The sequence below is a fragment of the Pavona decussata genome, unplaced genomic scaffold (assembly GCF_977016875.1).
Source record: "Pavona decussata unplaced genomic scaffold, jaPavDecu1.1 SCAFFOLD_40, whole genome shotgun sequence".
Taxonomy (NCBI): Eukaryota; Metazoa; Cnidaria; class Anthozoa; order Scleractinia; family Agariciidae; genus Pavona; species Pavona decussata.
In genome coordinates, this window is record NW_028145462.1 from 2,218,340 (window position 1) to 2,290,428 (window position 72,089).

The 72,089-nt window shown below is 38.0% G+C and overlaps 3 protein-coding genes and 1 long non-coding RNA gene across 5 annotated transcripts; all 4 read left to right on the forward strand.

The window, feature by feature from the left end:
* Positions 1 to 20,061: 20,061 nt before the first annotated feature.
* Positions 20,062 to 21,634, forward strand: LOC146483164 (RYamide receptor-like). Its single transcript, XM_085106240.1, has one exon. The coding sequence runs from the start codon at positions 20,062 to 20,064 to the stop codon at positions 21,058 to 21,060; it is 999 nt and encodes a 332-aa protein (XP_084962366.1). The 3' UTR covers positions 21,061 to 21,634.
* A 12,730-nt stretch (positions 21,635 to 34,364) lies between these two features.
* Positions 34,365 to 35,363, forward strand: LOC146483165 (RYamide receptor-like). The gene has a single exon (XM_085106191.1). It carries the CDS (start codon positions 34,365 to 34,367, stop codon positions 35,361 to 35,363), a length of 999 nt encoding a protein of 332 aa, XP_084962317.1.
* Positions 35,364 to 40,547: 5,184 nt separating this feature from the next.
* On the forward strand, positions 40,548 to 42,139 carry LOC146483166 (RYamide receptor-like). The gene has a single exon (XM_085106241.1). It carries the CDS (start codon positions 40,548 to 40,550, stop codon positions 41,544 to 41,546), a length of 999 nt encoding a protein of 332 aa, XP_084962367.1. The 3' UTR covers positions 41,547 to 42,139.
* Positions 42,140 to 62,327: 20,188 nt separating this feature from the next.
* On the forward strand, positions 62,328 to 67,174 carry LOC146483167 (uncharacterized). Of its 2 annotated transcripts, none has more exons than XR_014863955.1 (3): positions 62,328 to 62,608; positions 63,450 to 63,531; positions 66,528 to 67,174. It is a non-coding gene; the product is annotated as an uncharacterized LOC146483167 (long non-coding RNA). The 2 variants fall into 2 exon arrangements; XR_014863953.1 differs by lacking the exon at positions 66,528 to 67,174 and adding an exon at positions 64,008 to 64,128.
* Positions 67,175 to 72,089: the final 4,915 nt, after the last annotated feature.

Consider the following 72,089-nt stretch of genomic DNA (forward strand, 5'->3'; position numbering starts at 1 on the left):
CATTGGAGCAACCTTCGTTTGCTGCCTGATCTTCGTCATCTCGTTGCTTGGAAATTTCTTTATAGCGATAATTGTTTACAAAACGCAAAGTTTGAGAAAACCAATCAATTTCTTTATAGTCAACATGGCCATGTCCGACCTGCTGCTTCCAATATTCCTGTTCCCTAGGGAGCTTGCCTATCTGTACACGGACTCCGGGCTTAATATCAGCGGTCCCCTTGGCCAGGCATTGTGCAAACTGCCTCCCTTCGTAGCATATGTCTCCAATTGTGTTTCTCTCCAGAGCCTGGTTCTAATAGCTGTGGATCGACTTGGAGCTGTGGTATTTCCCCTCCGTTCCCCAGTTATCAGTTCAAAGCTGTGTCCATCCTTCATTCTCGGCACCTGGATCGTTGCCATATCAGTAACCTCGCCATATTTCTCCGCCTGGAAACTTACTGAATATCAAGGACAACTGGTTTGTATCTTTCGGTGGAATGAAAAATATTATGTTCTTGTAGTATTTGTGATATTTCTTTATATCCCTATCGCCTTGTTGACCACACTTTACTCTATCATCACTATCAAGCTCAAGTCACAAAAGATTCCAGGCGAGCCATCGGCCATCGCTGAGCAACATCGAGCGAAAAGGAACAAAAACGTGTTAAAGATGGCCATTGCTATCGTGTTAGGGTTTGTACTGTGCTGGATACCCTTCAGTATTGGCATCTTAGTGTCGCTCTTTGCGCGGGTCACTTTGCCTTGTGGCTGCTATATCTTTCGGAACATTGCCTGGTTTATGGCTGCCTCAAATTGTGCCATCAACCCTTGCATCTGTTTCATTTTCAGTACAAACTATCGTTCTGCTCTAAAGAGGCTCCTCAACTGTTTGCGCGGTGCAACTGTTTCAGTTAGGGGTGCAGCGCAGAGAGAGTAATTTTCCAACGCTCCCATCGTAACCCAGTAGCCGACAGTTCGCAGTACGCTCTCTCGTAAAAATCATCAAAAAAACGTAGATCGATTCGTTCGTTTCTCTCAATTCATTTATTCTGTATTTCACATAAATTAAACAAAATTTAGAGAAAACTGGTAATTAATTCATGCAAAGTAAAGGAACATTGTGAATTCTGTGATTTCTGGCTTTTTAAAGGTATAACCGCCTTTGTTCAATCTCCTAAGTTGTAGAGAACTGAAAAGATGCCGACTAGTCGAAAAGAATTTTAAATTTGCCAGCTATGCTGTGTTTTAGCTTTTGTACATTTAGAAAAACTTTTCTGAACAGCTAACAGTCGTTCTTTGAAAACTCTGCTTGTAAATAAACATACAAAAAAGATGTCGAAAGGATTTTAAACCTTTCTTTTCCGGGAGACCCCCATTTAATCGTTTTATCATTAAGAAAACGGTACTTAGCTTAGAAGAGATGTTCTGATCTCTGTGAAAAAAAGTCAATAAAATGTCGCAACGCATCAGTGTATTTAGCTGCACTCTTGTGTCTCGCCTCAAACTTTCAGCCCCGCAAAAGGTTAAATTTAATAAATACCACCTTAACTTCTTATTCAATCCCAGTTTCCTCACTTCCGTTCATCAATACTACTTTCTTCTTGTTTTTACGATCGTTTGTTATAAGAAAAATATAGGTGAAAACATCACTTGAAAGGCAACAGTCGACAAAAACGCACCTTCAATTTCAGCTGCCTTCCTGTGAATCAACAAACCATTCTTTTGTCAAAATTTGCCTGTAAAATGGCCTTGTTGTTAGTTTCGAAATTAGTTTCAGTTACCTTAGAAACAAAATTCGGGTTTACAGTGAAAAAGCGCTTAAATATTTGTAACTAATTGTCTTTAGTACTCTTGTCTCTCGCCTCCGAGTTTCAGATAAAGAAATCAATTCAATATCATCTTCTCCGTCAACCACACTCATTTCCTCCTTACATAATTACCAGCCCTACTTTCCTCTTTGTTTTACATTTACCTTTAATAAGAACTGAAAAACAGGTGTAAATATTATTTCAATGCGAACTGAACTGTTCCTCCGCCCAAGTTAGTCGCGTATTTGACTGTTATACTCATCAAATCCGCCTTAGAACGTTTGGTTTTTTACTTCTATTTATTTTTCTTGAAAATCTCATTTAAATTTTCAACTAGTTTTCATTGCACCTTATTGCCATTGATCGTGTCTAGGCCGTCCGTTCGTTAGTCTCCGTGCGAGCTTCCTGTCCACTTTTGCTGTTTTGCTATCCATGGCCAAAACGGAATTCACTTCCTGATATAAATTATATTTCTTCTTCCTTTCTCTCAAAAATAACTTTTCCTCACACCTGTTTTACCGATCAGCTTTTAATCAACATGAACGGGAAAAAAGACTAAAAGCAAATAAAACGCATCTACGTATGAATTAGAGCCGTGTAGAAATCTATGAAAGGAAAAACTCGGTTGATATCTGTCGCTTATTATCGTCCAAAACGCTCTGTTAGTGGAACGGCTGCGACAAAAGGATCTTAATGGCTAATAGCTATGACAGTTGGTAGCAAAAGCAATTTTATTTTTCTGATGGTGTTAGCTAAATACCTTATTATTAGTAGATAAAGTTCACAATTGATGGGAAATAAACATTCCTTGTGCATGGCAAATGAGGAAACAGCTCCTTAGTACGCACCAGGAAAAGTAGTTTAATGTTTCTTTTGAATATGCCGATGCATCATTTTCCGACAAACATATCGCGAAATATTCAAAGCTTTGTCAGTACGAATCCAAGGTTACAAACTGTTTTTGTTTCAAGAAACTGTTGTTGTTTTATGATGAAACTCAAGGCAAGTGTTCAAACCTTGAGATGTTAAGGTTTAAATGCAGACTGAAACAAATTTTAACAGTTGATCTGTGGACATTTAGGCGTGCCGTCTTTCCGTTTTTCTTTTGTTAATTCTATTTCTCTTCAACATTCCGTTTGTCTAGACTATTGATTTGTAGGACACAAGTTTCTCCACGAAAAAACGTTCGAAAAATAGAAGCAGCCGACCACAGTCCATCTTGTATAGAGTTAAAAACTTTTCGAATTTCGTTATTATGCAACCGAACGCTGGACAGCTGGGTGTAAAAAGAGAGAGACATTATGGAACATTATAGGATGTCCGGCCCTTTCCAGTCAATGATCTTCCGACTGAAGGCGTAAGCGAGGAAGATTAGAACGACTTTGCCAGAATAACACCTCCACCAGAAACATGAGAACCTTTCCTCGGAAATCGAACAAAATTTTACCCTACTCATCGACTACAAGCTTGTTGAAAATGTCAACTCGATTGTCAGGTAATAACAAGTCCAGCAGAGGAAAAGAGACAGAAACCGCTTATAAAATAATAAACTTGAAGAGAGAAAATGGAATATGGAGATAGAAAACACCTGAGAGATAAAAATGACTAGGCTTATGTGCCAAATAATTCTAAACGATTTATTTTCAAGACGAAGCGGCGAATAATTTGTCATTGTTGCATACTACAAGGCTTTTGACAGTTTTGCTGTAATTGGTTGCAGTTACGCCGGTCAGAATGTCATTTGTGGTTTCGAGTTGCCGCTTTTAAGTGGAAAGTGGGTTAAAAGCTACGTTGTGTGTACATTCACTTTTAATAAAAGTGGCCTTCATGAAATATTTAACAAATCATTATTTTAATTGTTGTACATTCACGAATTTGAGTTTGGACTATAGGCCTATTTCACCCGTTTGCTCACCTGTCAATTAAACAAAAAGGTTCTTTCTTTATTCCTATTTCCTCTAACGGTTATCCTATTTGCCCGTTTTCATTTACTCTATCAGCACAAAAATAGTCACTGACTTTCGATAACCAGGCAACTATCTACCAAGATATGTTTACATTATGTAACATTTGTGCTATCAAAGGCAAGAAAGTTGCGGTTCCTCAATTCAATGAGCGGAATAAGCGAAAAGTGCGAAAAGCTTAACCTTTAAATTTACATAGTGCTTATGGGTGATCGCGTTTTTCAAGTTTTAAGTAAAGTTGAACACCAGCGGTGCGCTTGAATGAATAATTACGTAAAGAGCAACTAAAGGCCGAGTTATAGATTATATTTTCCGCAGGATCACGACTGTAGGGATAAGCTGGAGCTGCTGTGTTTTAGCTTTTGTACATTTAGAAAACTTTACTGAACAACTAACAGTCGTTCTTTGAAAACTCCGCTTGTAAATAAACATACAAGAAAGATGTCGAAAGGATTTTAAACCTTTCTTTTCTGGAATTCCCCCCGTTTAATCGTTTTATCATTGAAAAAAGGCTACTAAGCTTACAAGATATGTTCTGATCTCTGTGAAAAAAAAGTCAATAAAATATCCTAACGCAGAATTTTTTAGATAAAACTAGTGAGCAGCACGTCTGCGAACTCTTACAGTTGTAAAACGATTTATTTTCTCCTACGCGTTTCGTGTGACTAACGCACACTTCGTCAGGGAGTTTTACAATACAATACAAGTGACCTATATATATATCTACATAAAAGACTAAAACAAATTTTACATTACGTAAAACCACACCTACGCTAGCGGATTTACATGTAGAAAACAGGCGAAGAGGTGTGCAAGGCGTTACATATTTTGTGCTTGACATAATTTTGGGGCCCACAGTTATAGCTAAGCGCTGGACTCAAGCGTCGGCGATCGGACGAAGAAGAGCCAGCACCAATACCCTCCGGTAGCCACTCCAAACTTGATTCTACAATCAAGTCTATTCTGAGAAAGAGAGTCGGTGAATGCCAAGACAGCAAAAAGTCTCGCTCGGTTCTCTTGGCAAGAATCAAAGTACTGGGACACCATGCAGCAGAAGGCACGATCCCCAAGGGCCTTCGCATTCGAAACGTTAAAGCCAAAGGCAATAACGAAACTCTGCAAGCGAAATTTGACGACATTATTCGTGAGGCAGAACTCAAGCTGCTGGACGCTGCTATTGATAATCTCCGCACAGATGTAGAAGCTAACCGGGAAGAGCTCAGAGAGAGAGAAGCAAACGTTGATGGTGCCATTTGCAAGTGGAAGACCTACCTCATTCAAAGTAAGGAAATCACTTCAGAGCAGGTGGACAGTCTCGTCGAAAGGGCAACATCATTTGCGGAAAACCTCTCCTCAGACAGCGCAATCAATCGCTTCGAAAGCGCTACAAGCGCTACAAGCGGAAATTGCTCTCAAAGAAAGCATGGAATTGAAGGAGGCCTTTATTCCATCAGAACAGTCGATTCGCGAAATAATCAGGCAGGAAATTCATCGCGCAAACGATGTTCAACCTGTCGCCAGCGACCGGCAAAGAAAGGTCTCCTTCTCCAGCAACCCTGGAAGACAAAGTCGTTCAAAACGACAACAACACAAGCCGCGTCGACAGGGTTCATCAAAGTCGCCGCAAAGTCGTTCCAAATCGCCGAGTTCAAATCCGTCTAAACGGGTCAATCGTCCTCGCTCGTCGGCAAAAAACGCCCAGGGCAAAGGTTCCGGCCCCGCAAAATAGACAGTCGTTCTCCCGAGGAAAAACGGCTTTTCAAATTGGCAACACGACCCCTGTAGGACCTTCTTCCACGGAACTTGGAAATCCACAACTTTTCTCATGTAAATCTCACTGAGCGCCAGTCCAAATTTTATGTAGATATATATACAGGTCACTTATCTTGTATTGTAAAACTCCCTGACGTAGTGTGCGTTAGTCACACGAAACGTGTAGGAGAAAATAAATCGTTTTACAACTGTAAGAGTTCGCAGACGTGCTTCTCACTAGTTTTATCTAAAAAATTCACTCTTGTGTCTCGCCTCCAACTTTCTACCCCGCAAACAGTTAAATTTGTTAAATACCACCTTAACTTCTTGTTCAATCCCAGTTCCCTCACTTCTGTTTATCAATACTACTTTCCCCTTGTTTTTAACATCGTTTGTTATGAGAACAAAAAGAGGTGCAAACATCATTTCAAAGGAAACAGTCGACTAAAACTGTCCTTCAATTTCAGCTGCCTTCCTGTGAATAAACACATATGAAAATATGTGAGGCGATTTTAAACCATTCTTTGGTCCAAATTTGCCTCAATGATGGCTTTGTTGTTGAAAATTAGCTCGAGTTACTTTAAAAGCGATATTCGGATTTGCAATAAAAAAATCGATAAAATATTTGAAAGTAGATCTCTTCAGTAATTTTCTCTCTCGCCTCCGAGCTTTAGCGAAAATTAAATAACTGAATATCATCCTCATCTTCTCCTTTAACCACGCTATTGTTCTCCTCAGTTTATAACCAGCTGTTATTGCTGTTTTGTCTTCGCCTTTAATAAGAAGTAACAGGTTCTCCCACCCAGGTCAGAAGTTTATATCTGTTAAGCTCATCAAATCCGGCTTAGAACTCATGAGTTTTGGTTTGGTTTTTTACTTCTAGTTTAATATTTTCTTGGAAAACCTGAATTGAATTTTCAAAAAGCTTTCATTGTGCTTTCGAGTTGCCGCTTTTAAGCGGAAAGTAAGCTAAAAGCTAAGTTATGTACACATTCATTTTTAATTATGGTGCCTGCCATCATGAAATATTACAAATCTGTACTTTAATTATTTATTGTTCAACCAGACTAGGAGTTAACTGCTTCTTTCTGTCAATTAAACAAAAAGGTTTCTTGGTTATTTCCATTTTCCTCTTACTTTTTCCATTAACCTCTTGACCCGTTTTAGTTTACTCTATCAATACAAAAAAAAATCACTCTTTTTCGATAACAGCACCTATCTTTTGTTAAAAACTGCTTCTTTGTAGGGTGATTGTCATTTTGTTTTTGTCGGATACTTATGTATGAGAATAAGGACGAAAAATAATTATTAGCAGCCAAGTTTTGCATGTTGGCGTTTGTACCGTATAAGACAACTCTTTCAAGGTTAATTGTCATCAACGCCCGTTCTCGTCTCGTGCGTACGACGAACTTAACTACATTTACGTATGAAGTAAACTAAGTAAAGGCTTTTCAGTTTGCTTTCTTACGTTTCCAAAGCCGGATATATTTGTAGTCACATTGAGACCGACTGTCTGTAAAAGTCTGTAAAAGCTGTCAACTTAACGTTAAAATGGCTTTTTCTATTTACTTCGTCACAACCAAATCAAAATGAATTCAAATCTGTAGTGGAATCCTCCAACTCCGGAGACCAAAACAGATTTGAACCTTTCAAACGTTTATATACCAACAGTTATCGACGCTCTTTTAATTCTCGAGGGGAGAAAACCTTTTTGTGGGTACTCCACTGTATAGTGCTCTAGTAAGTAAGTAAGTAAGTAAGTGAACTTTATTTAGACAGGGTGGCCCAATCAGCTACGGGGCTGTTATCCTGAGGGGCCCTACTATGTCGTCAGGCATGTAAGAGTGAGTGCGTGAGTGAGTGAGTGAGTGAGTGAGTGAGTGAGTGAGTGAGTGAGTGAGTGAGTGAGTGAGTGAGTGAGTGAGTGAGTGAGTGAGTGAGTGAGTGAGTGAGTGAGTGAGTGAGTGAGTGAGTGAGTGAGTGAGTAAGTGAGTGAGTGAAAAAAAAGTGTTAAGCACAACGGGTGAAAACAGCTAAGCAGAGCCCCAGGCAACACTTTCTCCAGACACTTTTTTCGTGCTCTCCGCCTCGCTTCCTTGCGTTCTTTTCCCCTTCACGCTTTTGTGTTATTTATTATAGAACGCTAAGTAGAACAGCATTTGATATTAAGCATTCATAAAAAAAGGTAACGAGTAAACAAATTTGAAAAGTGAGGGGTGTTTTGCCTTGCTGTCTGTTTTAGTTGAGTAATTGTAGGCACAATTGCGCATGCGGTCTCACGAATCATAGCCAGAGTTATATATTTTTTTCTTTGATGGCTTTATTTTCAAAACTGACTTTTAGGAGCAAAATAAAACCTGACAAAATTAAAAAATCTGTGATGGAACATGCCAGAGAAGGTAATAATTATTGTGTTTTAATTAGTCATGACTTGTCGTACATTTTCTTTTGTCAGAATGATATTGCAACTTACAAAAACATAAAAAGAACGACGCTTTCGAATTTTCTTAAGTAGGCTGAGGCATTACTGAGAGAAACAACAGAACCATTAGAAAGTCAGCAAACATGAACACAACGCATAATGGTTCGACCTGCTTCAGTTCAATGAATCCTTCAGCTTTGTTTGTTCTTTACTTTAGTCGGTGCTAGTTGCTTCCATGGAAAGCTGACTTGAGTTTTCAACCAATCGATCAATAGCTCTGCCGAATGTATATCAATATACCCTTAATGATTTCCGTCCTCTGCGGGCTATTAGGCTTTTCCCATTAACTAGGTTTGCAGCCTATGTTTTTGTCCTTGATATTGACCGGGCAAATCTCACTGCAAACAAAGTGTCGGTTTTCACAGATTCAGCTGTATTTTTACCTAAGCTTTCGTCACGTAATGCTGTAAATGTAGTTTTTGTCTTTTAGCTCCACCCAAACAAGTTGATGAGCTAAACGGTATTCCCTGCGGAGCAGCGCGCGCGTAATTTTGGACCAATGAGAGTCATTCAATTTACCCTGCACCGCTAATATTACAGATCTGTAACTTTTGCCGTGCAGTAAGTAAATATCCCAAGAACAAAAGACATTCTGCCTGATGATAAGTGCCCACCCTCCAAGAAGCATCCACCTCGAATAACCGCCCACCCTCATGGGCCCAAAACAAAATAAGCGCCAGTAGCGAATAATCGAATAAATACGGTAATTAGAGACTGACAAACAGTTTGACACAAACCGAGGAGGCGTATTGGCTGATCAGTGTTTTATGTTACTTAAAATTAGCTTAATTAAAATCTTTTAATCCTTGCGTTTGAGGGATCGTAAACCAGAAGGCTATTTTCCGTGAAGCATAAATACTTCAACACTTGATCCTTAGAAACCAGACGAGTTTGAAAGAAGCAATGCATCAGCAACATCAGAAAGTCATTAGATATGAACACAACGGTGAATGGATCGAGCTGTTTCAGTCCGTTCAATTCTACAGCAGCTAGGATTGGACGAACCTTTGCTTACTGCGGGATATTCGCCGTTTCGCTGCTTGGGAATTCCTTTATGGCAATAATTGTTTACAAAACGCAAAGTTTGAGAAAACCAATCAACTTCTTTATCGTCAACATGGCCTTGTCCGACCTGTTGTCTCCAATATTCCTGATCCCTGCGAACCTGTTCTATCCGTACACGGACTCCTGGCTTAATATGAGCCGTCCACTTGGCCGGGCGTTGTGTAAACTGGTTGCCGTGTCAATCTCTGTCTCCTCTTCTGTGTCTATTCAAAGCCTGCTTCTGATAGCAGTGGATCGATTTGGAGCTGTGGTATTTCCCCTCCGTTCTCCACTCATCAGTTTAAAGCTGTGCCGCTTCTTCATTCTCGGCACCTGGATCGTTGCGATATCAGTTGCCACGCCATAGTTCTCCGCACAGAAACTAACTGAATATCAGGGAAAACTGGTTTGCAGCTTGCCGCGGAATGAAAAATATCATATTCTTGCGGCATTTGTTGTATTTCTTTATATCCCTATCGCCATGTTGACCATACTTTACTCTATCATCGTTATAAAGCTCAAGTCACAGCAGGTTCCAGGCGAGCAATCGTCCATTGCTGAGCAACAACGAGGGAAAAGGAACAGAAACGTGTTAAAGATGGCCATTGCTATCGTGTTAGGGTTTGCACTGTGCTGGATACCATTCAGTATTGGCGTCTTACTATTGAACTTTGCACGGGACGCTTTGCTTTGTGGCTACTTCATCTTTTGGAATATTACCCGGTTTATGACTTTCTCATATTGTGCTGTCAACCCTTGCATCTGTTTCATTTTCAGTACAAACTATCGTTCTGCTCTAAAGAGGCTCTTCAACTGTTTGCGCGGTGCAACTGTTTCAGTTAGGGGTGCAGCGCAGAGAGAGTAATTTCCTAACGCTCCCATTGTAACACAGTAGCCAACAGTTCGCAGAACGCTCTCTCATAAAAATCATCAACAAGAACGTAGATCGATTTGTTCATTTCTTTCAATTCATTTATTCTGTATTTCACATAAATTAACAAAATTTAGGGAAAATCATGCAATGTAAAGGAAAATTATGAATTCTGTGATTTCTGGCGTTTTAAAGGTATCACCGCTTTTGTACAAACGCCTAAGTTGTGGAGAACTGAAAAGATGCTGACTAATCGAAAAGAATTTTAAATAAGCCTGCTATGCTGTATTATTCATATTTTTCATCTTTTGTACATTTAGGAAACTGATGAACAGCGTTAGCTAACAGTCGTTCTTTGAAACTCTGCTTGTAAATAAACATACAAGAAAGATGTCAAAAGGATTTTAAACCTTTCTTTTCTGGGATACCCCCGTTTAATCGTTTTTTTCATAATAAAACGCTACTCAGCTTCGAGATATCTTCAGATCTTTGTGAAAAAAAAGTCAATAAAATATTGTAACGCATCAGTGTATTTAGCTGCACTCTTGTGTCTCGCCTCCAACTTTTAGCCCCACAAAAAGTTAAATATATTTAATACCACCTTAACTTCTCGTTCAATCCGCAGTTTCCTCACTTCTCTTCACCAATGCTACTTTCTCCTTGTTTTTCTCATCGTTTATTATGAGACAAATATAAGCGCAAACATCATTTCAGAAGAAACAGTCTAAAATGCTCCCTCAATTTTAGCTGCCTTCCAATGAGTCAACACATATGAAAAGGTTTGAATCGATTTTAAACCATTCTTTTGTCAAAATTTGACTGTATAATGGCTTTGTTGTTCTTTTCGAAATTAGTTTGAGTTACCTTAGAAACAAAATTCGGATTTACAGTGAAAAAGCGTTAAAATATTTCAGTGACTAATTTTCTTTACAGGTGAAAGTATTTCTTCAAAACAAACTGCACTGTTCTTCCACTTAAGTTACAAGCGTATATGACTGTTTTACTCATCAAATCCGGCTTAGAACTTATGAGCTTCTCTCTTTTTTTTTTTACTTCTATTTATTCTGGTTTGAATTTTAACTAGTGTTCAAAACACCTTTTTACCATTCATCGTGTCTAGGCCCTCCGTTCGTTAGTCTCCGTGCAAGCTTCCTGTCCACATTTACTGTTTTGCCATCCATGGACAAAACGGAATTCACTTCCTGACATAAATTATATTTCTTCTTCCTTTCTCACAAAAATAACTTTTCTTCACACCTGTTTTACCGATCAGCTTTTAATCAACATGAACGAAAAAAATATTAATACTAAAAGCAAATAAAAAACACCACCTATGAATTTAAACACATTAGAGTTGTTAAAAAAACTATAAAAGGAAAAACTTGGTTAAAATCTTTCGCTCATTATCGTCCAAAACGCTCTGTTAATGGAACGGCTGGAACAAAATAATCTTAATGGCTAATAGCGGAGCTCCCGCGTGCGCCGCAAGGCGCGCGCGAGCGGAGCCCCATAGCTAAGAGATTTTGGTAAACCCATCAGTGCGAGAAATTTTGGTTTGGTTATGACGTCACTTCCGTCCGACCGACCGTACAACGTACGTACGTACGCTCCTCCATGTAAGCAATTTGAAATGAGACACTCAAACCTTGTGCTGCAAATCAGGTTTTTTTCGGCGGGAAAATGCATGGCCAACTGCGCTGCCGGCTGGGTTTGTTTGGCAGGAAATTGCATCGCCAACTGCGTTCGAGAAAAAAAAAATTTTTTTGAAGACGACGTGTACGACAAAACACAAACTCAATTTATGAATAAGTCTACAAACATGTAAAGCAGAGAAAGGGAGATAGAAAGAGATCGAGAAAACAGGCGACGGAGAAGCGAAGTTCCACGTCAAAGAGAGCGATTGAGAGCGGTAGCAAACAGGCGAAACATGAGTGACGAACAAAGAGAGAAAGAACAGGAAAGGGTGCCGAAAAAACCTTGTGTTGCGGCACAGGGTTTGAGTGTCGCATTTCACATTGGCTTACATAAATGAGCGTATGTGCTGTAACCCAGGTTGTTTTTCGGCGGGAAAATGTATGGCCAACTGCGCTGCCGCCCGCGTTTGTTTGGCGGGAAGTTGCATCGCCAACTGCGTTTGAGAAAAAAACAAAACAAAAACAAAATAATTTTGAAGACGACAAGATACAAAGTCAATTTTTATACGTGACCAACAGCAGGAGAAAGAGCAAGGCAACTAGCGGTGGGAGAAACAAATCGACTGGCACATCATCAGAATCTGGAAGTGAAATCATTTTACTCCGATCCGGCGCCACGAAACGTTGGATTTTTCCTCTTGAAGTGAAACTTTTCCTTCACTTAACGTTGTAAAACGAACGGAAAAATCAGCAATGGAATAAAGGGACTGGCTATTCTCAGAAGAGGCGAGTACATTCATGCAATTTTGTTGGCAAAACTTTGCTAGTTTGCTAGTTTGCAAGATATTGTTTTCTTGCAGTTTTGACACGCCGTTTAACTAAAGCTTAAGCTAATACTGCTAACTTCAGAACAGTATTTTGAGCTCATTTTTTCGGTCCATGTTAATTATTTTCCTTGGAGTTTTATTTTCTGATCTCGTCCAATTTTGCCGTCAAAAGCGGGAGAAAGAGCAAGGCGGATCGCTGCGGGAGAAACAAATCGATTCTTTTAGCAGCTTTTAGAGGCGGCACTTCATAAACAGCGGCCGAATCTTGAAGATAAATTATTTTACTCTAATCAGTGTCTAATCCGGCGCGATGACATGTAATTAAGATTCGATGGATTTTTCCTCTTGAAGTGAAACTCAACGTTGTAAACGAACGAAAAAATCAGCAATCGAATAAAAGGACTGGTTATTCTCCAAAGAGGCGAGTATATTGATGTGATTTTGTTGACAAAACTTCGCTGTTTTTGCAAGATATTTTTTTCTTGTAGTGTTGACACTGCAACTTGTTTAACCTCAGAGCAGCCTTTTGAGCTCATTTTCCGGTCCATGTTCGTTATTTCCCTTGGAGTTTTATTTTCTAATCTCATTCCATTTTGCTTCATTTAAAAAAAATTGATTCTGAGCCAAAATAGTCAGTCAAACAAACGTCTCCCAACATTGTATCGTTGGCATAAACTACTGACAAGTTTTTCTCGCATATATTTCTGACAATCTTGACAGAGAACAAACAAAAATACTTAAAACAGTAGGATATAACCGCAAAGATTAAGATGTGTGAGTAATTTTCACTGAAAGTCTTTTCAAAGAACGTTAAAAGCGAATGTAAAATTAAAGTGTGATTTCATTTTCATCAAAACAAAGTTTACGCAAAACATTAATGCATTCGCTTGTTTTTTGTGAATTTTTCAAAGATCGTTGTTTAGTTTATTTCTGTACTTATTGCTATGAATTATCACAGTTTTTTTTCATTTATTACTCAAAGGTATATTTGAAGTGTGTTTTTTGGTTAGTGTATCCATTTTCTCTGAGGTTTATAGCGTACGGCCTTCTTGATAAGCAAAATTTACTAGGCAGTGACAGTGCCGGTAGTGCGCGTTGGCTGTTCACAAACCGTTTTGCCTCGATCATCTTAAAACCTAAAAACAATAATAAAAACAGAAAATATCATTTTGAGCCATTTACTGAATTCCGCTTTAATAACACAGAGGGCAAAATGTTGCTAAAACTATCAAGGAACTTCGTAAAACAGTCAGTAACTGACACTCATCGAAGGCGCAAGCAAACCAATGAACAAATTATTTAATTTTTTCGTAGGGTACAAAACAAACAAAACCGACGAGAACAGTTCCCATTAAACACATGTAATTAAGATAGAATACAAGTTTAATCCAGGAGCAAACTAACAACGATAAATCAAGTGTTAGGCATCAATTAATTGTTCACCTGCGCTGTGAAGCTTCCTACCGCTTGGAAATCACACGAACATAGAGCGATAATAAAATAGCAAACGATGGATCCAAAGAAGGAACTTGCGGAGTAATTTCTTCCTGCTCCTTCCTCCCATCAAAAGGACACTTTCATGTTCGGTTATCGTTCGTTGAAAGCACTTGGACGCCATGACTGATTTCAGTTTCTCAACCAAACAAAATAAAATCAATCCGATCCAAGTCTTTAGTTTTTGACACAAATAATCTTTTGCTGTTTCTTGTGAGAAACACCAAAATTAACCTTTAGGAATTTCCCTCGAGCTGCAGCACTTGATTTCCATCTATTTTTGGTACAAAGAACCCGGCTTAAAGAGTCGAACTTCGAAAGAACCTCAAAGGACTGGGGTTTTTTTTGGACACAAAATGCAGAAACCAACAAAATGTAAAACTGTCGTGCTCAGCCAATCAGGAGCGAGTATTTTCGCCGCTCGACCAATCAGGAGTAAGTAATTTTGCCCTCGGTGAAAGGAAAATTACGAAAAACTGCCCTCTGTTACAACAAATCAGCATTCAGTAATTTTGCCTTCTGTTTTACATTGTTATTGTTGATGAGCAGTTAGCTGCATATGCATTAAAAAATGTACTATATAGCTGCAAAATTGATGAGGAACTCATAAGGTTATTACGTTCATACAATAAGCAGACTTCTATTGTGGAGCTCCGCTTTTAGGCTTGGCTAAATATATATATTAGCTATGACAGTTGGCAGCACAAGCAATTTTATTTTTCTGATGGTGATAGCTAAATACCTTATTATTAGTAGATAACGTTCACAATTGACGGGAAATAAATATTCCCTTATGCATGGCAAATGAGGGAAACAGCTCCTACGCACCAGGAATCACAATCACAAACAAAGATGAAAGGACATCAAAAATGACCTTTTATCCCCCTAGCGATGAAGAGGATAAAGATGATTAACGCTGTAATAAGAACTTTGCTTTGTACTTGAATTGTTGAACGATTTGAATAAAGAATTTTCAGTAAATTCTGAGCGTGTTTTCTTTTTTTTAAGTGCGTGTCAAAGTTAACATGCAAATTCGGAGCAATGTCAAGAACAAAGACAACAAATGAAATCACAATCTCGATCAAATTCATCCAAAATAGTAGCAAAATGTATGATTACTACTGCAACTCACAAATACGTAAATAACGTGCTTGGCAGTAATCGCTTTTTTATACGCTTACGTTATTAAGACTAAAATAACATATGACGTTATCTTTTAATGAGTGATCAAGACAATAGGCGATGACGTCATCGGCGTTAATGTATGCCACCTCAAATTAATGGGAAACCATCTCAAAAATCTGGCCTTAAACATCCTTCCTAGACTTCTGCTTTTGCTCATTATCGTCCAAAACGCTTTGTTAAGGGCCCATTAAAGTATCTTTTGATACCGTTGCTAGGGAAAAATCAATTTGCTATAACTCCGTACGTGTATGTTTCAATTGGACCAAATTTAGGCAATACCCATAGGGGGCAAATATGGTCCAGTTCATGACGTCATCGGACCACGCCCAATGTCACGTGACCAGAAACAAAAAAAAGCATTTTAACTAAATGGCTTAAACTTTTTTTTCGCATTCTCTGTACAATAACAATTCAAAAGCCGTTTTGAAATTTAAGCATGCGTTTTGGTTTTGCGCATATTTTTTTGTTTTTCATTTTGTCGCAAAACCCATGCTTGAATTCCGAGAAAATATGATGTTCTTTCGAATTGTTTTAAAATCCAGCAACTACAATGATCTCTCAAGGAGAAAAGTTCTTTTTCGCGGCACCGGAAGTGGTGAGCGAATTTTCAGCGGCCTGGTGCCTAAGCATTGTTGGCCAGGCTGATCCACCGCTTGTCCCTTCCCAGTTAGCACCTTGGTCGCGCTTTGTTCGGTGTGAGTACGCAATAATTTTGCCAGTCTTCGTATCGTGGACGGTAGCTGAGCTGTTATTCGAATAGTGGCCGCGAGTCAGGTAAAAGCCGTCGAACTGGATGTGCAATGATGACTTATCTCCACGTCGAGCTGCTTCAGTTCTTGCTTCTTGCACGCTCCAGTCGGCAATCCTTTTTACGAACGGTGCAATCCATTCAATAATATGGATCCACTGAGTGGAACTGACGTGATCCAGACCGAGAGTCCCGAGAATTTTGTGGTAATCTTTGAAATATTGCCCATTGACAAGGAATGAAAGAGCAACAATTTATAAATTACGTATTGCAGATCTTGGACGAGTTGTGGCTTTAACGACAGGAATGCTGACTCTTCAAGTTGACTTTTTTCCCACATCGACTGCACTCGAACTCGAACTCTTCAACTGTGTTTTGTTTTCTTTGTTTTACCGAACAAAATTCGAATTTAGTTTCTTTTTCACAGTCACAGTGTTGTAGATTACTTAAATTACTGTTAACTAGGTTCTCAAGCGAGGTTGATGTTGTAAGGAGAAGTTGTCCATCACAAGTTTCGAGCTCACCATTATCAGTCAGGTTTTCTATCGAGTGGTTTGCATTTCTGACGTAAGAATGAAATTCTTGAGCTAGAGTTGCTTTCAAGGATAATTTACAAGCCTCCTTGCTCACCGTCTGCTGCTCCATGCTGTCTTGAGAGAGTGGTTGCAATTTAGTGGCCTCGATAGCTTCGTTTATTTGTGTTATATCTTAGCAGTGGAGTTTCTCAGGTTCGGAAGGCAGTTCACGGACACATGGAGGTTCACAGGGTTGCACAGTTTTGTCGCAAAAGACGTCAGGGAGTTTCGGAGCGGTCAAAAAGGCCGCGAACACAGTTTTCTTTGAAGTTTGCAAGTGATGATAGCGCAATACTAATTTCAGTTTGTGTCTCCGCATCTTTGAGATTTCGATTCCCAACCTGACACTGGAAATCTTGTACTGTCACCTTTTCGAGATTTCCCCATCGACGTGCAGCCATCGCTGCGGCTTTCTGTTTACGTCTGTACGTGGACGACATTTTCAAGCAAAACACTCAATTTTCAAAAATAAAGGCACGACTAACATGTTGCAACCTAAAGCAGAAAATTAATCAACGAAAATGTAAACGAAAAGTTTTTCTTGTGTTTGTTGCAACGAAGCAAAAAAAGAGGTACCGGCGACTTGAGTCGGCGACGGGCCTGCGACGAAAAAAGCGCGCGAAAAAATTTTGGCCGACCGGAAGTGAAATTGCACTTGGGTAGCAACCGTGTAGCTTAGCAACGAGATACTTTAATGGGGCCTTAATGGAGCGGCTGCGACAAAATAATCTTATATTAATGGCTAATAGCTATGACAGTTGGCAGCACAAGCAATTCTACTTTTCTTTCCGCTCACAATTGACGGGAAATAAATTTTTCCTTGTTCCTAGCAAATGAGGTAAACAGCTCCTACCCACTAGGAAAAGTACTTTAAATGTTTCTTTTGAATATGCCGATGCATCATTTTCCGACAAACATGTCGCGAAATATTCAAAGCTTTGTCAGTACGAATTCAAGGTTACAAACTGTTTTTGTTTCAAGAAACTGTTGTTCTTTTATGGTAAAACTGAAGGGAAGTGTTCAAACCTTGAGATGTTAAAGTTTGAAAGCTTTAATTTTGGTGATTTTAAGAAGACTGAAACAAATTTTAACAGTTGATCTGTGTACATACATATACGTGCCGTTTTCCTGTTTTTCTTTTGTTAATTATTTCTCTTCAACATTTTTATTCGTAGGACACATAAGTTTCTCCGCAAAAAAACGTTTGAAAAACAGAAGCAGCAGACGATAGTTCACCGTGTTTAGAGTTGAAAACTTTTTTATTTTTCTTATTCTTATGCAACCGGACGTCAATATGAAGTAATATGCAAAACTGTGTCCGGCCCATTCTAGCCAATGACCCGACTGAAGGTGCAGGTTTGTTGAAAATGTAAACTCGATTGTGAGATAATAACAAGTCCAGCAGAAGAAAAGAGACGGAAACTGCTTCAGTTATAAAATAATAGACTTGAAGAGAGAAAATGGAATATGAACATGGAAAACACCTGAGAGATAAAAATAACTGGGCTTATGTGCCAAACAATTCTAAACGGTTTGTATTCAAAACGAAGCCGCGAATAATTTGTTATTGTTGCCGCATACTGCAAGGCTTTTGACAGTTTTGCTGTAATTTGTTGCAGTGACGCCGGTCAGAATGTCATTTGTGGTTTCGAGTTGCCGCTTTTAAGCGGGAAGTGGGTTAAAAGCTTTTGTTATATGTATATATATTTTTAATAATAGCGCACATTATGAAATATTTAACGAATCGTTATTATTGACAGTCGTCAGACTAGTGTTCAGTAATTTGAGCGTGGGGCAAAAACCTATCTTACCGCTTGTTCACCTGTAAATAAAGAAAAAGGTTCCTTGTTTATTTTTTATTTCCCTCCGAATGTTAACCTCTTTGCCCGTTTTAATTTACTTTTCCCAGAAATATATAATCACTTACTTCCGATAACCGAAACTATCTTTAGCTAAAAAATGTTTCTTTGTAGGGTGATTGTTATTTTATTTGCTACAAAAAGATACTGCTTAAAAGGAAAAAGACGAAAAATATAAATCTGAAACCAAATTTAGCATGTTGGCTTTTACAAGACGACCTTCTTTAAGGTTAGCTGTCAACAAAGCGCGTTATCGTCTCCTGCATACCCCGGGGTGACTTTCATCCCCGGATGATTTTTCCACTTCTACAGCAAAGAATAAAAATTCACCCAGAATGAAAAGTACCTAATCTGAAAATAATAATTTAAACACTATACTCTTCTCCGTTCCTTCATGAAACGTCGGTGAAAAATCGCTCGACTTCCAGTTGTACCCGTTTATAATTGTTATTCCCATCTTTATGGACATTTTTTAGCAGTATGCTTTCGAAAAACTTAATCTTAGCGGGATGAATCTCGTCTCGGGCAATTTCTTGGCATCGTTCTGTAATCCCGGAATAAAACGCTCATGTAAACAAAATGTAATTTTTATCCCAAGAAGATACTCCTGTTCGTCTCGTTCTCATGTAAGCGCGGCACTGTGTCGCCGTGCAACTGTAGTTTTTATACTGATACTTGAATTTACATAAAAATTAAGTCTATTTCGCCGAACGCTAAAACTGTTCGGTCTTTGAAACAAAATTCATTTTAATCTTTCATCGATATATTTTATGCCGGCTATTGACGACCACAAATTCATTTCTTAGAGAAAAGAAATCGAAAAAAAAAAAAAGGGAAAAAAAAGTATCTAAAACCTTGTGGAGCGGAACCAGGAGTCAGCTTTTCTTACAAACAGCTGGTTCAAATGCTGCAGTAAAAAAGTTTAAGTTTATCGAATTGTGTAAGGTATATTTATTACGCCACCGTGAGCACAAAGATAAATGCAGCAAAGAAACAAAAACCTTTAATAGAAAAACTTTCAAAATTTGGTGTAACAGAGGAACAGAGGGTAACGCCATTTTCCTTTATTAAAGCTATCTTTACTAAGTAGCCTCACTTTGTGGCTTTCCCCCTTTGCCGGATTACAAAAATTCAATAAAAGCTTGCTTAATATTGACCAAGATGTTTACATGATGTACCATATGTCACCATCAAAAGCAAGAGGGTTAAAAATTCTCAATTCAATGAGCAGTTAGAGAAAGCAAAAAGCAAAACGTTTAGTTATTACATAGCAACTGGCGATCGTGTTATGCAAGTTTTAAGAAAAATGAAGACCAGAAGTGCGCTTAAATGAATGAATAATTAAGTTAAAGAGCAACTAAAGGCCGAGCTATAGATTATGTTTTCTGGATCAAGTCTGTTGGGATAAGCTGGTTGCAAAGCTTGAGTTTGGTGAAACATTGAAAGAGAATCGAAATAGTGCACAGAGCTCGTGCAGGCAGAAATATGTTCAAATTCTCGTCAGAAATCGTGAAGGCAAAGTATCGTTGACTCTCTCAAACAACTTCCTTGACAATTAACAAAAAGGTAAAATAGTTTTTGGTGTTAAACACCCTTCATTAAGTGCTGTATGTTGTATTAGAGACTGACAAACAGTTTGACGCGAACCGAGGAGGCGTATTGGCTGATCAGTGTTTTATGTTAATTAAAATTAGCTTAATTAAAATCTTTTAATCCTTGCGCGTAACGAATCGTAAACCAGAACGCTATTTGTCATTAAGCATAAATACAGGAACACTTGATCCTGAGAAACCAGACGAGTTTGAAAGAAGCATAAGAACTATTAGAAGGTCAGCAAACATGAACACAACGGTGAATGGATCGAGCTGTTCCATTCCGTTCAATTCTGCGGCAGCTAAGATTGGAATTATCTTCGCTTGCTGCCTGATATTCGTCGTTTCGATGCTTGGGAATTCCTTTATAGCGATAATTGTATACAAAACGGAAAGTTTGAGAAAACCAATCAACTTCTTTATCGTCAACATGGCCATGTCCGACCTACTGTTTCCAATATTCCTGTTCCCTGGGGAGATTACCTATCTGTACTCAGACACCTGGCTTAATATCAGTGGTCCCCTTGGCCAGGTATTGTGCAAACTGGTTCCCTTCGTAGCATATGCCTCCTCTGCTGTGTCTATCCAGAGCCTGCTTCTGATAGCAGTGGATCGATTTGGAGCTGTGGTATTTCCCCTCCGTTCCCCACTCATCAGTTCAAAGCTGTGTCCCTTCTTTATTCTCGGCACCTGGATCGTTGCGATATCAGTAGCCTCGCCAAGTTTCTCCGCCTGGAAACCTACTGAACATCAAGGACAACTGTTTTGTTCCTGGCGATGGAATGAAGCCTTTGGAGGGTCATCATCCCCTGAAAATTATCTTCTCGCAGTCTTCGTTGTATTTCTTTACATCCCAATCGTTATGTTGACCATACTTTATTCTATCATCGTTATCAAGCTCAAGTCTCAGAAGAGGCCAGGCGAGCAATCAACCAACGCGGAGCAACAACGAGCGAAAAAAAACAGAAACGTGTTAAAGATGGCCATTGCTATCGTGTTAGGGTTTGTACTGTGCTGGATACCATTCAGTATTGGAGTCTTACTATTGTTCTTTGCACGGGACGCTTTGCCTTGTGGCTTTTTTATCTTTCGGAATATTACCCGGTTTATGACTGCCTTAAATTGTGCCATCAACCCTTGCATCTGTTTTATTTTCAGTACAAACTATCGTTCTGCTCTAAAGAGGCTCCTCAACTGTTTGCGCGGTGCAACTGTTTCAGTTAGGGGTGCAGCGCAGAGAGAGTAATTTTCCAAAGCTCCCATCGTAACCCAGTAGCCAACAGTTTGCAGAACGCTTTTTCGTAAAAATCACCAACGAGATTCGTTCTTTTTTTTTTAATTCGTTTATTCTGTATTTCACATAAATTAAACAAAATTAAGGGAAAACTGCTAACTAATTCATGCAAAGTGAAGGAACATTTAAAGTGAATTCTGGCTTTTTAGAGGTATAACCGCTTTTGTATCAACCCATAATATGTAGAGAACTGAAAAGATACTGACTAATCAAAGAGAATTGTAAATTTGTCTGCTATGCTGTATATTCATGTGTTTTAGCTTTTCTGCATTTAAGAAGCGTTAGCGAACAGTCGTTCTTTGAAACTCTGCTTGTAAATAAACATACAAGAAAGATGTCGAAAGGATTTTAAGCCTTTCTTTTCAGGGATACCCCCGTTTAATCGTTTTATCATTAAGAAAACGCTACTTAGCTTACAAGATATGTTCTGATCTCTGTGAAAAAAAAGTCAATACAATATTTTAACGCATCACTGTATTTAGCTGCACTCTTTTGCCTCGCCTCCAACTTTCAACCCTGCAAAAAGTTCAATTTATTAAATACCACCTTAACTTCTTGTTCAATCCCAGTTTCCTCACTTCCATTCATCAATACTACTTTCTCCTTGTTTTTACGATCGTTTGTTATAAGAAAAATATGGGTGCAAACATCATTTGAAAGGCAGCAGTCGACAAAAACGCTCCTTCAATTTCAGCTGCCTTCCTGTGAATCAACATATATAAAAAGGTTTTAATCGATTTCAAACCATTCTTTTGGCAAAATTTGCCTGTATAATGGCTTTGTTGTGAGTTTCGAAATTATTTTGAGTTACCTTAGAAACAAAAGTCGAATTTACAGCGAAAAAGGGCTTAAATATTTGTAAGTAATTCTCTTTAGTACTCTTTTCTCTCGCGTCCGAGTTTCAGATAAAAAAATCAATTAAATATCATCCTCATCTTCTCTTTCAACCACACTCATTTCCTCCTTACATAATTACCAGCGCTACTCTTCTCTTTGTTTTACGTTTACCTTTAATAAGAACTGAATAACAGGTGTAAATATTATTTCAAAGCGAACTGAACTGTTCTTCCACCCAAGTTAGAAGCGAATATAACAGTTATACTCATCAAATCCGGTCTGGAACGTTGGTTTTTTACTTCTATTTATTTTTCTTGAAAATCTCATTGAAATTTTCAAATTTTTCATTGCACCTTTTTGTCATTCATCATTCATCATTCACCGTCCGTTCGTTAGTCTACGTGCGAGCTTCCTGTCCACTTTTACTGTTTTGCTATCCATGGACAAAACGGAATTCACTTCCTGTTATAAATTATATTCCTTCTTCGTTTCTCACGAAAATAACATTTCTTTACACCTGTTTTACCGTTCAGCTTTTAATCAACATGAACGGAAAAAAGACTAAAAGCAAATAAAACACATCTACCTATGAATAAGAGCCGTGAAAAAATCCATAAAAGGAAAAAACTCGGTTGATATATTTCGCTCATTATCGTCCAAAACGCTCTGTTAATGGAACGGCTGCCACAAAAGGATCTTAATGGCGGCTTAGCTATGACACTTGTCAGTACAAGCAATTTTATTTTGGGATGGTGATGGCTTAATACCTTATTATTAGTAGCCCTCGACAAACGTTCACGATTGATGGAAAAATAGTCCCTTGTGCATGGCAAATGAGAGAAACAGCTCCTACGCACCAGGAAAAGTAGTTTAAATGTTTCTATTGAATATGCCGATGCATCTCAGTACGAATTCAAGGTTACAAACTGTTATTGTTTCAGGAAACTGTTGTTGTTCTATAGTGAAACTGAAGGAAAGCGTTCAAACCTTGTTATGCTAAGGTTTAACCTGTAATTTTGACAAGACTGAAAAAAAAATTAACAGTTGATCTGTGTACATGTATGCGTGTCGTCTTTCTGTTTTTCTTTTGTTAATTCTATTTCTCTTCAACATTCCGTATGTCTAGACTATTCATTTGTAGGGCACATAAGTTTCTCCGCGAAAAAACGTTCGAAAAAAAGAAGCAGCCGACCATAGTCCATCTTGTATAGAGTTAAAAACTTTTTGAATTTCGTTATTATGCAACCGAACGCTGGACAGCTGAGTGCAAGAAGAGCGAGACATTATAAAACAAAGTAAGTGTTGTCTACGAAATAATAGGAGGCAGATGTCCGGCCCTCTCCAGCCAATGACCTTCCGACTGAAGGCGTAAGCGAGGAAGATTAGAACGACTTTGCCAGAATAACACCTCCACCAGAAACATGAGAAACTTTCCTCGGAAATCGAACAAAATTTTGCCCTACCCATCGACTGCAAGTTCAATTTTTTTAAAATTTCAACTCGATTGTCAGGTAATAACAAGTCCAGCAGAAGAAAAGAGACAGAAACCGCTTATAAAATAATAAACTTGAAGAGAGAGAATGGAATATGGACATGGAAAACACCTGAGAGATAAAAATAACTGTGTTTATGTGCCAAACAATTCTAGACGGTTTGTTTTCAAAACGAAGCCGCGAATAATTTGTTATTGTTGCCACATACTGCAAGGCTTTTGACAGTCTTGCTGTAATTTGTTAGCTTTTGTTGCAGTGACGCCGGTCAGAATGTCATTTGTGGTTTCGAGTTGCCGGTTTTAAGCGTTAAGGTTAAAAGCTTTGTTAGGTGTATATATGTTTTAAGTAATAGTGCCCATTATGAAATATTTAACAAATCCTTATTTTAAGGAGGCTCGAGGCAGTTTTTTTGGACTTAGGGTGGAAGTTTTGAAATTACAATCTCGCATACAAGAGAAACTTCGATCTCCTTCACACTACTTCATCATTTCAACATATGATCAAAGTTAATTTTCTCATCGGTTTCCAAGCAACAGCTATTACCATAGCAACGGAAGCGCATAGCCTCTCATTTTAAACATTGTCGATTATCTCGAGATCTAGTCAGACACTTTATGACGAAACTTTAGGGATTTAAACTACTCAATCTAGACAACTCGTAGGCGAAATTAGAAACAAATCTGTAAGAGCGTTTCCAAGTAAATAATGAATCAATTTTTACGGGGTGATTTTGTTTATTCCAGCATTTTTCACCAATATCTTTTGCAAAATAAAACTTGACACTTTCTCTTTTCTGTTAAAAGGTCCTTGCTCATGGCAAAACATTCTAAATGTATATTGAGCTTCATGGGTGTCTCCGATTTGAAGATATTATGTTTGAAAACAGTGGAAATAAAGCGCAGATATATGAAAAAGTTCCTACTTTGCATAAATCGAGATATCTTTAAAATACCCAGGCAGATTTTTCTGTTAAATGACAAGCGGTTAGAATAAAAATTCTTTTCGATATTCACGCAAGTTTTAGGCTCAAGAACCGAAACTGGTGTTAGATAATTATAAGAAGGTTGAATCTTGGTCTAGTTTCAGTCATTATTCGCTTTCTCCGAACAAGAATTTTATTTTGTTTGTCCCGGTCTATTCCACTGCTATTCACGTGCTGTGAATATTTATGATTACGTGGAGTCGTGCAAAAGGTAACATTTACATAAATATATGCGCCTGCTTCTCAAGTCTTCCATTGTAAATTTAACCTTTTGCACGACTTCACGGTATGATAAATATTCAAAGCACGTGAATAACAGTGAAATAGACCGGGACAAACAAAATAAAATTCTTGTTCGGAGAAAGCGAATAACGACTGAAACTTGACCAAGATTCAGCCTTCTTATCTAACACCAATTTCGGTTCCTGAGCCTAAAACTTGCGTAGATATCGAAAAGAATTATTACTTTAACCGCTTGTAATTTCACTTAAAAATCTGTGGGGGCACTTTAAAGATATCTCGATTTATGCAAAGTAAAAACGTTTTCATTCATCTGCGCTTTATTTTCACTATTTTCAAACATAAATATCTTAAAATCGGAGACACCCATGAAGCTCAATATACATTTAGAATGTTTTGCTATCAGGAAAGACCCTTTGGTCTTTCCTGATAGCATGTTGGTGAAAAATGCTGGAATAAACAAAATCACCTCGTAAAAATTGATTCATTGTTCACTTGAAAACGCTCTTACAGATTTTTTTTTTAATTCCCCCTACAAGTTGTCTAGATTGAGTAGTTTAAATCCCTAAAGTTTCGTCATAAAGTGTCTGACTAGATCTCGAGATAATCGATAATGTTTAAAATAAGAGGCTATACGCTTCCGTTGCTATGGTAAAAGCTGTTGCTTGGGAACCGATGAGAAAATTAACTTTGATCATATGTTGAAATGATGATGTAGTATGAAGGAGATCAAAGTTTCTCTTGTATGCGAGATTGTAATTTCAAAACTTTCACTTTAAGTCCAAAAAAACTGCCTCGAGCCTCCTTAATTATTGACAGTCGTCAGACTAGTGTTCACTAATTTGAGCGTGGGGCAAAAACCTATCTTACCGCTTGTTCACCTGTAAATAAATAAAAAGCTAGGTTCCTTGTTTATTTTTTATTTCCTTCTATTAAATGTTAACCTCTTTACCCGTTTTAATTTACTCTACCAGGAAAAATATAACCACTCACTTTCGATAACCGAAACTATCTTTAGCTAAAAAATTTTCCTTTATTTTATTTGCTACAAAAAGATACTGCTGTATAAGAATAAAGACGAAAAATATTAATCTGAAACCAAATTTTGCATGTTGGCTTTTACAAGACGACCTTCTTTAAGATTAGCTGTCAACAAAGCGCGTTATCGTCTCCTGCATACGAACTTAACTGCAATAATATATTTCGTACCAAGTAAACTGAGTAAAGACTTTTCTGCTGGCTTATTTACGTTCGTAAAGCCGGATATATTTACGTGTGTACTTTACACGCACGAAAACATCACTCGACTTTTTCCTCAAGTTACTTATCAATAAAGCGTTTCTCGAGACCGCAATGTATCTCATGCACAAATAACTTAAAAGTTGGTCCAGCGCGAGACTTTTACTGCTTTCAAGCACAGCGTGCAGCAAAGTGAAGACATTTTTACTGGACGGAGTAAAAAAACTCTAAAGCTTCTACCTTGTTCAACATTTTATATAATGAGTGATAATTCCCCGGGGTGACTTTCATCCCCGGATGATTTTTCCATGCACTTCTACAGCACAGGGATAAAAATTCACCCCGAACGAAAAGTACCTAATCTGAAAAAAATAATAATTTAAACACTATATTTTTCTCCGTCCTGCGATGAAACGTCGATGAAAAATCGCTCGACTTCCAGTTGTTCTCGTTTATAATTGTTTTTTCCATCTTTATCGGACATCTTTTAGCAGTGTGCTTTCGAAAAACCGCTTAATCTTAGCGGGATGAATCTTGTCTCGGGAGATTTCTTGACATCGTTTTGCAATCCCGGAATAATACGCTCATGTAAACAAAACTTAATTTTTATCCCAAGAAGATACTCCTGTTCGTCTCGTTCTCATGTAAGCACGGTATTGTGTCGCCGTGCAACTGTAGTTTTTATACTGGTAAGCTGGGAGCGTGTTAGTATAGAGGGTATGCACTGTCACGCAGTAAAAAAGTAAATCGAAAACCATCCAGTGGAAAAAGTTGAAAAGTTGTGATATTGTAGAGGATGACTAAAGGAGACCATTCCCCAAATTTTAGGCCTGTACATCTCCCCAAACGTCAGATATCCGTCAAAATGTTTTGCAGAATCTTACAGAGCCTAGTATGGATCCGCCATCTTGATGTACCTCCGTGGAACACTGATATGGCGGCCGAAAAATACATCTGGAACTTACTTTGGCTATCTAGCGACTGATTAGCAGTACTGAACACAAAAACCACTTACATAAGCACTTTCTCTAATGTTTTAACTTCGAAAAGGCTTAAAGTAATGAGATAAGCATGTATTTTTCAACGAAGTCGATCGTAGCTCTTTGTCACGCAACTCCATAACCGTGAAATTCAAACTGCTCTGATTTCCAAACGAAGGACGTTATGGAGCTGTAAAATTGGAAACAGTTATAAATATACGGCCTCTTACGCCTGATGAGGATAAACACTTTGGAGGCTCTTTAGTTTTGGATTTTAGAAAATTATGACGTTACATGAATACGCTCTATTGCGAGTGAATAGTTTTTTTGATATCTAAATGAGAATGCCTACAAGGGAACTTTCCGTTAATACGTCAGAACGTTCTCGCTTAAATGTGTTAGCTCAGAATTGTACACTATAGACCAGACTATACTCTGTTCATTTAATCTAAACTCTTTGAATTCACATCGAAATTAAGTCTACTTCGCCGAACACTAAGACTGTACAATCTTTGAAACAAAATCCATTTTAATCTTTCATCGGGATATTTTATGCCGGCTATTGACGATCACAAATTCATTTGTTAGGGGAAAAAAAAAAAGAAAAGAAAAGAAAGAACTGTCTAAGACCTGGTAGTGCGGGACCAAGACGTTTACATGATGTACCATATGTCACCATCAAGGGCAAGAGGGTTAAGAATTCTCAATTCAATGTGCCGTTTAAGAGAGCAAAAAGCAAAACTTCTAATTATTACATAGCAACTGGCGATCGTGTTATGCAAATTTTCAGGAAAATAAAGACCAGAAGGTGCGCTTGAATGAATAATTAAGTTAAAGAGCAACTGAATGCCGAGTTATAAATTATATTTTCAGGATCAGGTCGTTTGGGGTAAGCTGGTTGCAAAGCTTGAGTTTGGTGAAACATTGAAAGAGAAACGATGTAGTGAACAGAGCACGTGCAGGCAGAAATATCTTAAAATACTCCTCAGAAATCGTGAAGGCAAAGTATTGTTGACTCTCTCTCCAACAACTTCCTTGCACAAACAAAAAGGTAAAGTAGTTTTTGGTGTTGAACACCCTTCATTAAGTGCTGTATGTTGTATTAGAGACAGTTTGACGCAAACCGAGGAGGCGTATTGGCTGATCAGTGTTTTATGTTAATTAAAATTACCTGAATTAAAATCTTTTAATCCTTGCGTGACAGGAATCGTAAACCAGAAGGCTATTTGACATTAAGCATAAATACTGTAACACTTGATCCTGAGAAACCAGACGAATTTGAAAGAAGCAACAGAAAGTCAGAAGACATGAACACAACGGTGAATGGATCGAGCTGTTCCATTCCGTTCAATTCTACAGCAGTCAAAATTGGACAAACCTTTGCTGGTTGCCTGATCTTCGTCATCTCGCTGCTTGGGAATTCCTTTATAGCAATAATTGTTTACAAAACGCAAAGTTTGAGAAAACCAGTCAATTTCTTTATCGTCAACATGGCCATGTCCGATATGCTGTATCCAATATTCCTGTTCCCTGGGGAGATTACCTATCTGTACTCAGACCCCTGGCTTAATATCAGTGGTCCCCTTGGCCGGGCCTTGTGTAAACTGGTTGCCGTGTCAATCTTTGTCTCCTCTGGTGTGTCTATTCAGAGCTTGCTTCTGATAGCAGTGGATCGATTTGGAGCCGTGGTATTTCCCCTCCGTTCCCCACTCATCAGTTTAAAGATGTGCCCTTTCTTCATTCTCGGCACATGGATCGTTGCGATATCAGTAGCCTCGGCATATTTCTCCGCCTGGAAACCTACTGAATATCAAGGACAATTGTTTTGTGCCAGGCGATGGAAGCAAGCCGTTGGAGAGTCCTCATCCTCTCAATATTTTCTTCTTGCAATATACGTTGTATTTCTTTATGTCCCTATCGCCTTGTTGACCACACTTTACTCTATCATCGTTATCAAGCTCAAATCACAGAAGATTCCAGGCGAGCAATCGGCCATTGCTGCGCAACGACGAGCGAAAAGAAACAGAAACGTGTTAAAGATGGCCATTGCTATCATGTTAGGTTTTGTACTGTGCTGGGTACCCTACAGTATTGGTAAGTTACTATTGTACTTTGCACGGGACGCATTGCCTTGTGGCTTTTATATCTTTCGGAATATTACCCGGTTTATGCCTGTCTCAAATTGTGCCATCAACCCTTGCATCTGTTTCATTTTCAGTACAAACTATCGTTCTGCTCTAAAGAGGCTCTTCAACTGTTTGCGCGGTGCAACTGTTTCACTTAGTGGTGCAGCGCAAAGAGAGTAATTTTCCAAAGCTCCCATCGTAACCCAGTAGCCAACAGTTTGCAGAACGCTTTCTCGTAAAAATCATTAACGAGATTAGTTCGTTTCTTTAAATTCGTTTATTTTGTATTTCACATAAATTAAGCAGCATTTAGGGAAAACTGCGAACTAATTCATGCAAAGTGAAGGAACATTTAAAGTGAATTCTGGCTTTTTAGAGGTATAACCGCTTTTGTACAAATTCATAAGTTGTAGAGAACTGAAAAGATGCTGACTAATCAAATAGAGTTTAAATTTGCCTGCTATACTGTATATTCATGTGTTTTAGCTTTTGTTCATTTAGGAAACTTTTCTGAACAGCTAACAATCGTTCTTTGAAGCTTTGCTTGTAAATAAACATACAAGAAAGATGTCGGTCGAAAGGATTTTAAACCTTTCTTTTCTTGGATACCCCCGTTTAATCGTTTTATCATTAAGAAAACGCTACTTAGCTTACAAGATATGTTCTGATCTCTGTAAAAAATATGATCTCTGAATAAAATATTGTAATGCATCAGTGTATTTAGCTGCACTCTTGTGTCTCGCCTCCAACTTTCTGCTCCGTAAAAAGTTAAATTTATTAAATACCACCTTAACTTCTTGTTCAATCCCAGTTTCCTCACTTCTGTTTATCAATACTACTTTCTCTTTGTTTTTAAGATCGTTTGTTATGAGAAAAAAAGAGGTGCAAACATCATTTGAAAGGCAACAGTCGACAAAAACGCTCCTTCAATTTCAGCTGCCTTCCTGTGAATCAAAAAACCATTCTTTTATCAAAATGTGCCTGTATAATGGCTTTGTTGTTAGTTTCGAAATTAGTTTGAGTTACCTCAGAAACAAAATTCGGATTTACAGTGAAAAGCGCTGAAATATTTGTAACTAATTCTCTTCAGTTCTCTTTTCTCTCGCCTCCGAGTTTCAGATTAAGAAAGCAATTCAATATCATCCTCATCTTCTCCGTAAACCACACCCATTTCCTCCTTATATAATTACCAGCGCTACTCTTCTCTTTGTTTTACGTTTACCTTCAATAAGAACTGGATAACAGGTGTAAATATTATTTCAAGGCGAACTGAACTGTTCGTCCACCCAAGTTAGACGCGTATTTGACTGTTATACTCATCAAATCCGGCCTGGAACGTTTGGTTTTTTACTTCTATTTAAAACCTGATTTAAATTTTCAACAAGTTGTTATTGCACCTTTTTAATTACCATTCATCGTGTCTAGGCCGTCCGTTTGTTTGTCTCCGTGCGAGCTTCCTGTCCACTTTTGCTTTTTTGCCATCCATGGACAAAACGGAATTCACTTCCTGTTCTAAAATATATTTCTTCTTCCTTTCTCACAAAAATAACTTTTCTTCACACCTGTTTTACCGATCAGCTTTTAATCAAGATTAACGGGAAAATATGAAGACTAAAAGCAAATAAAACACATCTACGTATGAATTTAAGCTCATTAGAGCCGTGAAAAAATCCATAAAAGGAAAAACTCGGTTGATATCTTTCGGTTATTATCGTCCAAAACGCTTTGTTAATGGAACGGCTGCGACAAAATGATCTTAATGGCGGCTTAGCTATCACAGTTGGCAGCCAAGCAATTTTATTTTTCTTATGGTGTTTGCTAAATACCTTATTATAACGTTCAGAAATGACGGGAAATAAATATTCCCTTGTGCATGGCAAATGAGGGAAACAGCTCCTACGCACCAGGAAAAGTAGTTTAAATGTTTCTTTTGAATATGCCGATATATCATTTTCCGACAAACATATCGCGAAATATTCAAAGCTTTGTCAGTACGAATTCAAGGTTACAAACTGTTTTTGTTTAAAAAAACTGTTGTTGTTTTCTGGTGAAACTGAAGGAAAGTGTTCAAACCTTGAGATGTTAAGGTTTAAAAGAAGACTGAACCAAATTTTAACTGTTGATCTGTGTACATGAATGCGTGCTGTATTCCTGTTTTTCTTGTTAATTCTTTTTCTCTTCAACATTCCGAATGTCTAGACTATTCATTTGAAGGGCAGATAAGTTTCTCCGCGAATAAACGTTCGAAAAACAGAAGCAGACGACCGCAGTCCATCTTGTATAGAGTTAAAAACGTTTTGAATTTCGATTCGCTATTATGCACCCGAACTCTGTACAGCTGGGTGTAAAAACTGGAGAGAGACATTATGAAACAAAGTAAGTGTTGTCCGTACGAAATAATAGGAGGCGGATGTCCGGCTCTTTCCAGCCAATGACCTTCCGACTGAAGGCGTAAGCGAGGAACATTAGAACGACTTTGCCAGAATAACACCTCCTCCAAAAACGTGAGAACCTTTCCTCGAAAATCGAGAAAAGTTTACCCTACCCATCGACTGCAAGTTCAAGTTTTAAAAAAATGTCAACTCGATTGTCAGGTAATAACAAGTCCAGCGAAGAAAAGAGACAGAAACCGCCTATAAAATAATAAACTTGAAGAGAGAAAATGGAATATGGACATGGAAAACACCTGAGAGATAAAAATAACTGGGCTTATGTGTCAAACAATTCTAAACGGTTTGTATTCAAAACGAAGCCGCGAATAATTTGTTATTGTTGCCGCATACTGCAAGGCTTTTGACAGTTTTGCTATAATTTGTTGCAGTGACATCGGTCAGAATGTCATTTGTGGTTTCGAGTTGCCGCTTTTAAGCGGGAAGTGGGTTAAAAGCTTTGTTATATGAAATATTTAACGAATCGTTATTATTGACAGTAGTCAGACTAGTGTTCAGTAATTTGAGCGTGGGGCAAAAACCTATCTTACCGCTTGTTCACCTGTAAATAAATAAAAAGGTTCCTTTTTTATTTTTTATTTCCCTCTAATGTTTACCTCTTTGCCCGTTTTAATTTACTCTACCAGGAAAAATATTATCACTCACTTCCGATAACCGAAACTATCTTTAGCTAAAAGATGTTTCTTTGTAGGGTGATTGTTATTTTATTCGCTACTAAAAGATACTGCTCTATAAGAAAAAAGACGAAAAATATTAATCTGAAACCAAATTTTGCATGTTGGCTTTTACAAGACGACCTTCGTTAAGGTTAGCTGTCAACAAAGCGCGTTATCGTCTCTTGCATACGAACTTAATTGCAATTTCGTACCAAATAAGCTGAGCAAAGGTTTTTCAGCCGGCTTATTTACGACCATTTACGTTCGTAAAGCCGGATATATTTACGTATGTACTTTACACGGACGCAAACATCAATTGACGTTTTCCTCAAGATTCTTACCAATAAAACGTTTCTCGAGACCGCAATGTATCTCAAAAAAAAGTTGATCCAGCGCAAGACCTTTACCGCTTCCAAGCACAACTTGCAGCAAACTGAACACGTTTTTTACTAGACGGAGTGAAAACTCTTAAGCTTGTACCTTGTTCAACATTTTATATCATGAGTGATAATTCCACGGGGTGACTTTCATCCCCGGATGATTTTTTCACTTCTACAGCAAAGAATAAAAATTCACCCAGAATGAAAAGTACCTAATCTGAAAAAAATAATAATTTAAACACTATACTCTTCTCCGTTCCTTCATGAAACGTCGGTGAAAAATCGCTCGACTTCCAGTTGCACCTGTTTGTTGTTATTCTCATCATTATGGGACATTTTTTAGCAGTATGCTTTCGAAAACTTAATCTTAGCGGGATGAATCTCGTCTCGGGCAATTTCTTGGCATCGTTCTGCAAACCCGGAATAAAACGCTCATGTAAACAAAACGTAATTTTTATCCCAAGAAGACACTCCTGCTCGTCTCGTTCTCATGTAAGCGCGGCACTGTGTCGCTGTGCAACTGTAGTTTTTATACTGATAAGCTGGGGGCGTGTTGGTATTGCGAGTGGATAGTTTTATTGATATCTAAATGAGAATGCTTACACGGGAACTTTCCGTTAATACATCAGAGCATTTTCGCTTAAATGTGTCAGCTCAGAATTGTATACTATAGACTAGCCTATACTCTGGTCACTTAGTCTAAACTCTTTGAATTTACATCGAAATTAAGTCTATTTCGCCGAACACTAAAACTGTTCAGTCTTTGAAACAAAATCCATTTTAATCTTTCATCGGGATATTTTATGCCGGCTATTGACGATCACAAATTCATTTTTTAGGGAAAAGAAATCGAAAAAAAAAAAAGGGGAAAAAAAAGTATCTAAAACCTTGTGGAGCGGGAACCAGGAGTCAGCTTTTCTTACAAACAGCTGGTTCAAATGCTGCAGTAAAAAAGTTTAAGTTTATCGAATTGTGTAAGGTATATTTATTACGCCACCGTCAGCACAAAGATTAATGCAGCAAAGAAACAAAAACCTTTAATAGAAAAACTTTCAAAATTTGGTGTAACAGAGGAACAGAGGGTAACGCCATTTTCCTTTATTAAAGCTATCTTTACTAAGTAGCCTCACTTTGTGGCTTTCCCCCTTTGCCGGATGGCAAAAATTCAATAAAAGCTTGCTTAATATTGACCAAGATGTTTACATGATGTACCATATGTCACCATCAAAAGCAAGAGGGTTAAAAATTCTCAATTCAATGAGCCGTTAGAGAAAGCAAAAACCAAAACGTTTAATTATTACATAGCAACTGGCGATCGTGTCATGCAAGTTGTAAGAAAAATGAAGACCAGAAGTGCGCTTAAATGAATGAATAATTAAGTTAAAGAGCAACTAAAGGCCGAGCTATAGATTATATTTTCTGGATCAAGTCTTTTGGGATAAGCTGGTTGCAAAGCTTGAGTTTGGTGAAACATTGAAAGAGAATCGAAATAGTGCACAGAGCACGTGCAGGCAGAAATATGTTCAAATTCTCGTCAGAAATCGTGAAGGCAAAGTATCGTTGACTCTCTCAAACAACTTCCTTGATAATTAACAAAAAGGTAAAATAGTTTTTGGTGTTAAACACCCTTCATTAAGTGCTGTATGTTGTATTAGAGACTGACAAACAGTTTGACGCGAACCGAGGAGGCGTATTGGCTGATCAGTGTTTTATGTTAATTAAAATTAGCTTAATTAAAATCTTTTAATTCTTGCGCGTAAGGAATCGTAAACCAGAACGCTATTTGTCATTAAGCATAAATACAGGAACACTTGATCCTGAGAAACCAGACGAGTTTGAAATAAGCACTAGAACTATTAGAAGGTCAGCAAACATGAACACAACGGTGAATGGATCGAGCTGTTCCATTCCGTTCAATTCTGCGGCAGCTAAGATTGGAATTACCTTCGCTTTCTGCCTGATATTCGTCGTTTCGATGCTTGGGAATTCCTTTATAGCGATAATTGTATACAAAACGGAAAGTTTGAGAAAACCAATCAACTTCTTTATCGTCAACATGGCCATGTCCGACCTACTGTTTCCAATACTCCTGTTCCCTGGGGAGCTTGTCTATATGTACACAGACTCCTGGCTTAATATCAGCGGTCCCCTTGGCCAGGTATTGTGCATACTGGTTCCCTTCGTAGCATATGCCTCCTCTGCTGTGTCTATCCAGAACCTGCTTCTGATAGCAGTGGATCGATTTGGAGCTGTGGTATTTCCCCTCCGTTCCCCACTCATCAGTTCAAAGCTGTGTCCCTTCTTTATTCTCGGCACCTGGATCGTTGCGATATCAGTAGCCTCGCCAAGTTTCTCCGCCTGGAAACCTACTGAACATCAAGGACAACTGTTTTGTTCCAGCCGATGGAATGAAGCCTTTGGAGAGTCCTCATCCCCTGAAAATTATCTTCTCGCAGTCTTCGTTGTATTTCTTTACATCCCAATCGTCATGTTGACCATACTTTATTCTATCATCGTTATCAAGCTCAAGTCTCAGAAGAGGCCAGGCGAGCAATCAACCAACGCTGAGCAACAACGAGCGAAAAAAAACAGAAACGTGTTAAAGATGGCTATTGCTATCGTGTTAGGGTTTGTACTGTGCTGGATACCCTACAGTATTGGCGTCTTACTATTGTACTTTGCACGGGACGCTTTGCCTTGTGGCTTTTTTATCTTTCGGAATATTACACGGTTTATGACTGCCTTAAATTGTGCCATCAACCCTTGCATCTGTTTTATTTTCAGTACAAACTATCGCTCTGCTCTAAAGAGGCTCCTCAACTGTTTGCGTGGTGCAACTGTTTCAGTTAGGGGTGCAGCGCAGAAAGAGTAAGTTTCCAAAGCTCCCATCATAACCCAGTGGCCAACAGTTTGCAGAACGCTTTTTCGTAAAAATCACCAACGAGATTCGTTCTTTTTTTTTTAATTCGTTTATTCTGTATTTCACATAAATTAAACAAAATTAAGGGAAAACTGCTAACTAATTCATGCAAAGGAAAGGAACATTTAAAGTGAATTCTGGCTTTTTAGAGGTATAACCGCTTTTGTTTCAACCCATAATTTGTAGAGAACTGAAAAGATACTGACTAATCAAAGAGAATTGTAAGTTTGCCTGCTATGCTGTATATTGATGTGTTTTAGCTTTTCTACATTTAGGAAGCGCTAGCTAACAGCCGTTCTTTGAAACTCTGCTTGTGAATAAACATACAAGAAAGATGTCGAAAGGATTTTAAGCCTTTCTTTTCAGGGATACGCCCGTTTAATCGTTTTATCATTAAGAAAACGCTACTTAGCTTACAAGGTATGTTCTGATCTCTGTGAAAAAAAAAGTCAATAAAGTATTTTAACGCATCACTGTATTTAGCTGCACTCTTTTGTCTCAGCCCCGCAAAAAGTTCAATTTATTAAATACCACCTAAACTTCTTGTTTAATCCCAGTTTCCTTACTTCCGTTCATCAATACTACTTTCTCCTTGTTTTTACGATCGTTTGTTATAAGAAAAATATGGGTTCAAACATGATTTCAAAGGCAACAGTCAACAAAAACGCTCCTTCAATTTCAGCTGCCTTCCTGTGAATCAACATATATAAAAAGGTTTTAATCGATTTCAAACCATTCTTTTGGCAAAATTTGCCTGTATAATGGCTTTGTTATTAGTTTCGAAGTTTGTTTGAGTTACCTCAGAAACAAAATTCGGATTTACAGCGAAAAAGGGCTAAAATATTTGTAAGTAATTCTCTTAAGTACTCTTTTCGCTCGCCTCCAAGTTTCAGATAAAGATATCAAATTGAATATCATCCTCATCTTTTCCGTCAGCCACACCCATTCCCTCCCTATATAATTACCAGCCCTCTTTTTCTCTTTGTTTTATACGTTTACCTTTAATAAGAACTGAATAAAAGGGGAAATATTACTTCAAGGCGAACTGAACTGTTCTTCCACCCAAGTTAGAAGCGCATATGATTTTTTTCTGACACATCAAATCCGGCTTAGAACGTTTGGTTTTTTACTTCTATTTATTTTTCTTGAAAAGCTCATTTAAATTTTCAACAAGTATTCATTGCACCTTTTTGCCATTCATCGTATCTAGGCCGTCCGTTTGTTAGTCTTCGTGCGAGCTTCCTGTCCACTTTTGCTGTTTTGCTATCCATGGACAAAACGAAATTCATTTCCTGATATAAATTATATTTCTTCTTCCTTTCTCTCAAAAATAACTTTTCCTCACACCTGTTCTACCGATCAGCTTTTAATCAACATAAACGGAAAAAAGACTAAAAGCAAATAAAACGCATCTACGCATGAATTAGAGCCGTGTAAAAATCTATAAAAGGAAAAACTCTGTTGATGTTTCGCTCATTATTGTCCAAAACGCTCTGTTAATGGAACGGCTGCGACAAAAGGATCTTAATCGCGGCTTAACTATGACAGTTGGCAGCACAAGCAATTTTATTTGTCTGATGGTGTTAGCTAAATACCTTTAGTTATTATTCGTAGATAACGTTCATAATTGACGGGAAATAAATATTCCCTTGTGCATAGCAAATGAGGGGAACAGTTCCTACGCACCAGGAATAGTAGTTTAAATGATTCTTTTGAATATACCGATGCATCATTTCCGACAAACATATCGCGGAATATTCAAAGCTTTCTCAGTACGAATTCAAGGTTACAAACTGTTTTTGTTGTTCCGCAGAAACTCATTATAAAACCTTGAGAAATCAAGGTTTGAAAGATTTAATTTTGAGAAGACTGAAACAAATTTTAACAGTTGATCTGTGGACATGTAGGCGTGCCGTCTTTCCGTTTTTCTTTTGTTAATTCTATTTCTCTTCAACATTCTGTATGTCTAGACTATTCATTTGCAGGACACATAAGTTCCTCCGTGAAAAAACGTTCGAAAAACAGAAGCAGCTGACCACGGTCCATCTCGTATAGAGTTAAAAACTTTCTGATTTTCGTTATTATGCAACCGAACGCTGGACAGCTGGGTGTAAAAAGAGAGAGACATTATGAAACAAAGTAAGTGTTGTCTGTACGAAATAATAGGAGGCAGATGTCCGGCTCTTTCCAGCCAATGACCTTCCGACTGAAGGCGTAAGCGAGGAACATTAGAACGACTTTGCCAGAATAACATCTCCACCAGAAACATGAGAACCTTTCCTCGGAAATCGAACAAAATTTTGCCCTACCCATCGACTGCAAGTTTAATTTTTTAAAAATTTGAACTCGATTGTCAGGTAATAATAAGTCCAGCAGAAGAAAAGAGACAGAAACCGCTTATAAAATAATAAAATTGAAGAGAGAAAATGGAATATGGACATGGAAAACACCTGAGAGATAAAAATAACTGGGCTTATGTGCCAAACAATTCTAAACGGTTTGTATTCAAAATGAAGCCGCGAATAATTTGTTATTGTTGCCGCATACTGCAAGACTTTTGACAGTTTTGCTGTAATTTGTTGCAGTGACATCGGTCAGAATGTCATTTGTGGTTTCGAGTTGCCGCTTTTAAGCGGGAAGTGGGTTAAAAGCTTTGTTATATGTATATATATTTTTAATAATAGTGCCTATTATGAAATATTTAACGAATCGTTATTATTGACAGTAGTCAGACTAGTGTTCAGTAATTTGAGCGTGGGGCAAAAACCTATCTTACCGCTTGTTCACCTGTAAATAAATAAAAAGGTTCCTTGTTTATTTTTTATTTCCCTCTAATGTTTACCTCTTTGCCCGTTTTAATTTACTCTACCAGGAAAAATATAATCACTCACTTCTTGAGCTAAAAGATGTTTCTTTGTAGGGTGATTGTTATTTTATTTGCTACAAAAAGACACTGTTCTATAAGAAGAAAGACGAAAAATATTAATCTGAAACCAAATTTTGCATGTTGGCTTTTACAAGACGCCCTTCGTTAAGGTTAGCTGTCAACAAAGCGCGTTATCGTCTCCTGCATACGAACTTAATTGCAATTTCGTACCAAATAAGCTGAGCAAAGGTTTTTCAGCCGGCTTATTTACGACCATTTACGTTCGTAAAGCCGGATATATTTACGTATGTACTTTACACGGACGCAAACATCAATTGACGTTTTCCTCAAGATTCTTACCAATAAAACGTTTCTCGAGACCGCAATGTATCTCAAAAAAAAAGTTGATCCAGCGCAAGACCTTTACCGCTTCCAAGCACAACTTGCAGCAAAGTGAAGACGTTTTTTACTGGACGGAGTGAAAACTCTTAAGCTTGTACCTTGTTCAACATTTTATATCATGAGTGATAATTCCACGGGGTGACTTTCATCCCCGGATGATTTTTTCACTTCTACAGCAAAGAATAAAAATTCACCCAGAATGAAAAGTACCTAATCTGAAAAAAATAATAATTTAAACACTATACTCTTCTCCGTTCCTTCATGAAACGTCGGTGAAAAATCGCTCGACTTCCAGTTGCACCTGTTTGTAGTTATTCCCATCTTTATGGGACATTTTTTAGCAGTATGCTTTCGAAAACTTAATCTTAGCGGGATGAATCTCGTCTCGGGCAATTTCTTGGCATCGTTCTGCAAACCCGGAATAAAACGCTCATGTAAACAAAACGTAATTTTTATCCCAAGAAGACACTCCTGCTCGTCTCGTTCTCATGTAAGCGCGGCACTGTGTCGCTGTGCAACTGTAGTTTTTATACTGATAAGCTGGGGGCGTGTTGGTATTGCGAGTGGATAGTTTTATTGATATCTAAATGAGAATGCTTACACGGGAACTTTCCGTTAATACATCAGAGCATTTTCGCTTAAATGTGTCAGCTCAGAATTGTATACTATAGACTAGCCTATACTCTGGTCACTTAGTCTAAACTCATTGAATTTACATCGAAATTAAGTCTATTTCGCCGAACACTAAAACTGTTCAGTCTTTGAAACAAAATCCAATTTAATCTTTCATCGGGATATTTTATGCCGGCTATTGACGATCACAAATTCATTTTTTAGAGAAAAGAAATCGAAAAAAAAAAAGGGAAAAAAAGTATCTAAAACCTTCTGGAGCGGGAACCAGGAGTCAGCTTTTCTTACAAACAGCTGGTTCAAATGCTGCAGTAAAAAAGTTTAAGTTTATCGAATTGTGTAAGGTATATTTATTACGCCACCGTCAGCACAAAGATTAATGCAGCAAAGAAACAAAAACCTTTAATAGAAAAACTTTCAAAATTTGGTGTAACAGAGGAACAGAGGGTAACGCCATTTTCCTTTATTAAAGCTATCTTTACTAAGTAGCCTCACTTTGTGGCTTTCCCCCTTTGCGGGATGGCAAAAATTCAATAAAAGCTTGCTTAATATTGACCAAGATGTTTACATGATGTACCATATGTCACCATCAAAAGCAAGAGGGTTAAAAATTCTCAATTCAATGAGCCGTTAGAGAAAGCAAAAACCAAAACGTTTAATTATTACATAGCAACTGGCGATCGTGTTATGCAAGTTTTAAGAAAAATGAAGACCAGAAGCGCGCTTAAATGAATGAATAATTAAGTTAAAGAGCAACTAAAGGCCGAGCTATAGATTATATTTTCTGGATCAAGTCTGTTGGGATAAGCTGGTTGCAAAGCTTGAGTTTGGTGAAACATTGAAAGAGAATCGAAATAGTGCACAGAGCACGTGCAGGCAGAAATATGTTCAAATTCTCGTCAGAAATCGTGAAGGCAAAGTATCGTTGACTCTCTCAAACAACTTCCTTGATAATTAACAAAAAGGTAAAATAGTTTTTGGTGTTAAACACCCTTCATTAAGTGCTGTATGTTGTATTAGAGCCTGACAAACAGTTTGACGCGAACCGAGGAGGCGTATTGGCTGATCAGTGTTTTATGTTAATTAAAATTAGCTTAATTAAAATCTTTTAATCCTTGCGCGTAACGAATCGTAAACCAGAACGCTATTTGTCATTAAGCATAAATACAGGAACACTTGATCCTGAGAAACCAGACGAGTTTGAAAGAAGCATTAGAACTATTAGAAGGTCAGCAAACATGAACACAACGGTGAATGGATCGAGCTGTTCCATTCCGTTCGATTCTGCGGCAGCTAAGATTGGAATTACCTTCGCTTGCTGCCTGATATTCGTCGTTTCGATACTTGGGAATTCCTTTATAGCGATAATTGTATACAAAACGGAAAGTTTGAGAAAACCAATCAACTTCTTTATCGTCAACATGGCCATGTCCGACCTACTGTTTCCAATACTCCTGTTCCCTGGGGAGCTTGCCTATATGTACACAGACTCCTGGCTTAATATCAGCGGTCCCCTTGGCCAGGTATTGTGCATACTGGTTCCCTTCGTATCATATGCCTCCTCTGCTGTGTCTATCCAGAACCTGCTTCTGATAGCAGTGGATCGATTTGGAGCTGTGGTATTTCCCCTCCGTTCCCCACTCATCAGTTCAAAGCTGTGTCCCTTCTTTATTCTCGGCACCTGGATCGTTGCGATATCAGTAGCCTCGCCAAGTTTCTCCGCCTGGAAACCTACTGAACATCAAGGACAACTGTTTTGTTCCAGCCGATGGAATGAAGCCTTTGGAGAGTCCTCATCCCCTGAAAATTATCTTCTCGCAGTCTTCGTTGTATTTCTTTACATCCCAATCGTCATGTTGACCATACTTTATTCTATCATCGTTATCAAGCTCAAGTCTCAGAAGAGGCCAGGCGAGCAATCAACCAACGCTGAGCAACAACGAGCGAAAAAAAACAGAAACGTGTTAAAGATGGCTATTGCTATCGTGTTAGGGTTTGTACTGTGCTGGATACCCTACAGTATTGGCGTCTTACTATTGTACTTTGCACGGGACGCTTTGCCTTGTGGCTTTTTTATCTTTCGGAATATTACACGGTTTATGACTGCCTTAAATTGTGCCATCAACCCTTGCATCTGTTTTATTTTCAGTACAAACTATCGCTCTGCTCTAAAGAGGCTCCTCAACTGTTTGCGTGGTGCAACTGTTTCAGTTAGGGGTGCAGCGCAGAAAGAGTAAGTTTCCAAAGCTCTCATCGTAACCCAGTAGCCAACAGTTTGCAGAACGCTTTTTCGTAAAAATCACCAACGAGATTCGTTCTTTTTTTTTGATTCGTTTATTCTGTATATCATATAAATTAAACAAAATTGAGGGAAAACTGCTAACTAATTCATGCAAAGGAAAGGAACATTTAAGGTGAATTCTGGCTTTTTAGAGGTATAACCGCTTTTGTTTCAACCCATAATTTGTAGAGAACTGAAAAGATACTGACTAATCAAAGAGAATTGTAAATTTGCCTGCTATGCTGTATATTGATGTGTTTTAGCTTTTCTACATTTAGGAAGCGCTAGCTAACAGCCGTTCTTTGAAACTCTGCTTGTGAATAAACATACAAGAAAGATGTCGAAAGGATTTTAAGCCTTTCTTTTCAGGGATACGCCCGTTTAATCGTTTTATCATTAAGAAAACGCTACTTAGCTTACAAGGTATGTTCTGATCTCTGTGAAAAAAAAGTCAATAAAATATTTTAACGCATCACTGTATTTAGCTACACTCTTTTGTCTCGCCTCCAACTTTCAGCCCCGCAAAAAGTTCAATTTATTAAATACCACCTAAACTTCTTGTTTAATCCCAGTTTCCTTACTTCCGTTCATCAATACTACTTTCTCCTTGTTTTTACGATCGTTTGTTATAAGAAAAATATGGGTTCAAACATGATTTCAAAGGCAACAGTCAACAAAAACGCTCCTTCAATTTCAGCTGCCTTCCTGTGAATCAACATATATAAAAAGGTTTTAATCGATTTCAAACCATTCTTTTGGCAAAATTTGCCTGTATAATGGCTTTGTTGTTAGTTTCGAAATTAGCTTGAGTTACCTTAGAAAGAAAATTCGGATTTACAGCGAAAAAGGGCTAAAATATTTGTAAGTAATTCTCTTAAGTACTCTTTTCCCTCGCCTACAAGTTTCAGATAAAGTAATCAAATTGAATATCATCCTCATCTTCTCCGTCAACCACAGCCATTTCCTCCTTATATAATTACCAGCGCTACTTTTCTCTTTGTTTTATATGTTTGCCTTTAATAAGAACTGAATAAAAGGGGGAAATATTACTTCAAGGCGAACTGAACTGTTCCTCCGCCCAAGTTAGACGCGTATATGACTGTTATACTCATCAAATCCGGTTCAGAGCGTTTGGTTTTTTACTTCTATTTATAATTCTTGAAAATCTCATTTAAATTTTCAACAAGTTTTCATTGCACCTTTTTGCCGTTCATCGTGTTTAGGCCGTCCGTTTGTTAGTCTTCGTGCGAGCTTCCTGTCCACTTTTACTGTTTTGCTATCCATGGACAAAACGCAATTCACTTCCTTCTGATATATTATTTTTCTTCTTCGTTTCTCACAAAAATAACTTTTCTTCACACCTGCTCTACCGATCAGCTTTTAATCAAGATGAACGGGACAATATTAATACTTAAAGCAAATTAAACACATCTACGTATGAATAGAGCCATGAAAAAATCTATAAAAGGAAAAACTCGGTTGATATCTTTCGCTCATTATCGTCCAAAACGCTCTGTCAATTGAACGGCTGCGACAAAATGATCTTAATGCCGGCTTAGCTATGACAGTTGGCAGCAAAAGCAATTTTATTTTTCTGATGGAGATAGCTAAATACCTTATTATCAGTAGATAACGTTCACAATTGACGGGAAATAAACATTCCCTTGTGCATGGCAAATGAGGGAAACAGCTCCTACCCACCAGGAAAAGTAGTTTAAATGTTTCTTTTGAATATGCCGATGCATCATTTTCCGACAAACATATCGCGAAATATTCAAAGCTTTCTCATTACGAATTCAAGGTTACAAACTGTTTTTGTTTCAAGAAACTGTTGTTGTTTTATGATGAAACTGAAGGAAAGTGTTCAAACCTTGAGATGCAAAGGTTTGAAAGCTTTAATTTTGAGAAGACTGAAACAAATTTTAACAGTTGATGTGTGTACATACATACCTGCTGTTTTCCTGTTTTTCTTTTGTTAATTATTTCTGTTCAACATTTTCATTTGTACGTCATATAAGTTTGTCTGCAAAAAAAAAAACGTTTGAAAAACAGAAGCAGAAGACGATAGTTCACCGTGTTTAGAGTTGAAAACTTTTTTATTTTTCTTATTCTTATGCAACCGAACGTCAATATGAAGTAATATGCAAAACTGTGTCCGGCCCATTCTAGCCAATGACCCTACTGAAGGCGCAGGTTTGTTAAAAATGTCAACTCGCTTACAAGTCAAGCAGTAGAAAAGAGACAGAAACCGCTTATAAAATAATAAACTTGAAGAGATAAAATAGAATATGGACATGGAAAACACCTGAGAGATAAAAATAACTGGGTTTATGTGCCAAACAATTCTAAACGCTTTGTTTTCAAAACGAAGCCGCGAATAATTTGTTATTGTTGCCGCATACTGCGTGGTTTTTGACAGTTTTGCTGTAATTCATAGATGTTTCAGTGACGCCGGTCACAATGTCATATGTGGTTTCGAGTTGGCGCCTTTAAGCGAAAAGTGGGTTAAAAGCTTTGTTCTGTGTATATATATTTTTAGTAATAGTGCCCATTGTGAAATATTTAACGTATCGTTATTTTTGACAGTCGTTAGACTGGTGTTCACTAATTTGAGCGTCGGACAAAAACCTATCTTACCGCTTGTTCAACTGTAAATAAATAAAAAGGTTCCTTGTCTATTTTTTTATTTCCCCCTAATGTTAACTTCTTTGCCCGTTTTAATTTACTCTACCAGGAAAAATATAATCACTCACTTTCGATAACCGAAACTATTTTTAGCTAAAAAATGTTCCTTTGTAGGGTGATTGTTATTTTATTTGCTACAAAAAGATACTGCTATATAAGAATAAAGACGAAAAATATTAATCTGAAACCAAATTTTGCATGTTGGCTTTTACAAGACGACCTTCTTTAAGGTTAGTTTTCAACAAAGCGCGTTATCGTCTCCTGCATACGAACTTAACTGCAATAAGATATTTCGTACCAAATAATCTGAGTAAAGACTTTTCTGCTGGCTTATTTACGTTCGTAAAGCCGGATACATTTACGTGTGTACTTTACACGCGCGAAAACATCACTCGACTTTTCCTCACGGTTCTTATCAATAAAACGTTTCTCGAGGCCGCAATGTATCTCGTGCACAAATAACTTAAAAGTTAATCTAGCGCGAGACCTTTACTGCTTTCAAGCACAGCTTGCAGCAAAGTGAAGACATTTTCACTGGACGGAGAAAAAAAACTCTAAAGCTTCTACCTTGTTCAACATTTTATATCATGAGTGATAATTCCCCGGGGCGACTTTCATCCCCGGATGATTTTTCCACGTCTACAGCACAAGGATAAAAATTCACCCCGGATGAAAAGTACCTAATCTGAAAAAAATAATAATTTAAACACTATATTTTTCCCCGTCCCGCGATGAAACGTCGGTGAAAAATCGCTCGACTTTCAGTTGTACCCGTTTTGTAATTGTTATTCCCATCTTTATTGGACATTTTTTAGCAGTGTGCTTTCGAAAAACCGCTTAATCTTAGCGGGATGAATCTCGTTTCGGGAGATTTCCTGACATCGTTCTGCAATCCCGGAATAAAACGCTCATGTAAACAAAACTTAATTTGTATCCCAAGAAGATACTCCTTTTCGTCTCGTTCTCATGTAAGCGCGGCACTGTGTCGCCGTGCAACTGTAGTTTTTATACTGGTAAGCTGGGAGCGTGTTAGTATAGAGGGTATGTACTGTCACGCAGTAAAAAAATAAATCGAAAAACATCCAGTGGAAAAGTTGAGAAGTTGTGATATTATAGAGGATGACTAAAGGAGACAATTCTCCAAATTTTAGGCCTGTACGTCTCCCCAAACGTCAGATATCCGTCGAAATGTTTTGCAGAAATTTACAGGGCCTAGTATGGATCCGCCATCTTGGTGTACCTCCGTGGAACACCAATATGGCGGCCGAAAAAAATTGTTAACATCTGGAACTTACTTTGGCTATCTAGCGACTGATTAGCAGTACTGAACACCAAAACCACTTACATAAGCACTTTCTCTAATGTTCTAACTTCTAAAAGGCTTAAAATAATGAGATAAGCATGTATTTTTCAACGAAGTCGATCGTAGCTCTTTGCCACGCAACTCCATAACCGTGAAATTCAAACTGCTCTGATTTCCAAACGAAGGACGCTATGGAGCTGTAAAATTGGAAACAGTTATAAATATACGGCCTCTTACGCCTGATGAGGATAAAAACTTTGGAGGCTCTTTAGTTTTGGATTTTAGAAAATTATGACGTCACATGAATACGCTCTATTGCGAGTGAATAGTTTTTTTGATATCTAAATGAGAATGTCTGCAAGGGAACTTTCCGTTAATACGTCAGAACGTTCTAGCTTAAATGTGTTAGCTCAGAATTGTACACTATAAACTAGACTATACTCTGTTCATTTAATCTAAACTCTTTGAATTCACATCGAAATTAAGTCTACTTCGCCGAACACTAAGACTGTACAGTCTTTGAAACAAAATCCATTTTAATCTTTCATCGGGATATTTTATGCCGGCTATTGACGATCACAAATTCATTTGTTAGGGGAAAAAAATCGAAAAAAAAAAAACAAAACGAAGCAAAGAACTCTCTAAAACCTGGTGGTGTGGGACCAAGATGTTTGCATGATGTACCATATGTCACCATCAAAGGCAAGAGGGTTAAGAATTCTCAATTCAATGAGCCGTTTGAGAGAGCAAAAAGGAAAACGTTTAATTATTACATAGCAACTGGCGAACGTGTTATGCAAGTTTTAAGGAAAGTGAAGACCAGAAGTGTGCTTGAATGAATAATTAAGAGAAAGAGCAACTAAAGGCCGAATTATCGATTATATTTTCAGGATCAAGTCTGTTGGGATAAGCTGGTTTCAAGGCTTGAGTTTGGTGAAACATTGAAAGAGAATCGATAAAGTGCACAGAGCAAGTGTGGGCAGAAATATCTTAAAATTCTCGTCAGAAATCTTGAAGGCAAAGTATTGTTGACTCTCTCAAACAACTTCCTTGCATAAACATAAAGGTATAATAGTTTTTGGTGTTAAACACCCTTCATTAAGTGCTGTATGTTGTATTAGAGACTGACAAACAGTTTGACGCAAACCGAGGAGGCGTATTGGCAGATCAGTGTTTTATGTTAATTTAAATTACCTGAATTAAAATCTTTTAATCCTTGCGTGTGAGGAATCGTAAACCAGAACGCTATTTGTCATTAAGCATAAATACTGCAACACTTGATCCTGAGAAACCAGACGAGTTTGAAAGAAGCAACAGCAACATTAGAAATTCATCAGACATGAACACCACGATGAATGGATCGAGCTGTTTGAGTCCGTTCAATTCTACAGCAGCTAAGATTGGAAAAACCTTTGCTTTCTGCCTGATCCTCGTCATCTCGCTGCTTGGGAATTCCTTTATAGCAATAATTGTTTACAAAACGCAAACATTAAGAAAACCAATCAACTTCTTTGTCCTCAACATGGCCTTGTCCGACCTGCTGTCATCAATATTCCCGATCCCAGGGGAGATTACCTATCTGTACACAGACGCCTGGCTTAACATCAGTGGTCCCCTTGGCCGGGCATTGTGTAAACTGGTTGCCGTCTCAATCTTTGTTTCCTCTACTGTGTCTATTCAAAGCCTGCTTCTGATAGCAGTGGATCGATTTGGAGCTGTGGCATTTCCCCGCCGTTCTCCACTCATCAGTTTAAAGATGTGCCCCTTCTTCATTCTCGGTACCTGGATCGTTGCGGTATCAGTCTTCGCGCCATTTTTTTCCGCCTGGAAACCTACCGAATATCAAGGAAAACTGGTTTGTATCAGGCGATGGAATGAAGCCTTTGAAGAGTCTTCATCCTTGGGAAATTTTCTCCTCGCAGCATCCGTGGTATTTCTTTATATCCCAATCGTCATGTTGACCACACTTTACTCTATCATCATTATCAAGCTCAAGTCTCAGAAGAGGCCAGGCGAGCAATCAACCAACGCTGAGCAACAACGAGCGAAAAGAAACAGAAACGTGTTAAAGATGGCCATTGCTATCGTGTTAGGGTTTGTACTGTGCTTTGTACCCTTCAGTATTGGCGTCTTACTATTGTACTTTGCACGGCAGGCTTTGCCTTGTGGCTTCTATATCTTTCGGTACATTACCCGGTTTATGGCTGGCTCAAATTGTGCCATCAACCCTTGCATCTGTTTTAGTTTCTGTACAAACTATCGTTCTGCTCTAAAGAGGTTCTTTAAGTGTTTGCGCGGTGTAACTGTTTCAGTTAGGGGTGCAGCGCAGAGAGAGTAATTTCCCCACGCTCCCATCGTAACCCAGTAGCCAACATTTCACAGAACGCTCTCTCGTAAAAATCATCAAAACCGTACATCGATTCGTTCGTTTCTTTCAATTCATTTATTCTGTATTCCACATAAATTAACAAAATTTAGGGAAAACTGCTAGTTAATTTATGCAAAGTAAAGGAACATTGCGAATTTTGTGATTTCTTGCTTTTTAAAGGTATCACCGCTTTTGTTCAAACCCTAATTTATAGAGAACTGAAAAGATGCTCACTTATCGAAAAAAAATTTAAATTTGCCAGCTATGCTGTATTATTCATGTGTTTTAGCTTTTGTACATTTAGGAAACTGATGTGTAAATAAACAGACAAGAAAGATGTCGGTCGAAAGGATTTTAAACCTTTCCTTTCTTGGATACCCTCTTTTAATCGTTTTATCATTAGGAAAACGATACTTAGCTTACAACATATGTTCTGATTTCTGTGAAAAAAAAAGTCAATAAAATATTGTAACGCATCGGTGTATTTAGCTGCACTCTTGTGTCTCGCCTCCAACTTTCAGCCCCACAAAAAATTAAATCAATCAAATATCACCTTAACTTCTTGATGAATCCCAGTTTCCTCACTTCTCATCACCAATGCTACTTTCTCCTTGTTTTCTCATCGTTTGTTATAACAAAAAGCAGAGTTGCAAACATCATTTCAAAGGAAACACTCTAAAACGCTCTTTTAAACTCAGCTGCCTTCCTGGAATAAACTCATATGAAAAAGTTTGAACCGACTTCAAACCATTATCTTTTGTCAAAATTTGCCTCAATAATGGCTTTGTTGTTGGATATTGGCTCGAGTTACTTTAAAAGCGATATTCAGATTTGCAATAAAAAAAACTCGATAAAATATTTGAAAGTAGATCTCTTTAGTACTCTTCTCTCTCGCCTCCGAGCTTTAGAGAAAAATAAATAATAATTGAATATCATCCTCATCTTCTCCTTCAACCACGCTATTTTTCTCCTCAGTTTATAACCAGCTGTTATTACTGTTTTGTCTTCGCCTTTAATAAGAAGTAACAGGTTCTCCCACCCAAGTCAGAAGTTTATATCTATTAAACTCATCAAATCAGGCTTAGAACTCGTGAGCTTTGGTTTGGTTTTTTACTTCTAGTTTAATATTTTCTTGGAAAACCTGACTTGAATTTTCAAAAAGCTTTCATTTCTGCTTTCGATTTGCCGCTTTTAAGCGGGAAGTGGGTTAAAAGCTAAGTTATGTACATATTCATTTTTAACAATAGTACCTGCCATCATGAAATATTTACAAATTTTTGTTTTAATTATTTTATTGTATAATCAGACTAGGAGTTAATGGCGAATTTGAGCTAAGGCGATAAGCCTATCTCACTGCTCGTTCCTGTCAATTAAACAAAAAGGTTTCTTGTTTATTTCCAATTTTCTCTTACTTTTTCCGTTAACCTCTTAACCCGTTTTAGTTTACTCTATCAATACAAAAAATAATCATTCACTTTCGACAATAGCAACTATCTTTAGTTAAAAATTGCTTATTTGTAGGGTGATTGTCATTTTATTTTGTCGGATACTGATGTATGAGAATAAAGTCGAAAAATAATTATTTGCAACCAAGTTTTGCATATTGGCGTTTGTACCAAGACAACTCTTTTAAGAGTAATTGTCATCAACGCCCGTTCTCATCTCCTACGCACGAACTTAACTACATTTACGTATAAAGTAAAGTGAGTAAAGGCTTTTCAGCTTGCTTTCTTATGTTTGCAAAGCCGGATATATTTGTAGTCACATTGAGATTGACTGTCTGTAAAATTCTGTAAAAGCTGTCAACTATACGTAAATGGCTTTTTCTGTTTACTTCGTCAAAGCCAAATCAAATTGAATTGACGAAGTGGTCTCAAGAGACTCCTACAACGTACTACAACAGTCCAGCCAGTGATTCCACCATGAGATAACACAGCGCGCGAGCGGTTCATAGAACTCGATCCATCCGTGAAAATGACCACCACCGAAAATAATTCTTTTTGCTTAACTGCTAATTTTTTTCTGTACTCTCACATGAACTGACAAAAAGTAACCAGAAATAAAGCGAAAACCGTGAAAACCACACACATCAGTTTAAAGCTCGCTACTGTACAAGCCCTTATTTGATAGATTAAAAAGTATATATCTTATCTCGATTTTAAAGAGTAGTAAGTAAACAAGATCACTGACATGCCATGAATTATGAATTACTTTCTTGGAGTATCTGGAAATAAACATGTGACAAATGTGCTGAACAAGTTTAACAACCACGTTCTTTGGCCAAATTTTCTTGTATATTCCTTTCCAGGTGGCAACTGGATTCTTGTTATTATTGTCTTATTATTAGACGTTATTTTCAGATTGGCAGTAAACGAAAACCAGTAAAATACGGCTATATCTTAGCACTGTATTTAATCACAACTTTCTGTATTCCTCTTCAACATCAGCAGAGGAAGCTGAATAAATACTCCCTAATTTATGTTTTTAACCAAGCCTTTTTCTCTTCATCGCTGCGTGTTTCTTTCCTGTTGTCTCGTCTAGCCTGGTTTGTTCTTTACTCCAGTCGGTGCTAGTTGCTTCCATGGAAAGCTGACTTGGGTTTTCAACCAATCGATCAATAGTTCTGCCGAATGTATATCAATATACTCTTAATGATTTCCGTCCTCTGCGGGCTATTAGGCTTTTCTCATTAACTAGATTTTCAGCCTGTGTTTTCGTCCTTGATATTGACCGGGCAAATGTCACTGCAAACAAAATGTCGGTTTTCACAAATTCAGCTGTATTTTTACCTAAGCGTTCGTCACGTAATGCTATAAATGTGGTCTTTGTCTTTTAGCTCCACCCAAATAAATTAATGAGCTAAACGGTATTCCCTGCGGAGCAGTGCGCGGGTAATTTTGGACCAATGAGAGTCGTTCAATTTACGCTTCACCGCTAATATTACAGATCTATAATTTTTGCCATGCAGTAAGTAAATGTCCCAACAACAAAAGGCATTCTGCGCGATGATTACTGCCCGCCCTCGAAAAAGCACCCACCTCGAATAACCGCCCACCTTCATGGACCCAAAATAATATAAGCGCCCATTCGCTTAATCGAATAAATACGGTAATTAGAGACTGAGAAAAAAGTTTGACGCAAACCGAGGAGGCGTATTGGCTGATCGGTTTTTTGCGTTAATTAAAGTTAGCTTAATTAAAATCTTTTAATCCTTGTGTGTGATGAATCGTAAACCAGAAGGGTATTTTTCATTAAGCATAGATACTGCAACACCAGACGAGTTTGAAAGAAGCAACAGAAAGTCAGCAGACATGAACACAACGGTGAATGGATCGAGCTGTTCGAGTCCGTCCAATTCCACAGCAGCTAAGATTGGACAAACCTTTGCTTGTTGCCTGATCTTCGTCATCTCGCTACTTGGTAATTCCTTTATAGCAATAATTGTACACAAAACGCAAAGTTTGAGGAAACCAATCAATTTCTTTACCGTCAACATGGCCATGTCCGACCTGCTGTCTCCAACATTCCTGGCCCTGCGGGAGGTTCTCTATCTATACGCGGACCCCGGGTTTATCAGTGGTCCCCTTGGTCAGGCCTTGTGTAAACTGGTTGCCGTCTTCATCTCTGTCTCCTCTACTGTGTCTATTCAAAGCCTGATTCTAATAGTAGTGGATCGATTTGGAGCTGTACTATTTCCCCTCCGTTCACCACTCATAAGTTCAAAGATGTGCCCCTTCTTCATTCTCGGCACCTGGATCGTTGCGATATCAGTAGCCTCGCCATACTTCTCCGCCTGGAAACCTACTGAGTACCACGGACAACTGTTTTGTAGCTTATGGCGGAATGAAATGTACGTTATCCTTGCAGTAAACGTTGTATTTGTTTATATCCCAATCGCCATGTTGGTCGTACTTTACTCTGTCATCGTTATCAAGCTCAAGTCACAGAAGAGGCCAGGCGAACAATCAACCAACGCTGAGCAACAACGAGCAAAAAGAAACAGAAACGTGTTAAAGATGGCCATTGCTATTGTGTTAGGGTTTGTACTGTGCTGGATACCTTTCAGTATTGGCGTCTTACTAGTATACTTTGCACGGGACTCTTTGCCTTGTGGTTTCTTTTTCTTTTGGAATATTACCCGGTTTATGGCTTACTCAAATTGTGCAGTAAACCCTTGCGTCTGTTTCATTTGCAGTACAAACTATCGTTCTGCTCTAAAGAGGCTCTTCAACTGTTTGCGCGGTGTAACTGTTTCAGTTAGGGGTGCAGCGCAGAGAGAGTAATTTCCCAACGCTCCCATCGTAACCCAGTAGCCAACATTTCGCAGAACGCTCTCTCGTAAAAATTATCAACAAAAACGTAGATCGATTCGTTCGTTTCTTTCAATTCACTTATTCTGTATTCCACATAAATTAACAAAATATTGTAACGCATCAGTGTATTTAGCTGCACTCTTGTGTCTCGCCTCCAACTTTCAGCCCCGCAAAAAATTAAATCAATCAAAATACCACCTTAACTTTTTGATGAATCCCAGTTTCTTTACCTCTCTTCACCAATGCTACTTTCTCCTTGTTTTCTCATCGTTTGTTATAAGAAAAAAAGAGGTGCAAACACCATTTCAAAGGAAACACTCTAAAACGCTCTTTTAAACTCAGCTCCCTTCCTGCGAATAAACACATATGAAAAAGTTTGAACCGACTTCAAACCATTCTTTTGTCAAAATTTGCCTCAATAATGGCTGTGTTGGATATTAGCTAGAGTTACTTTAAAAGCGATATTCGGATTTGCAATAAAAAAAGTCGATAAAATATTTGAAAGTAGATCTCTTTAGTACTCTTCTCTCTCGCCTCCGAGTTTCAGAGAAAAATAAATAATTGAATATCATCCTCATTTCTCCTTCAACCACGCTATTTTTCTCTTCAGTTTATAACCAGCTGTTATTACTGTTTTGTGTTCGCCTTTAATAAGAAGTAACAGGTTCTCCCACTCAAGTCAGAAGTTTATATCTATTAAACTCATCAAATCAGGCTTAGAACTCATGAGCTTTGGTTTGGTTTTTTACCTCCAGTTTAATATTTTCTTGGAAAACCTGACTTGAATTTTCAAAAAGCTTTCATTTGTGCTTTCGAGTTGCCGCTTTTAAGCGGGAAGTGGGTTAAAAGCTAAGTTATGTACACATTCATTTTTAATAATGGTGCCTGCCATCATGAAATATTTACAAATTTGTACTTTAATTATTTTATTGTTCAATCAGACTAGGAGTTAATGGCGAATTTGAACTTAGGCCATAAGCCTATCTCACTGCTTGTTCCTGTCAATTAAACAAAAAGGTTTCTTGTTTATTTCCATTTTCCTCTTACTTTTTCCATTAACCTCTTAACCCGTTTTGGTTTACTCTATCAATACAAAAAAAGTCATTCTTTTTCGATAACAGCACCTATCTTTAGTTAAAAATTGCTTATTTGTAGAGTGATTGTCATCTTATTTTGTCGGATACTGATGTATGAGAATAAAGACGAAAAATAATTATTAGCAACCAAGTTTTGCATGTTGGCGTTTGTACCGTATAAGACAACTCTTTCAAGGTTAATTGTCCTCAACGCCCGTTCTTGTCTCCTACGTACGACGAACTTAACTACATTTACGTATAAAGTAAACTGAGTAAAGGTTTTTTCAGTTTGCTTTCTTACGTTTGCAAAGCCGGATGTCTGTAAAAGTCTGTAAAAGCTGTCAACTTAACGTAAATGGTTTTTCTGTTTACTTCGTCATAACCAAATCAAAATGAATTCAAATCTGTGGTGGAATCCTCCAACTCCGGAGGCCAAAACAGATTTGAACCTTTCAAACGTTTATACCTTAACAGTTCTCGACGCTTTTTTAATTCTTGAGGGAGGAAAACATTTTGTCGGTAGGGCACTGTATAGTGCTCTACCTACTATGTCGTCAGGCCTGTAAGAGTCAGTGAATGAGTGAGTGAGTGAGTGAGTGAGTGAGTGAGTGAGTGAGTGAGTGAGTGAGTGAGTGAGTGAGTGAGTGAGTGAGTGAGTGAGTGAGTGAGTGAAAGAAAGAGTGAGTGAGTGAGTGTCCGTACAGCAATATCACATGCACGAAATGCGTACCTTTTTAATAGGTTTGTTTTCCGGCAAGGTTTTTAAGAATTTAATCCTTTTAATTGGTGATACATCAGATGCCTGTCAACTATAATGTATTACATCAGTTCTTAAAATATATTTGGATATTGGACAATCCGAGAAATTATAGAATAGCTTAATGTGCGTACAATATAACAAATTCTTCTGTGCTTGCTCACAAATTTTTCATATTCCAACTTCTCAAACCATCCAATTTTTTTTGGAGAAATTCAAAGCAAACGTTTTTGAAATTTTACGATAGTCAAGATCCCATTTTCAAATCTCCTTCGAGGTAGTGACTTTCTTTATTTCATCTTCATGAATTATTGATGACTTTGAGAGTGAGTTTTATGGACCCAAAAGAAGGGAAATTATGTCGGATTCAGCTATTTATCATTGTCACCTAATTACTATTTATATTGGCTGAAGGATTTTTCAACACAATAACCACGTGCTTTGCAGGAAATTCATTTGATCCTGCGAAAGGAAGCGTCTTGTTATTTATCACATTCGACTGTACCATCACCCAAGGGCATTTGCCTGATTAAACTTTTTAAGCCCTTCACTGTCAAGTTTAGCTTTTCACGAAGTTTGACGTACTTTGCTCAGATCAATAATAAATAAATAATTCAGTTAATAGTATTATTGACACACGATAATAAGAACAACAAAGCTTATGTGGTCGTGTGTCCACCACACAAAAAAATATAAAAATGGCATAAAAACCTACCTATTTAAAAGTGAATCTCTTCCAGAATATCTACTTAAAACTTGTCTATACTGTATGTGTCTACTTCCGTTGGTCAGTTGTTTATGCTAATTCACAATCTCTCAGCTCAGGTTAATTAATGTCGGCGATAACTGCTTATCACAGGAACACTGACGATTGCATGATTGTATTGTAAATTACTAATTCAACTGAATACTAATTAAAATTGAAATCACTGGCTTCCCGAATGTACTAAAACATTCAAGTCATTCTTGTCCACTGTTAACGAAAGGTTGCACAGGTGTATCCGAGGAAAAGAGAATGTTTTCTTCTCTAGAACGCTGAAAGAAAGAGAATTCTTCATTGTGTGTGTGTGTTTTCTCGCTCCATTGAAATGAAGCGTGCCTTGTGAAAGTATAAATCACGCAAATAACGGGCTACGATTTCTCGATCGTTACAGATCTCGCTTTATACCATACGCCCGCTAAATTATAATTTACAAAAGTCTAAAACATGTCTTTTGTTTTGTTCTGTTATACAGTCTTTTTATAAGAACCTTTTTTGCGAGAACGTTGAAGCACTTCACATGAACAGACAGCTCTTGTTGGTTAATAAAAACTTTGATGTACTCACTACAGATGATGGCTTTCTGTAATTTTTGCTGGAAAATCTGGTAGCTTAAGGAGGCTCGAGGCAGTTTTTTTGGACTTAGGGTGGAAGTTTTGAAATTACAATCTCGCATACAAGATAAACTTCGATCTCCTTTATACTACATCATCATTTCAACGTATGATCAAAGTTAATTTTCTCATCGGTTTCCAAGCAACAGCTATTACCATAGCAACGGAAGCGCATAGCCTCTCATTTTAAACATTGTCGATTATCTCGAAGTCTAGTCAGACACTTTATGACGAAACTTTAGGGATTTAAACTACTCAATCTAGACAACTTGTAGGCAAAATTAGAAACAAATCTGTAAGAGCGTTTTCAAGTAAATAATGAATCAATTTTTACGGGGTGATTTTGTTTATTCCAGCATTTTTCACCAATATCTCTTGCAAAATAAAACTTGACACTTTCTCTTTTCTGTTAAAAGGTCCTTGCTCATAGCAAAACATTCTAAATGTATATTGAGCTTCATGGGTGTCTCCGATTTTAAGATACTATGTTTGAAAACAGTGAAAATAAAGCGCAGATAAATGAAAAAGTTCCTACTTTGCATAAATCGAGATATCTTTAAAATACCCTGGCAGATTTTTCTGTTAAATGACAAGCGGTTAGAATAAAAATTCTTTTCGATATTCACGAAAGGTTTCAGGCTCAAGAACCGAGACTGGTGTTAGATAAGAAGGTTGAATCTTGGGCTAGTTTCAGTCATTATTCGCTTTCTCCGAACAAGAATTTTATTTTGTTTGTCCCGGTCTATTCCACTGCTATTCACGTGCTGTGAATATTTATGATTACGTGGAGTCGTGCAAAAGGTAACATTTACATAAATATATGCGCCTGCTTCTCAAGTCTACCATTGTAAATTTAACCTTTTGCACGACTTCACGGTATGATAAATATTCGAAGCACGTGAATAACAGTGAAATAGACCGGGACAAACAAAATAAAATTCTTGTTCGGAGAAAGCGAATAACGACTGAAACTTGACCAAGATTCAGCCTTCTTATCTAACACCAATTTCGGTTCCTGAGCCTAAAACTTGCGTAGATATCGAAAAGAATTATTACTTTAACCGCTTGTAATTTAAGGACGGTGCCTACAAATACTGAAGTATTTTTGTGCGGTATATGACTATGCGGGAAAAGCAGATCTTAGCAAGGCCTATTGGAATCCAAAAAGAAAATTGGGGGTAACCACGCATTTTTCAGAGATAATTAATCAATAATATCTCTAAAAAGCGCCAAAATATAAAGCAATGTATGGGGTTTTTTCCTAAATTGAAGCTTAATTATCTCTGAAAAATGCATGGTTACCCCCAATTTTGTTTAGAGATACCAAAAGCATTTGCTAAGTTCTGCTTTCTCCGTATAGTTTTAAACCGCGCAAAAATATTCCTGTGTTAGTAGGCACTACCCATAGGAAACCCGAGTATCTCGCGATGCGCAGAACATATGCGCAGTAACAATAGTAGGCACCGTCCTTAACAGAAAAATCTGTGGGGGCATTTTAAAGATATCTCGATTTATGCAAAGTAGGAACTTTTTCATTTATCTGCGCTTTATTTTCACTGTTTTCAAACATAATATCTTAAAATCGGAGACACCCATGAAGCTCAATATACATTTAGAATGTTTTGCTATCAGGAAAGACCCTTTGACAGAAAAGACAAAGTGTCAAGTTTTATTTTGCAAGAGATATTGGTGAAAAATGCTGGAATAAACAAAATCACCCCGTAAAAATTGATTCATTATTTACTTGAAAACGCTCTTACAGATTTGTTTCTAATTTCGCCTACAAGTTGTCTAGATAGAGTAGTTTACATCCCTAAAGTTTCGTCATAAAGTGTCTGTCTAGATTTCGAGATAATCGACAATGTTTAAAATAAGAGGCTATGGGCTTCCGTTGCTATGGTAATAGCTGTTGCTTGGAAACCGATGAGAAAATTAATTTTGATCATACGTTGAAATGATGATGTAGTATAAAGGAGATCGAAGTTTATCTTGTATGCGAGATTGTAATTTCAAAACTTCCACCCTAAGTCCAAAAAAACTGCCTCGAGCCTCCTTAATGTCACGTTGGAAACCTCTGCGGTCGATACTTTTCGTGAAGCCAAATTTAGCGAGAGCTGGCTGCTGCGACATCTTGTACCCAGCACTAGAGTACATGTAAGCCGCTCAACAGAGCATGTCACAAGCAACTTGGCTCCATATTAGAGCACATATTGCTCTTTGATAGGTGTCTTGATCACGTCCGCATAGCTTCATTAAAAAAATACTAACTGACTTAATAGCTGACTTAAAGTCATCTTAAGAACTTTTTCAGACTGGCATTGCCAAAGAAAAAAAAATAATAATAAAAGGAACGTTCGGCCTCGGCTCCAAAATTAGAGATTCTTACGGAAAAAAGAGTGTCAAGCACAACGGGTAAAAACAGCTAAGCAGAGCCCCAAGCAATACTTTCTCCAGACACTTTTTTTGTGCTCTCCGCCTCGCTTCCTTTCGTGCTTTCTCCCTTCACGCCTTTGTTTTATTTGTTATATAACGCTAAGTAGAACAGCATTTGATATTAGGCATTCATGAAAAACGGTAATGAGTTAATCAATTTGAACACTGAGGGTGTTTTGCCTTGCTGTCTGTTTTAGGTGAGCAGTTGTAGGCACAATTGCGCATGCGGTCTCACGAATCAATAGTCATAACTTACAAAAACATAAAAGGAACGAGGCTTCGAATTATCTTAAGTAGGCAGAGGAATTGTGAGAGAAACAACAGAACCATTAAGAAGGCAGCAAACATGAACACAACGTATAGTGGTTCGACCTGCTTCAGTTCAATGAATCCTTCAGCGGTAAAGATTGGGGAAACCGTTGCTTACTGTCTGATCCTAGTTGTATCACTGGTGGGGAATTCCTTCCTAGCGATCATTGTTTACAAAACGCAAATCTTAAGAAAACCTATCAACTTTTTCATCGCGAACATGGCCATGTCCGACCTGCTTTATCCGATCCATCGCCAGAAGGATCACATCAAAATTAGTTTAACAAGTTTGGTTATGTTTCATTGCGTAGTAACCAGGCTGTGACCTGTCAAAGGTCGCCCAAATTCCATACAAATGTCTCTAATTCTGCGAGGGCGTCTTCCAAATCCATACAAAGTCTTTAAATGTCCGATTTTTGAAAGCCTTCCTACATGGTTGCAATCTAACGAAAAAACCTCAAACTTGGTAAACTGACTAATTTAACAGATATTTTGTGTGAAGGACTCCGATTTCTGATTAAATGAAAATGTAGAAACTCGTCAACATCTCCATTTGAACCCCGGAACGGGCAATTATTTACTTCATTAATGGTCCAACAAGAAAGAACTGCTCAAGATTTCATCGACAAACGTAATTGTAGTTAAACGATTGTCGTCAATGGTCCTCTTCAGCCAAACTAAATAAGAAATAAGAAAGTGAAGGATCATTTTTTTAGCATGATAAACCATACCACGGGAACGTACTTCCAACTCAAAAATTTGTATTTCAGTGTGTGACCCAATATTTCCATACTCGCTGAAAATTAACGTCACTTTCCTTAGCATAAGAAACAGCACCACCATACTGATCAAATTTGATTTGAACATAAAAACCACATCGCAAGAACCAAGGCTGACTTTGTCGAAATTAACTTTCTCTTTGATGAATGGAAAACAAGGTATAAAAATATGTACGTTTCTGTGAACGAAGCCACTGTATTCTTAGCTAACAACCGTATCGTTAATCGCAAACAGATTCCGCTAATAGCCAATCCTAAGACCCTAACAACCTCCAAAAAATCAACAGCCGTTTGGATCTATATTGTGTCCGTTCTTGGAGGCCTGGCTCTTTTGGCCCTTGCAGGAATTGCTCTCTACAAGGTAAGCCAGTTATACCTGCGATAGAGGTTGAAGAGGGGCGTAAATTTAAGGCATTTGGGGATGGTAATTCTAAAATAGTCTGTACCAGTTTGCGGTTGTTAGTGTCTAAGAATTTCGTCTCTTAGCGCGTTTTCCACTTTTTTTCAGATCAGTGGTTTTGCGAACGGAATGGTTCAATTCATTTTTGAGGCCACTCGCTCAATTTTCCTCATATTGGAAGCAGTCCTCAAAATGGCGAATTACACAAACAAATTGATCGGTTCTGGCTGTACAGTTTTGACAAATGACAAACTAACACAAAGATGAAGAAACAATGTTTCACGTTATCTTGCTACCAATTCTTTTCCTGCTGCAGAAAATGCGTTAGAGACCGGCCATTCTCAGGCGCTTAAAAAATCACACACACACACGAACACAAAAACTAGGGTTTCCTTAGCGATAGTAATGCTAAAAGAAACTAATCCCTTTGTCCTCGGAAGGGGGAATACGTCGTTAAAAGCACGGAAATAGGTCAGCTAGCATTTTCAGGAAGTCAATCCAGCTCGTAACCTCACGAAATAAGATTCTGTTCCGAAAATGTTCGTCAATTTAAATATCCGCTATTGATTCCGCACAGATCGAACTGTGTCAACTCACACAAATTTGCCTTTTAGAGGCCATATATAATGTGGCGACTTAATGTTGTGGTTGGGTAAGCCGACCTACTAAACTATACGTTTCGGGATAACGTGAAACGTTTCAGCTGTTGATTAGGGTGGCCGGGGAGGGGGAACGTCTGATGACAGACGCTGGTAAGTAAGCTACTCTGTTCCCAGGTGCCAACGCGTTTCGTGGAAAGAGCGGGAAGACAGGGGCGCAGGGAATTCCTGCAACATTTCCTCGACTTCTTGCGCACCACGTGGGACTGAGTAACAACACATGATGACGAGGCAAGCCGTGAGGTTCGTTCTTGTTACATGGCCATCATTTAAGAATAACTAACTTTAAGATATTTTAATAATATCAATTTAAAAAAATGTATTTATAATCTATTTTATCGCTTTGAAACACGCGCAGAATTATTAGGTACTGTAGACTCAAATTATAGGAGTGTTTTATAATTTAATTTATAACTTTTAAAGTATTTGAGTTGGTCTTCTTTTTGCCAACGTATCAAGTTGGAAATGTTTGCAAACACTTCAAAGAAAATTAGTTTGAGAAGTTATTTACCTGCTCAAGAAAGAATGTATATGGTAGAAGTAAAGAAATAAATATAATCTATTGTGTCGTTCATTTTACCCTTCGTTGTTGCGTTATTTCATTTTGCTTGTTAGACCATGTACTTCCAGAAGACGAACAACGAAAGTACAACGCGCGCGGTTTTTCCTTCCTACTCTTCTCTGTCTGTCTGTCTGCCTGTCTTTCTGTCTGTCTGCCTGCCTGCCCACCTGCCTGCCTGTCTGTCTGTCTGCCTGCCTGCCTGCCTGCCTGTCTGTCTGCCTGCCTGTCTGCCTGTCTGCCTGCCTGTCTGCCTGCCTGCCTGTCTGTCTGCCTGCCTGCCTGCCTGCCCGTCTGCCTGCCTGCCTGTCTGCCTGTCTGCCTGCCTGTCTGTCTGCTTGCCTGCCTGTCTGTCTGTTTGTCAGTCAGTCAGTTAGCCTTTCCGTCTGTCTGTCTTCTCTCTTTCTTTCCTGTTTGTACCAACAAATCGTATTAGTGATAAATAGGTACCGGCGACTTACTGTTTAAAGTAGCCAAAGCTGGCTGATTTGGTTGACTGGTATCTGCAAAGACTCCTTCCCAATCCCTCTTAATTCCTCGCGAAGCGAGGTTAATAAATTTGTCGGGCCGAAGGCCGCGCTCGGGAGCTAAGCCGTGCTAATTCGAGCCGAACATATCTTTATATGTTTATATATTTCCGTGAAGGTGTCCGTGCTGTTGCCTGGCAACAGTGCGCAAACAAAGTATGAATGACGTCAGACTGTCTGGCGTCGTCTGAAAAAAGTTGGCATACATCGGAAAAAATATGCGTGCATGATCAAATTTCAACTGCAATATTCATCAATATTCACTGGATACAGAACTATCTCTCCAGAATATTTTCCCTTTCTTTTAGAAATTTTTTTTGTGAAAGATGGCATTGAAGAAATTACACGTTTGTGGCCGCGGTAAAATAATTTTCCGTGGGAAATAAATTCATCGAACACGACAGCGCTGCACGCCCGTTGTACATTACGTCGCGTCAGAAATAGATTTTCAACCGCAAACTAGCCTGTGGAACTACGAAAAGACCATGCTCATAAAAAAAATCCTATGCCCCTTTTAATCTCCTCATTTGATGCTACAGTACGAGTAAAGAGGGTTTTCCACCCAGCCCCAGCTTCGCGAGGTTTTGCGAGTCACGTATTTCTAGTTAGTATCTTAATTAGTCAAAGGTTCAACCAGCCGCGCGTGGAAGTTTGGGAAGTGTGAAGAGAACAAGGTAAGGTTGTTGTACAAAAAGGGTTTGGACTTCCCACGACCCATTGCAACTTTTAAGTATTTCGACATCAAGTTCACGTTATCGGATAGTGCGCTTGGACTGCAGGTGTTTTAACTGGAATTTAGTAGAATTATCTGCTACTTTCAAGATGGTCGATAACTTTGACCTTTGTCGACCTTTAGCTTACTTAATTATCGTTAAAAGCACGCTTTTCATTGGTTGCAAATAATCTAAAAAAAGAGCAAGGCTGATTTCACGGTCAGGGAAGTATAATTTCATTGGTTGCCTGTATTCTCCGTAAACTACACTCAATTTGATGGGTGCCACATAGCAGACTGAGACACACAAACACAAACATACATGAAGACTTTCATTCATGGGCCATCGTAGCTTGATCAGAAATAAAATACAATTTAAATACATTTTCACGAAACCGGACAACAAACTGGGAGGCTTGGGTCGAGGCTTGCTACCCACCAGCTGTCATGCGCAATAGGTCAACGTAGGAAAGACCGCGGGAAACCCAAAATGGCGGACGTAAAGAGCACAGCAACCCAACAAAGTTGAACGAAATTGACACATTTTTAATGGGTTCTCTTTGTGTAAGAGATAATTACGGATAGAATGAGTCAGAGGAAGAGGATTCTGAGGGCATTATCCCGAATTGGCTTTCCCAAAGCGAACGAGTTTGAAGGGGACAATTTCGAATGGTTATTCGACTGGTGATCGCTCGTTCCTTCTTGGAGTGGTTTTGCGAAAATATCCATGAAACGGATGTTCTTTCACCGGAGGAGTTAAAGAGGTTGGTTCATTTGTTCATTTCTGGTCTTACACCGTACCTTCATGCCAAGGAAAGTTAATTTTAGGAACTGGTCATTACAAGTTTGTTCGAAGAGGGCCCACCTTGTCTGGGGTAGGCGGGTTTAAGAATTTGTATCGAGGACACTATAACTACCTGTCTTATGAACATCACCCACAAAATTAAAAAAATAAATAAATAAATAAAATTTGAGTTAACTCAGAAATTTTCAGCTAGCGAGAGTCAGCTTTGCTAGATAAACAAGAAAAGTGAGGTTTGAATCTCATAATTAATATATTTTGTCGTTTTTTATGCTGGATAGCGGAGTGGCTATGCGATAAAGACACCATCTTTAGAGGTTGAGGAAGGGGGGTGCAGGCAGGGCCACCATCTATTTTGTGGTTTGGTGGGTCCTGTTTGAGTATAGTAGTTTTTGACCACTTCCCTTAGGCCCAATTAAGTCTTGGGTAAGCTTAAGTCTTTTTTCTCAGTACTGTGACAGTGAATGTAGTTATAAACCGTGCAAAAATATCTCTGTTTTAACAAGCACCCCGTTAAGAAACCCAACTTTCTCAAACCATCACGAGATGCGCACAACGTATGCGCAGCAGCAAAAATAGGCACTGTGCTTAAGTTGGTTTACAAACCTTGTTACTGGCCCCATTTGTTTCAAAACCCCCTGACGGTACATTTTATAGTTATAACTGTTATTTATTGCCCAGAAGCACACTCTGTGCAGGCTATTTGTTATCTTACAAAGCAGTGCCCAGTGCTCTATTCACTTTTCAATACCGTAACTATCATACCCATGTAGTTGAATCAGTTTTGTTGCTTCATGTTACAGGGAACATAACCTTCAGCAATGTGTAAAGACAGTCTTTGGAGAGTCTGTTACAACAGGAGGCCTGCCTCAACTGAGTCCTCAGGTATGTACTGTACATGTAGAACAGCATTCTCTTACCTACCTTATTTCTGTTTCTTTCTACATGTACTTTAAGGATGGTGCCTACTAATACAGAGGTATTTTTGTGCAGTTTATGACTATGCAGGAAAAGCAGATTTTAGCAAGGGCTATTGGAACCCAAAAAGAAAATTGGGGGTAACCATGCATTTTTCTGAGATAATCAAGGAACCATAATTCAAACAACCGGTAAAGTACAAAGCAATGTATGGCGTTTTTTTCCATGTTGAAGCTTTATTATCTCTGAATAATGCATGGTTACCCCAAATGTTCTTTTTGGATACCAAGAGCACTTGCTAATTCCTGCTTTCTCTGCATAGTTTTAGACCGCGCAAAATATCCCTGTATTGGTATGCACCACCCATAGGAAAATCGAGTATTTCGAGATGTGCAGCACACATGCGCAGTAACAAAAGAAGCCACCGGCCTAACTCATTACAGGGATTGTACAGAGTCTGGAATTCTTGATAAAGTATGGAAATCTGTCAACTGGTTTTCCACTCCTGGAAAAAGTATGGAAAATTATGATAATGTCTTGAAAGACAGGAAAAAAAGTCTGGAGTTTTTCAAAGCTGAAATTACTGCCTGTCAAAAATTGGTTGCCATGGTAACATCAAAGTCTATTAACACTAATTCCGACCACATCAAACTTTTGCCAGATAAATTTTTGAAAAAGTCCTGAAGTTTCATGGCATTTGCACAAATATTATACATGTAAAAGGTTCAAAGTCACTGTGAGCAGAATCTGCATGCACACTAGCTTACAGTGCAGGCCAGAATTAAGCGAACCAAAACATACGCGTAAAACGCGTCTGCTGCGGACGCGTATACGCGTCTAAAAATCTGAAGATGCGCGTCTAGTCAGACGCATTAGTATGTATGAGCCAGCTCATTGTTTTCGTATTGTTGATCTTTCATTGTTCTTTTGAATCGCCTGGGAAAAGCGTTTCAGAAGGGTTTGACAAAGTATGACTACACTTGTCGACTTTCTTGTAGAACCGGCTCAGCGCAAGAACAACTCCATGTTGTTGAGCGCATGGAAGAATTACATGTAAAAAAATTGCCGCGGAGGTTTACTGTATTTTGCGAAAAGAAACGAAATGATCAATTAAATCTGTAGAATAAAAATGAGAATTGAAGATATCAAGACTGCAACTGTCAGACTTCTGTGTGTAACAAGTAAAAGAGGAATAAAACGCCGAAAGTGCAGAATTTAAAGATCTGTACTTTGCGAAACGAGCTCTGCGTACGTAGACCGTGAAAGGATTAAACTTGTTTGTTGATATTTCTAAACGCTATTCTATTTATTCCTTGCCGCAATGATGAGTCGGGTAGTTCGAGGATTATACAGTATTTGTGGGTAAATCATATAGAATAAACAAATAAATTACGACCCGGATTAAAATCAGTCAATCCACCAAATTATTTTCAACAGACTTCGCTCCTCTCGCGCGCTTCGGTTGAGATTTGCTGACTTACCGTGAACTTTCCCTCATTCTACCTCAAGCATTTACTATCTCCGGCCGCAAAATGTAATCGTTCAGTTGACTTTAAAGATCCAAGGCAATTCCTTTGGTTAAAGGCTTAGGGTAAAATAGGAAACTTCAATTTTGCAAAATTCCATTTGGGTCTAGTGTGAGCGATAAGATCGATTACCCGGAACAAACCTAAACGTAAAACACTGAGAGTCTACTGAGTACCGCAACGCTTGATGCATTCCTATATTTACGTTTACTTGGATAAAGCCATAATAGCAACTTTTGCAAGATTGAAAGCTTCTTCTAATGTTATAAAACACGGCTGATCTGAGAGAAGCCGTCGTTTCGACGGAGAACGAAATTGCCACGCTGATAACATCGGGAAAATTTCAGTCACGTGCTAGGCAACCAAATTCCTGCACATGTATCAAATTTCATTCGACAAAAACACGATGTACGGAGGTTCTTGGAAGGAAAACTGGATGCTTTTTTATTCAATCAACACGGGAGCCACATTGCCTTTCCAATTATAGCCAACTTGTGCCATTTTTACCCCTTCGATGAAACCTCGAAACGCTCTCTTTCGAGTCACAATGTGCGTGTAATTTTTAGAATGACTGTGGATATAACTCGAAACACTCGCCTATTCCATTCACGAGTTCGCGCACAGAGCGCTTTGATTTCGAACAAGTAGTGTTCGACTAATTAGCTTAAATTTATCTTTTCAAAAACATACGCTGGATATTCAATATCGGCTAGGAATTGCTTTTAAAGTCGCCAGTATTTACGCAGATTTACGAAGCAGACAAGATTCGAAATATGATAGCTGTCGCTGGTTGATTTCATAAAATGCTAATTTTGTGTTTGTTGTTAACCCGTTGAATTCTTTTGTTTTATTTGACAATACCACACAAAGAGAACTTACAACGATGAATAACAATGGGAAAAGTGCGCACAGTTAGACGCGTCTAAAAATACGCGCATACGCGTTTTTGCTGCGTATGAAACGCGTCTGCGTAGTTCGCTTAATTCTGGCCTGCACTGTACTTGTGATATTTTGTTACTTTAACATTGTCATAATTAATGGATCCAACATTTACAGTCACAAAAATTTTGGTATTAACCTTCAAGTCTGAATCCGCATGCACACTTGTGATATTTCCTTACATTAACATTGTACAGAGCTTTCATAATCAACTAACTCAACAAAGGTCACAAAAAATTTGGGTGTTAAGCTTCAAGTCTGATAGTGCCAGGTGGAGACCTTGTGGATTGTGAAAAGGATGGGATGTGGTAGTAGGGTCGTTTTTCACCAACTTGGATCATTCATGACTATTTTCCCAGGAACCATACTGAAATTGTTTGCTTTATAAACCAAAGTTACATAGTTTACCATCCCTAGGTGATTGACAAACACACAAATTATATATTTTTTAACATCTTGTGCAAATCTCTATCTCATTAAATGATATCTATGTTCTAGTCATCCATCAAGACAAGGTGACATTGATTTACTGCCACTTTGCACCTTTGAGATGTGAAGCACATTTTGGAGTGATTGATTAAAGAAGGATCAGGAGATCTGGTAGACAGTCAGAGTTAGTCCCTGGTAATTTTGTCAGTCCTAACTTTATCTCTTGGTGGAAACACTTTTACCAGGTAAACAGTCCATTCTAGTTTAAAGAGGATAAATTATAATCAATTGATATATACCACATTCCAAAAAGGCTCAAAAACCATACTTTTGGGCAGCACAGACCTAAATGGCAGTGCCTACATGTACATGCACGAAACTAAAGTTTGAGCACTTCTGTTGCCTAATACAAATTGGTTCATGTGAATGATGAAAAATCGGTTGGCAACAAGCAGAACTAGTCTCTAATCTTGCCAGTTTACCTTTCTGAAGTTAATAAACTCATATTTGTGGTGTGACTGCATTTCAAGGGCAGCCAATGTGAAAATTTATGAAAACTTAATTTCAGTTGTTGTTTTCTGTTTTATTGATCGTTCTCAGAATTTTGTAAGATGTGTCTGTGTATGCTAGTACGATTTAATCTGCTTGAATTCTTAAATAGAATTTTTACAGTCGTGGTTACCAGTAAGACATGAGCTACAATGTACATGTATGCCTTCAAGAGAGTCTGATAAAATTGTGTTTTGGTCCAGGCATCAATAATCATTAAATTATTTTTAATTTCGATTGCATTTGCTAAGAGAAGATAAAACTATTAAAATTGATTTGTTGCTTAAACACATTACTGCCATATCTCGACCATCGTTTATATGAGTTCAGTGAATTTACGACAAAATTGGGGTGGGGTTCGTCACTGTTTACCTGCAGCTTTACTTTTTTTTTTTTCTTAACTTAGATCTTTGTTTTCTTTTCTCTGTGAATATATTATTTATTAAACTAGGAATTATTTTCGTTGTCATTTTCTTTTAATTTGTAATCAGCATACAATTTCAGTGTTCTTTATTTAAGAAAAAATTAACAGAGGAAATTATACACTGATTTAAAAATTAAAGTGAAAAAAAAAACCCAAACAAATGCCTTGGTGAAAATATCTTCAGAGAAAAAAGAAAACGAAAATCTAACTTTAAGAAAACAAGAAGTAAAACTGCCGTTGGTGATGTCGAATTCCTATCCCCACTCTTCTTAATTGAATGACGGCAAAGATAAGGCCGTCATGTAAATGTACAGTGTAGACTATGGACTGGATGTAAAATTGGACATGGACTAAGCATAAAATATGGACTGCAGACTTGATATAAAATACTGACTGTGGACTACACTAGGTATAAAATTTGGCTATCTACTAGGTATAAAATACAGACTGGGTATTAAAAAAATGGACTGTGGACTGGTTGTATATTCGAACAAAGTAAAAAATATGAACTGTGGACTTGTAAAACATATGGACTGCGGACTATGCAGTGCTCAAAATTATGCCTTATGGCAGGCCATCAAACCTCTTAATTTGGTTGCCCTAGTAACTGCATGGTTGCTTTAAAATCAGTTCTGTAGATCGAACGTCGCAGCGAGTTGTAGCTAAACAATGATGTCTCCATTTTCATAATTCACTGAAGTGCAATAATTAGTTTATTTCACAATGAGTGTTTCACAATGTAAAGGCAGTATGTAACTACTCTTTAATGTTTTACTAAATGTTTGGGTTTTTTTTTGCGAGATTCATAAACACATTACAATGTATTTCGACACAAAAGAGTCACTTATAGTTGCAGTCCGTATTTTTAACATTTCTGTACCCAGTCAGAGGATGAAAAGCTGTCAAAATCAATAGTCCATGGTATTACAATCAAAATTAGGCCAAAAACCATAGTCTAGTATAGTAGTATTATAGTCTAGCAAACCATAGTCTAGTATACTTGTAGAGTATCAGGATGAAATCTAGGCCTAGAATCAGAGTATGTAGTACATGTATTAGGATCAAAATTAGTCCAAAAACCATAGTCTATCATACTAGGATGAAAATTAGGCCAAAAATCAGAGTTTATAGTATAAGGATAAAAATTAGGCCCAAAATCAGGTTGTACATGTATACTATTAGGATGAAAATTAGGCCAAAATCTATAGTTTATAGTATAAGGATAATTATTAAAAACTGGATCATTGTATAATGCAATTCAAGGGATTTGATTGGCTGAGCGGCCATGGTATATGAGCAATTATACCATAGCCAAGAAATGGCGGCCATTAAATTGTCTGCTGGTTCTTCTCCCACAGCGAAATCAGTTAGATCTAGCAATATTTCTTGATTGTTTTTAATAAAACAATTATTCCACTTGCGCTTGTTGGATATGAGGTGATTATGGCCAACTCGGCGCTACGCGCCTCGTTGGCTATCTATCATCTCATATCCAACGCGCGCTCGTGGAATAATTGTTAAATATTACGCCATAATCCATAGTCTATAATAATTACTAGGGTGAAAATTAGGCCAAATGTCGGAGTGTATAATATTAGGATGAAAATTAGTGCAAACCATAGACTATAGTAATGCATTGAAAATTTGGCAAAATCCATAGTCTATAGTCTCTATAGTATTAGGATAAAAATTAGGCCATAATCCATAGTCTATAACTATTATTAGCATGAAAATTAGGCCAAATGTCAGAGTTTATAATATTCTGATGAAAATTAGTCCAAACCATAGTCTATTAATAGTATTAGGATGAAAATTTGGCAAAATCCATAGTCTATAGTAATACGATGAAAATTTGGCAAAATCCATAGTCTATAGGAATACGATGAAAATTAGGCCAAAAATCATAGTATATAGTATTAGGGTGAAACAAAAAAGCGCCAAAATCCATAGTTGCGTTCGACGAAGGAGAACGCAATTCCTAATCTGTGCCAGGACAATTTGACATCCCAGAAATTCCTGTAAGGACACCAAAATTTCCTCCCTGCTAGAATTTTGCAGGGGCATCGCTCGGTTCTCGGCCCGGTCTCGGCAGGGAAACTATATATGTACTTCCGACGGCTTCGCTTTAGCTTGTGCAAAGAGTCACGATCTCTCATGAGTTTCAAAGAGTCACGTTTGTCTTTTCGCGCTTGACAAGCTGTTTCTGTTAATTTCAGTTCCCCGGGATTAAGTATTTGAATTTCGTGTTCAACTAGCTGTTGCTGCGAGGTTATGTTTTCAAACTATCCGTCTTTGATTAAGAAGAGCCATGCTGTCGTGCTAAATCAGACAAAACAAGCACTGAAATCGATCGCACATGCATTAGCAGACTTCGTGTCATACCACCACAAGTTCAAAGGATTCATCAATTGAACGGCTGACAGCATAACCGACTTATGTCGAATTTCAGCCCGTTTTTTGAGTTTGCTCGGATTTGTCCGAATTTTTGCATGTGAACTTCAATTCGATTGAAAAACATTGTTCAGTATTTTTTCCCGCCGATTTGTGTTTCATATTAATGCCATTGGGAATTGTTACCATCTTCTAAAGAGGATCGATAACATTATAGTCACTATGGATGACCAAAAGGACAATGCATTGAGTATTAATATTTGTATTAAATATAAACTTGTTGTCTTTGAACCACGGCACACGGGAGCGGTCTTTCTTGCGGGAGAAACGAAAAGAATTCGGTTACACTTTCATTTGATTGTTACAAACTACTACGTGCGTGACAGGAATGTAAGAAACGCACCTCAGATACAATACGTCATCAAAATGTCTGCACAGTTCTCGGCCACAGTTCTCACCACTAAAAAGTCATTTATATATGTTCGTTGGCAATGTTTTACCTTTGGCAGCGTGTAAATGCTTTGTTTATCATTAGATCGCCATGTTGAAATGCTTTCCTAAAGGTGTTTCACAGAGGAAATCTATTTTCCAACAGTTCTCACCCCATTACGTAAAAATAATTCAAAATTCATTTAGTTTCTTTATTGCGACATGGGCGAGAACTGTTGCCAAGTTACTAAGACGCACTTTTGCTGTGATCAAAAGGGGTAGAATAGAAGGGCAACAAATCGGTTTTTCATTGAGAGAAAAGTTTATCTCGAAACAAGCCATTTCCTTTTCTGCAACACGATTTGAATAAGCGAGAACTGAGGGCGAGAACTGTTACGCATTGAAAGAAAACAAGTTCTATGTCACGCACTGCGTGACTTACGGCCTTACTGGCTTTCAAGAGACCGGTCTTTGTATGAAATGCAGTTATTTTCCCTTACGGTTAAGTGAAAAGTTACAACCATGTTAATGAAATAATGTGACAGTGTTGCTTGAAGTTCGTTATGCTACTAGTTGGTTTTATCGCCCCGAAAGGAAAACACAAAATTGGAACTAGCATTTTGCTGAAATCACGCGAAAGCTATTTCGGCCACACTTGACCTACGGCTAAAAAGAGTAACTTTCTTGACTTCGTTAATGCACAAAGCGAAAATATGCAGCATAGGACTTGGCTGACCGAAAGCTGTAACTTACATTCCAATGTTTCCACTTCCCAAATACGCACGGTTACCTTACAACAAGAACACGTGGTCCGAGTCTTCTTAACCGACGAGTACGACGTGGACAACATCTCTAACAACATTACCCTTCCAAGCACGTTCACTAGTAAACAAGGAAACCACCACATTCCCCTCCCCCCTCCCCCCCCCCCCCCCAACTCAATGTTGTTTTCTGGGTCACGAACAGTCTCCTGGCAAGCATCACCTTCCAAATCAACATTGTTGTTTTCTGGGTCACGAACAGTCTCCTGGCAAGCATCACCTTCCAAATCAACATTGCATAAGGGGGAGGGGGGAGGGAGAAATAACTGTGGTAGAATTAAGAAAAGAGAAACAGTAAGTGAGTGGTTTCTACATCTGTTTTCGGTTGTCATTGCATAGGGGCAGGGAGTGGGAGAGAGAAGTAAAGTTCTGTGGCAAAATTAACAAGAGAGAAATAGTAAGCAAGTGGTTTTTGCGCTGTTGGTGTTTGGTTTTCTCAAGGAGTTTTGTACACGATTGTAAAACCGCGAAATGTTTTCAAAACCAGGGAGAGCAAAAATTGGGACAAATCCGAGCGAACTCGAAAACTGGGCTAAAATTCGACATAAGTCGGTTATGCTCTCAGCTCTTCAATTCTTTCAGACCTTTCAGTCTGCCAACAAGATTCACTGAACATCGACGCAAGCCGGGGATAAGTTACGAAGCACAATACAGTTACAGTTTTGTCTAGGTATGAACATGAAAGGGTGCACGAGTTTGCCAAATTTCTTCAATTTAAGGTGTCGAATGCACTCTATAATCTATGGTTACTGGTAGTCTATTAAGATGAAAATTAGGCAATAAACTCAGAGTGTATATATAGTGTTAGGATTAAACATTGGCAAAATCCATAGTCTATAGTATTAGGATGGAAATTAGGCCAAAACAAATAGTCTATGTTACTAGGATGAAAATTAGGAAAAAAACTCAGTGTATACTTTTAGGTTGAAAATTTGGCCTAAATCCATAGTCTATAAACATTAGGATGAAAATTAAAACCATAGTCTATAGTATTGGGATGAAAATTAGCCTGAAAAT

Coding starts and splice junctions, on each gene's coding strand:
- LOC146483164 (XM_085106240.1), top strand. CDS start 20,062: ATGAACACAACGGTGAATGGATCGAGCTGTTCCATTCCGTTCAATTCT.
- LOC146483165 (XM_085106191.1), top strand. CDS start 34,365: ATGAACACAACGGTGAATGGATCGAGCTGTTCCATTCCGTTCAATTCT.
- LOC146483166 (XM_085106241.1), top strand. CDS start 40,548: ATGAACACAACGGTGAATGGATCGAGCTGTTCCATTCCGTTCGATTCT.